At 38.1% G+C, this 72,089-nt stretch overlaps 3 protein-coding genes and 1 long non-coding RNA gene across 4 annotated transcripts in view; 1 reads left to right on the top strand and 3 right to left on the bottom strand.

Annotated features, from left to right (window-relative positions):
* Positions 1–24,044: 24,044 nt before the first annotated feature.
* On the bottom strand, positions 24,045–50,493 carry LOC132306371 (serine carboxypeptidase 1-like). Its single transcript, XM_059803747.1, has 9 exons — positions 50,320–50,493; positions 48,998–49,314; positions 48,668–48,772; positions 48,298–48,569; positions 47,965–48,204; positions 47,716–47,822; positions 47,540–47,626; positions 26,135–26,240; positions 24,045–24,724 (listed from the first exon to the last, which is right to left on the bottom strand). The coding sequence occupies exons 1-9, from the start codon at positions 50,430–50,432 to the stop codon at positions 24,581–24,583; spliced, it is 1,491 nt and encodes a 496-aa protein (XP_059659730.1). The 5' UTR covers positions 50,433–50,493; the 3' UTR covers positions 24,045–24,580.
* LOC132306372 (uncharacterized) lies at positions 45,928–47,255 on the top strand. Its single transcript, XR_009481947.1, has 2 exons — positions 45,928–46,213; positions 46,998–47,255. It is a non-coding gene; the product is annotated as an uncharacterized LOC132306372 (long non-coding RNA).
* A 1,732-nt stretch (positions 50,494–52,225) lies between the features above and the next one.
* Positions 52,226–59,711, bottom strand: LOC132310122 (serine carboxypeptidase 1-like). Its single transcript, XM_059808350.1, has 8 exons — positions 59,239–59,711; positions 58,892–58,999; positions 58,523–58,794; positions 58,187–58,429; positions 57,937–58,043; positions 57,760–57,846; positions 56,715–56,820; positions 52,226–52,756 (listed from the first exon to the last, which is right to left on the bottom strand). Exons 1-8 carry the CDS (start codon positions 59,633–59,635, stop codon positions 52,613–52,615), a joined length of 1,464 nt encoding a protein of 487 aa, XP_059664333.1. The 5' UTR covers positions 59,636–59,711; the 3' UTR covers positions 52,226–52,612.
* Positions 59,712–70,471: 10,760 nt separating this feature from the next.
* Positions 70,472–72,089, bottom strand: part of LOC132309201 (serine carboxypeptidase 1-like) — a 4,275-nt gene continuing 2,657 nt past the window's right edge. The window contains exons 7-8 of the mRNA XM_059807533.1: positions 72,065–72,089; positions 70,472–70,700 (exon numbers count right to left, since the gene is read on the bottom strand). The exon at positions 72,065–72,089 is cut by the window's right edge and continues 81 nt beyond it. Coding sequence (XP_059663516.1) covers positions 70,557–70,700; positions 72,065–72,089 — 169 coding nt within the window. The 3' untranslated portion in view covers positions 70,472–70,556. The remainder of the gene's footprint in view (positions 70,701–72,064) is intronic.

Below are 72,089 nucleotides of genomic sequence, written 5' to 3'. Positions count from 1 at the left end.
GCAGCTACCAAAACCAATGATCATAAAGTCGTGATCCAATTCATTCAGTCCAACCTTTTCAGTTATTTCGGTACGCCCCGAGCAATCATCATTGACGGTGGATCTCATTTCAGAAATCGTTATCTTAAATCCATCCTCTCTAAATACTCTGTCATTCACAAGGTTACCACACCTTATCACCCTCAAACGAGTGGTCAAGTGGAGGTATCTAACAGGGAGATTAAGCATATCTTGGAAAAAATGGTTCGACCGGACCGCAAAGATTCGTCATTAAGACTAAATGATGCACTTTGGGCTTACCGGACAGCTTACAAGACGCCCATTGGCATGTCGCCATATCGGCTTGACTTTGGAAAAGCTTGTCATCTCCCAGTCGAATTAGAGCACCATGCTTATTGGCCATAAAAAGGCCCAACTTTGATCTCAAACAAGCTGGCTCTACTCGCAAATTGCAACTCAATGAGCTTGAGGAAATTCAAAATGATGTGTATGAAAGCGCCAAAATTTATAAGGCAAAGACTAAAGCTTTTTATGACACGCACATTGTCAAAAAGTCTTTTGCCCCTGACAGAAAGTTTGGCTTTTCAATTCTAGATTGAGACTCTTTCCCGGTAAACTCCGTTCGAGGTGGGATGGTCCTTATGTTATCACATCTGTCTTTCCTCATGGTGCAGTTGAACTCCAAGATCCTACCAATGGATCTCTGTTTAAGGTTGATGGCCAACGGCTTAAGCCTTATGTTAGCGGCATAGTCCCTATTCGCAAAGTTAAGAAAGTCCTACTAACGGACCCAATTTACGAGGACTAATGCATGATCTTGCTTCGTCTAGCTATCGACTTTAAATTTAGCACTCAAGGGAAAAAATTCTTTCTATTTCCATGCTTCCCTATTTTCAATTGCCTGAGCCTTGAATTTTCTGGGAATTTGCTAAGGAAAGCAAAATTTTAACCTTCTCTGGAAATATTGTAAATTGCGTTCCAAAAATTCGTACTAGGTTTTCTTAGGCCTTCTGCAGCTCTTGCTTCCATTCTCGGAAGTTTTCCAGCTCTATCCGGCAATTTTCTCGGACCTTCAAAATGGCACTCTTGTGCATGAGCTTCTATTTTTAATGCGCCCGTGCTTCGAGGTCTTCCAGACTCATAAGAACACTTAAGTTCTGCTTTGGCACTCTCTGACCTTGTTGTCGATGCCGTTCAGCAAAGATTAAAATCCAAGTACTCATAGGACTCAAAAAAATTTTGCACTGCAGTCACGAGCGCTCGTAAGTCCCAAAATGTTCACTGCCGAGTTTTCGAGCGCTCGTAACCTCTTCTACGAACGCTTGTTGATCCGAATTCTGCTACTATCCCATTTTCGAGCGCTCGTTTAGAAAAATGGGCGCTCGTGTGTTGACATCCAAGCCTCCTCGTCGATCCAAAGCCATACGAGAGCTCGTGAGGTAGTCTTCGAGTGCTCGTGCCTTCCAAAATCCTCACTGGCCCATTTTCAAGCACTCGTCCATACCAGCGAGTGGTCGTACCTTGAAACCCAACTCCCATACCCTTATGTCCCATGCACGAACGATCGGAATTACTTCTTTGAGCGCTCGTGCTATTCATCTCCCTTTTAAACCGACTTTTCCCTCTCTCATTTTTTCAGTTTCACTCATTCATTCCCCTTTCCCTATGACCACCTCCCATTTATTTCCCCTCCATAACTTCCCTAACCTTCCCTCTCCCTTATTCATGTACCCATCACCTATAAATACCCACCCTTTCTAACACTCCCTTCTCATTCCTGCACATTCCTTTGCTTCTCCTCCCAAGGTAAGCACTCTTTTCTTCTTCTTCTTTCTTTTCTTTTTCTTTTCATTTCAAGGAGTTTGGGCATTGATTTTTTGGAGGGTTGGATGTTGTTTGTGATGTTAGTGGTTGGCTAGAGTCTATTCTAGCACCAAATTTTTAGGTTTTCTCCTCCATTGATACCCTTCTTACCTTTTCTATTTCTTTCTGCAAACCAGGTGTTTGCTGAAAGTCCCCATCCACTTCTCCATCTCCAAATGACTCGTGGGGAATCATCCCGCTGTCCTAGGCCCTCTGCGGATGCTCCTCCTATTGTCCGAGAGTAACCACGGGCTCCTTGGCTCACCAAACCGCTCAACTATGAGCTCCTTTTCCAACTTAAGGGTGTCTTTGCCACTCTTCCTACGACCTCTTGGGCTGTCACTGAATTAACCAACCAGCGCCTCCGGGGCATTTGCAAACCGGTTGCCAAGGTTGCCTACCCCAGCGTGGTGCGCCTCTTTTACCAAAAAGAGTCACCCAATGCTCTCACCACTTCAATTGATGGCACTCTCTATTCATTCACTCTTGCTGACATTGTGGCTGTATCCGGCTGTCCTTTGGAGTGCCCTGATGATATTTTGAATTATGAGGGTCTTCCTTTGTATGAGGAGGCTGATAATCTAACTGTAGAGAAAGTTGTTGCCACCATTTGCAATATTGCTGACCCGCATCGGCCCCACAGTTACACTCTCAAATCCACTCTCCCCGAGCGGGTTTGGTTTCTTGATTCGGTTCTTAAGTGTAATGTGTGCCCTTTGGTACACAGCACTGAGCGTCGTAGGTTGATGTTAAATGCTTTGTATGCCCTAGACCAAGGCTTTTGGATTTCTATTCCGGAGTTGATTTGGACTCAGTTCATGAGGTTTTAGGATGAATGTATAAATTTAAGGCATCAACGAGCCCAAACCTGGGCTTTGCCATTCCCATTCTTCATCACCAAGCTCCTGAACGACAAAGGCTTTATCATTCCTCCCCATGAAGAGAAGGGCAAAAAGATTCAACCTTTTTCTATCAAGCGATGGAATAATGTGCTCAGCCATCTACAACCCAACCCAACCACAGCTGCTATTCCACCACGTTCACCATCTCCTCCCATCCAAGAGGATGATCTAATGGCCGAAGATTTTGATTGGGAGGAGCCACCTGTTGTACCTCAACATGACCATACTTTTCTTCGGGCTAGCAATGGTAGTCTCCATGCTTGGTTGGACAACTTTGAGACCACCCTAGCTGACTACAATAGGACCGTGTGGGAACATTACCTTGCTGCTGTGACGACCCTGGTTTTTAGGCCAGCATGTCCAGTGATGAACCAAAGATTGACCAGATAACGGATCCGATATGCGGAAGCGAAAACAGAAAACAAGACTCTAAGAAGTCAAAGTGACCTTCCATGAGGTCGTGGAACTCAATGAGAACTAATGCAGAAGCAAAAGATCAAAAATATGACAAATAAGCCCCCTGCGGCAAAATAGCCATTTTTAAAAAATGTGGATTCAGGTGCCACCAAGTACACCGCTGGAAAGACAACAAAAAAATAATCAGGATGGACTCAAGAATCACATGATTCGGAGTCCGGACGAAGGAGAAACGGCTTGACGAAGAAAAACGAGCACTTAAGACTAAAAGGGTAAATTGGTAATTATCCACAAAGATCCGGGTGTAACCAAGCACACCGTTGGAAAGATAGCGAAAAATTAGTCAAGTTCAAAAAAAAGTTCACTCGATTTGGGTTCGGACGAGGGAGAAACGAGGGTTTGAAGTTGAGACGTCGCGGCGGCCCAATGAAGGCCATGCTGCACACGACGCCCATGCACGAGCCCACTGGCGCCCATGCCGGTGCCCAATGGCATGCACAAGCTGACAGCAAAAAAAAAAAAAAAAAAAAAAAAAAAAAAATGAGATTCCAGAACTGAGGCTTGAAACGGAGGCCAAGACGAGTTTTTCTGGAAAAACACGAAGAAGAAACCCCCCCTAAAATCGAGTTTCCTACCCGACTTTGTGAACGGAATGGAAAAAAACTCACTGTGAAATCCCCAAAATGCCCCTAGATCAGAACTAGAGAAGAGGGCAAAAAGCTGCTACAGGATCTGTCTACATCTAAGATCAAAAACGGGTAAGAAGATGAATTTTTCTAGAAAAACAAAAAGAAAGAACCCCCCTCAAAATTGAGTTTTCTACGTGACTCACAAGAGAATTAAAAAAAAAATGCAACGTAGAATGCCCGAAATGCCCCTCCAAGAAATTTGGTCATGAAGGTCCAAAAAGCTGCTAAATGAAAACTGGAAGCTAAACTTTGCGATGGATTTCCGGCACCAAGATGACATTTTCTGAAAAACACAAAGAAGAAACCCCCCCTAAAATCACGTTTTCTAAGCGACCATTATAAAAGAAGAAAATAAAACTGATTTGAAAACTCTATAGTACCCCTAAAACAGATTATGCAACAAAATTGAAAAATGATTCCATAGGAAGCTCAAATCACAAAGGAAAAGGTTTTTCCTGGAAACAATCATGCACGCAGACGTAAATGGTGATTTTGAGTGCGCAAGAATGGTCCGCGGCTCCCGGAAATCGCCGAGTCAAAATCCGACCCCCCAACGGCCAAAAAGGCGAAAATGAACTTGAAATGGAAAATATGGAAACTAAAATTAGGAAATGGTTTCAAATGACCGTTTGGCCCTTGGCCACACTTCATACAAGATAAATGAGACCTAGTGGAGGTGCCGGAACACACTTTGCACCACCCGATTTGAAAATGAACCCTTAAAGACTCGGTTTCTACTATTTAGCCCAAAAATGCAATATGTGAACTAAAATGCAAAAATGAAAACTAAATGGTGTTTAGCTCTTGGCCACACCTCACATATGGCAAATGAATGTTAAAGGATGAATTACATACACAATGCACACACCGGTGCAAAAATGACGTATTGAAACCCAAGTTTTCATGTTTTTTCTCATTAAAGGCAAAATTCTACATTTTTGAATATACATGGATTACAATGAAAATAGTGTGCTTATGCACACTTTACATATATGGAATCAAAGAATACAAGTTTTATCAAAATAAATGAAAGTAAACATGATATGCTAACATGTGCATATTCAATGTCATCAAAAATACTTCAAGACTTCTAGCATGTCTAAGAGAGTTGTGTATCCCACAACAAAGCTTCTTTACCTGCAAAACACCCAGTAACTTCGGGGTGAATAAACAAGACTAAGTTTATTCGTAGGGGATGAGCATGTATCGACTCGATTTCTTTAGAGATTTTTAGGACTAACATGATATAATTCAAAAGGAATCATGCCACCTAACGTCTATGTCAAAGTGAGACTCAGGGATCATCCTAATATATATACATATATGAAACAAGTCAGAGTTGGGATAATCCAAGAACACGATAAGAAGGATGCTAGAATACAAGGATCACATTATTAAATGCAATTAACATGATTAGGAGTGATACATGAATCAAGAACAAGGCATAATATCTATGCAATTAACAAGATTAGAGCATTCAAATTAACACGATAAAAGTAATACAAGAAATCAATGACAAGGCATAGTATCTATGCAACTAAACAAGGATGGAACATTCCATGAAACACGAAAAGAGTTATATCAAGAGCAAGGCATAATATCTATGCATTTAAACAAGGATAGAATCTTCCATACAACACGAAAAGAGTCTTAAATCTTCAAGGAATACAACCCTTGAAATTTAAGGAGTTAAATCACGAATGAAGCATAAAATCTATGCAGTGAGACATGTTTGGAGCATTTCACATACACGACAAGTTTAAATCTTCAAAGAATAGCAACTTGAAATTTAAAGAGTAAAATCAACCAATGTGGAAACTCGGATATCGCCCGGATTAAAACCATACTCTTGAGAACTTTAGGGTTACTAACCCATGGGTACCTTTCCCCTAGTGCGCACTATAGTTTAGAGGGACAATCCCCCGTACTAGAACCAAGTCCTAGCCATGTCAATTTTTGATTGATATCCCAAGTTCCAAAATCAACAAGTTGTGCAAGTTAAGATTGTATTAAAATACAAGAAATGCATTAACCACATATCATACACAACCAAGATTTTGGAACACACAAGTCATGCTCTAAGTTCTTAACTATGATGGCATGTGAAATGTCAAGAAATCAATGTATCCATTTATATAGACCACAATCAAGATAAATAGCACATGGAATCCATCGAAGCAAATATACCATAAGTATAAGGTACATGATATCAATTGCATACTAAACAGCACGTGTGAATAAACCATTCCAAGACAAATGAGCATGTTCATTAAGCACATTAATGAAACCAAGATACAGGAAGTCTAGATACATGATGTTAAGGCGTGATTAACTCGAGGAAGACACAAAAGAGAATTTAATCTACTTAAGGGATTAAATTATCAAGGTTACATGGCAAGTCCAAATGTTCTACGAACAAGTTATGTCAATGATCATATCAAGGCCAAGTTTGGAATCAAGTTACAAATTCATTTCATACAAGACACAACCATGTGGATTTGGTTCCATACAAAGGAAATAATTAAGTATAAGTTTCAAAACTTATCCGATTATTCTCAAATTGATACACGTGAAGGAACTTGTCAAGAAAATCATGAATACAAGGTTAAAAACTTAATTGAGCTCATGGAAACATTGAATGGATTTTAATTAATTCATTTAATTAAAATTTTTAGATTTTGATATTCATCCAAATGATCTTAAATTAATATATGTTATGCAACATGTCAAAACTTGATTTACTAGCACGACACAAGTGATTTCCATGCAATATACGGCCATGAGTATTAAACTTTAATACTAGAAAAATAATAATTGAAAGGTTTCAAAACCTAATCAAATATTCTAGATTTAATATATGTGAAACTATATGCCATGCACATCAAGAATTTTAAGTCGGAATTTCAATGGAGTGAATAGTACACTCGGAGCAATTTAATTAATCTAATTAATTAAATATTACTAGATTTCAAAACTTCTCCGATTACTCTCAAATTAATCTATGTTGAAGAGCATGCTAAGGCCTAATATAATATGCTATCACATATTGATTTAAAGCTAGATAAGGCCACATAATTTAATATTTTATTCAAGATAAATATTAAATAAAATCTTCATTACTTGTCCAAATAATCTAGATTTTATATATGTCAATCTACATTCAAGGGGTAATATTTTATCATACCATATGATTAAACAAAGTTATGGACAACCGGGAAAATTAAATCCTTCACAAGAAAAATAAATAATAAAATCTCTAGATTTTGTGATTCTAGCATGCAATCAAGTTGTATAAGCATCACAAGCATATAATATAGCAAGAAAGTAAATTATAACACCTCATACCTCAATTTGAGATGAAAAGCCCAAATCCCCACCGGAAGAAAAGTGTTCTGAATCCGCCGAAATCGAAGGGTTTTGACGGGGACAACACGATCTACATGAATCCGAAGGAAGCCTCATGAAAATCACAACTTGACTTCAAACCCAAACACAAGAAGTGGTCGGAAATGAATTCTAATAAGAGGGAATGGTAGAACACGTCGAGGGGAACAAAAACCGTGAAGGCCGAAGACTTTTCACTTAGGAAAAGTAAATCAAAGGAGGAGAGAGAAGGTGGCAGCTCCATGGGCATCCATCGCTGCTTCAGGTCGTGCAAGGAGAGTGGGGAAGATGGAAAATAAAATATTTCACCCCCCTTTTAAAGAAATCTCAAAAAGTGCCCTGAACGGGCCCCGCCGGGTCCGAAAAAGTGGAATTTGAGCAAACGCGCTCAAATGTCAAAACTTCATGAACAAAAAAGATTCAAAATGAGAAAATATGAACAACGGAAGAAATGGCATCAAAAACTGAGTCCTGAGCAGAAAGTTATACCCCGAACAAGTTCGGCGGCAACCAAGTCCAGAAACTCTAAAACTGGAGAAAAACGACCAGAACGGAATTCTAAGAGTCCATGACTCAACGAAATGTGAAAATGAATCCCGTACGAGGATTCAGGCTCCAGACGAGGCATTTTGCAATAACTTTCGTTAATTGCACAATGGCCCCTACAAAAAGGGTTAACTGCGAAACTACCCCAGAATGAAAATATCTTCCAAAAGATATTTTCTTAGATGCCCCTGAAATAAAATATCTTCAAAATATATTTATGAAAAACACCCCAAGAAATGAAAAAGATTCTGAAGAATTGTGCATCTATGCCCCTGTGGATACCGGGAGCAACCAGAGTACTTTATTACAAAAGTAAAGATACGTATTTCGAGGAAACCACTCAAGATGAAGGCAAGTAAAGTCAAAAACCAACACCAAGCATGAGAAGTGAGGTTATGCCAACAATGTGACAAATGGAGAAAAGACAGAATAGGAAAAAAGACGAAACAGGGAAAAGGACGAAAGGCGCATAGTGTCTGAAAAGTGAAATTGCGAAAATGACTCGATCCTCAAAGGAAGTTGTCAATTCACATGAAAGAGTCTCAAAAACCAATTCTGAGCACTCGAGATGACACTAAGTGACACGAAACAGAGCTCAGAAAAGAAAGTTAAACGAAAAAAATTCATTCGTAAAATTTCAAGAAAAAGGAAAGGGAGGCAAATGACCGGGTCGTTACAGTTGCCGTAGAAACCGTTTTGTTACTGCAGAAGACCACCGTGCTGAGGTGGAGGAGCATCGAGTGGCGCAGGATGAAAGGCGTGAAACTCAATCCCTCCTCAATGCCCTCCTTGCCCGTTTCCCACCTGGTCCATAGCTAGTTTGCCCGTTTGTGTTTTGTCTTTTGTTTCACCTAGTCTATGTTTTTATTTTTGTTGATATGCTACTGTTCATGGTAGGGAATTTATTTTTGTGCTAGTCAATCTGGTTAGACATGTGAAATTCCATTCCATTTTTTAACCATGTCCACCTATTTTATAATGAAAATTCTCTCTCTCTTTGTCTGCTGCTACTTCTTTTTAATTTTTCATTATTATTTCTGTCTTTTGTATCTTTTTCCATCTGTTTCTCTCAGTGTTCCCTTTGCAAGTTATACATTTCAAGTTTGGGGGCCTGTTTTTGTTGGACTTTACACGGGAGCATTTAGTCACCTCACTATGCAATTTCCTCATATTCTTGGTATTTTTGTTCTTGTTACCCTCTCTAATTTTCAGTAACCATTCGTTGTCTTCCCACATTGAGGACAATGTGCCATTCAAGGTTAAGGGTGCAGTATTGCATTTTTGGTATTACATTTTTGCTTGCATAATTTAGCTTAGTCCATGCTTGTTGGAGATGAAGCATATGTTTAATACCTTGTGTATAGAAGCAATTGTTAAGTTTTGAAAATAAAGAAAAATTTGAAAAGATCATGTGAATTCGAATAAGTCTGTATAAATGTTTCAATTAGATTCTCGTTGGATTTTATACTCTTTTATGCTTCACATTGCACAGATGCACACCGGAAACTTAACTGTGAGGCATGTAACTTGATTGACCTTGACCGTGACTTAGTTGATTTGAATTGATGAACCTAATGAATGAATACCTTTGGCATGTTAGGGCTTAATAACTTAAGTTGGAGTTTCCAACTTAAGTTATTAAGCCCTAGGAGTGTTTTTACACTTAGCACCCTAAAGCCATCTGGTTTGGGAGTTGTTGGCCTAACGCTTGCTACATCGGTTGGTTAGAAAGCTTAAAAGACTTAGACATTGCACGGTCATTCAAAAATAATAATAATAATAATAATAATAATAATAATAATAATAAACATGGTCCGTTGGAGTTCGTAGCCTTGCGAATTCGAGCAATTAAGCCCTAGGAGTGTTTAAAAGGACTTCAGCGTTGCACAACCATATAAGGTATCAATTTGAGTTATAATAAATTTTCAGCAAGTAACAAAAGTTGTATTGTAAATAAATTCATGCCTTAGTGACTTCATTTAAAAGGGAATTCAATGATTTGAAGACTTGAGTTTTGAAATTGGAAAGAGAAAGTAAAAGCCGCATGTTGGGAATCCGATCCGCTTTCACTGAAGTTAGAGTTGATTTCTATTCAAGGGATGACAATTGAGTTATATATATAGACTATGATGTTAAAGCATATGTAGCCATTTATTTTTGTACAAAGGCTTCATATATGCAAGGTAGTCTGCCCAATGATTCCGTCTCCAGTTCTCTGTCTGTTTCGGGTTATATTGGAGCTATGCATGTATTTCATTGCTCCATGGTTGATATTTTTGGGAAGCATTCCAATGGTTGTCATTTCATTGAGTGTTTCATTTTGGTTTTGTTATGGGACTAGCAAAATGTAAGTTTGGGGGTGTGATAAGCGTCGAATATTGCATATTCAAGCGCCCTTATTTGCATTAGTTAAGTCCATTTGTGGTTTAATTGTATTTATTTTCTCCAGTTCTGCGTTTCTGTGCATTTTCAAGTTTGTCTACAAAGGGAATAAAATGGAAGCTTTCGAAGGGTTGTTGAAGAGCAAATCATTCTGGGCCGTTGCATCCGAAGATTTCCGAGGAGAATCTACTAAAGGAGGTCCAGGAAGCCTTCTTCAATGAAAAAGAGAACAAAATGGGCCAATGCTAATCCCATATAGGAGAAGTCCAAAGCAGAAGAAGGAAAAGATGCAAACTGTCACATTCACGAGCGCTCGTAGCTCCTCCTTTGAGCGCTCGTACAGTATACATGAGCATCCAAGTGTTTTCTACCATGTCACACGAGCACTCACACGAGCACTCATGCAACGTTTCCAATTTTCTACATTTTTCATTTTTCCGGTAATACGTTGATGCAGGGGTATTTCGGTCTTTTCACGTCTTGTGTACGGGTTTTTAGTTAGGTCCATTGCATTTTGTGCATTTTAATTTATATGGATTAAATGGTATTTTATGTGTTGCATTATATATGTGTGGTGTAGAAATTGGAGTAAAAGAAAAAGGGAAAAAAAATTCAAAAATGGTGGGACCCACATGCATGTTTTAAGCCTCATTTTCTTCCTTGTCTCTTCACTCCCACTGGAATCTCTCTCTCCCCTTCTAAAGTTTTCTTTTTTCTTTCTTTTGAGTTTCAATCTTTGAGACAAGATTTCTCTCTCAATTCTTGCCAGATTTAAGTGCCGTTTGAGGCAAAACGAAGAGCACGATGAGCTCTACGCACTAGTACCAGAAATTTCAGCTTTAGTGCCCTCCTTGGATTTCCAAATTTGGAACCCATTTCAAGGGTTTTGTCTAATCTTGAGGTAGGGGCTCTTAATCTATATTTTTCTTGCTCCATTGTGAATTATATCTCTCTTGTTGTGACAAGCATGTTTAATTTGGAAGTTAATTGTTTCAATGATTATATAACTAATGTTTAGGAAAATTCATGATCATGAATATGAGTTGAAAAGCATGCTTAGAGGTTGTCTTGTTGTGTTTAATGTGTTGATAATTCATTTGGAGATGTTGAACATGATGTATGCTTAATTTTGTGGTGTAAAATTCTGTGTTGTCTTGTTGTGTTTAATGTGTTGATAATTCATTTGGAGATGTTAAATATGATGTACGCTTAATTGTGTGATGTAAAATTCTAAATGCCATAACATTGAAAGCATGGAACATATATACATGTACATACCATTGGGTTTGCATGAAATGGGAGGATTTGCTTGAAACAAAAAAGGGAAGTTAGGGAAAAGAGTTTTTACGAAATGGTTTTATGAAAACCTGGTCGCCGCGGGGGTACCAAAGGGCCAGAGTGTTAATATAGCCTAAAGGGGACTAGGGAGTCGCCCTAGCGTGGTTGAGCTAGATGGTCCCCATAATGACGCCGCAGGGGTACCAAGGGTCAGGGACACTAGCCAATCCTCCTCTCGTCCGCTGCGGGGTCACCAAAGGGCAGGTTGTATTAACAATTTGAAAGTGATGGTTTTGAAATGTGAAAATGGGGAGTGACATCGGTATGCATTTGCATTCCATGGCATTGCATTGTTTGCACTTGAGTTTAGTTGAAATGTTGTATTATCTTGACATTGTATGATCCCCATTCCTATTGATCTATTCTTTGTATGGATTCACAAGGACATAAGATGCGTGTCTTAAGTGCTACCTACTGAGTTTTATGCTCACCCTATTATTTAATAATTTTTTTTCACGAAACGGGAAAGAAGTGGCGGATGACTTTCCACCACAGACCTAATTTGGATTAGAAGACTTCTTTTTGCTATTTTTGTATTAAGTCCTATATTTTTGTAAAATCTTAGTTTGTTATATTTGGTGTAGAGATTTGTGAACTCTTGTTATTGTAACTATATTTTGGGACTATAATTATGATAATTTGGATTAAACGGTATGTAGATGTTCCACCATGAGATGAGCCATATTGAGGTATAATAAACGGATGGATGGGATGTTGGAGTATATTAATTGTATTATGTGTTAGGACAGGTTGGAGGTGTTTTGAAAGGCCAAGAAGGGCCATTGCATTTTTTTTATTTGAGTAAGTTGTGGTAGTCCCCTTTTTAGGGGAGGTCATGCCGAATTTTTTTTTTAATAAATGGGATCAATTTAGGGTCGTTACAACTCGTATGACCTACGAGCGCTCTAATTTCAAGCAGAATGTTCCAAGTCACCTACGAGCATTCCTAAGTCACCTTCAAGTGCTCCAAATCTCGGCAGTAGAAATCTCAGCAGCTACGAGCGCTCGTAACTCCTTCTTCGAGCGCTCATCCATGTTCTCAATCCAAGAAGATTTTGTCTAAGGCATCTATGAGCGCTCGTGCTGCGATCTACGAGCGCTCGTAAACACACTGCAGACCCACTTGTCTCCTTGAACCTTTCAATTTGGATTCCCTCCTTAATTGGGTTGTTAGTGAAAAACCTTTAGGGAACATGGACCTCGGTATTTGGGTGGTTTGGTAGACATCTTGTCTACAAAAGAAAGGGGGAAGCTTGTATTATGGATCGTCACACATTTTGGAAGAGGGAGAGAGAGAAATATTGAGAGCTTGTGAGGGTTGTGTTTGAGAGGGCTGAGGTGCGAAAATGGAGAGGGATTCTTCATCTTCTTCTTCATTCCTTGTCTTCATGGGTAACTAACTCCCTATCTAGGGAGGTGATGAAGCTCCATTTTGTAAGCATTGCTTTGTTTTGATTTATATTTGGGGGTTTAATGTATATATGTGACCTTTCCATAAACTAGAGCACTTTATTTGATGTAAAGAACTTCAATGTCTTTTAATGATCATTTTGAGTTAAATATCTTATCTTAGATTGTTTTTCTCTCATGATTATATTGCTACATTTTTCATAGTGACAATAGAGATGAGTTCATGGAAGTGATTTTATTGAAATGATATTTAGGAATTTTGATAATCTATTGCTTAGGGTTTTCCTTTGATAGATTCTTCTTGATTTTTATTTCATGTGCTTTTATTATGAGATTAAGGGCTTGATAATCTATGGCTTGGTGATCATGTCTAAGGTTGCATCCTAGTTTAGGTAACCAAAACATGTAGTGCCTTGATAGGTTATTCTTGTATCTTGATTTTATATATTTCTTGAAGATAATGTATCAATGTTGTGTTGTTGCATTCCACGGTTATATATATATGTGTTCCCCCAAGTAAATCATATCCTAGCATACTTATTGATGGGTAGTGGATTCACTTCCCTAATCCCTTCTTAATTGCTTTTATCTCTTTAACTTCTTAGCACAATATTGTTTTATGCATTGTTCAATTCTTAATTTTAGTGACAAATGAACAAAACTCTATATACCCTTTCGTAATGCTAAAAGTGATTCTAGATATCTTAGTTGCCATAAACTAGCAATCCCAGTGGTTTGACTTACCCGACCAATAGCCCTATTTTACAATGATTTGTGCTATTGCAAAGGGTTAATTATTATTGTGAGAGTCGACGACTGATCACGAGTGCGGAATTCATTACCCTTCCATTTGTTCTGGTCCTGATAGGGACGTCATTCGTCGTGTGTCTTGTTCTCCATCTAGGAATTATGCGGGTCTGCGATAAGCTGAACCATGTGTGGTTTGTTATGTTATTAGAGTTCACCGGTAAGGTTCAGTTGTATAGGTCGACTCACTCCCACAGAGGAAGGTGGAGTCTTTGGTTTTTATAGTGCTTGTTTTAGGAGTGGTCTTGATCGGTGGAATGTAAGGCACGAGTTACCGAATAGGAATTGTGTTTCCGGTTTTTGGTGCTAGCGGTGATAGCTAGGGGATGTATTGTGAACAGCAGTCTGAGGATGATTATGTGATGTGATGTGAGTTATGTACTTGGAAGTTTTGTAAGCATTTGATTCGGGCAGTGTCTTGAAGACAAGTGTTGGTATTGTTTGAGTGTTAAGCAACTAGAAAGTGAATGTAGGATTCCATTGAGGAATAATGGGGATGATTGACTTGGGTTTTAAGGTCTCAGGCATGAGATGGTTATGTTGTGTGTATTAAGGAAGTAAGAATTGAATCGAGCAATGTTATGAGTTATTTACCTGGTATGGGTGTTATGAGGAAATTAGAGATCTTTTGTGCTGGTCGATAATTATGGTATTTAGTGTCATATTGCTTTTAACTTGTTATGATTGTGTGATTAAGGCGTGATAAAGATTCTTAGAGCTAGTATGTGACTGTACAGTTGTTGAGGTTATGTAGAATGATGGATTGATAGTAAGTGGATCTCATTGTTGTTTTGTGGACTATGTGAGATGGTGTTTGAGGTTTGGACCTGAGGACAGGAATGACGTCTGTGCTGATACCGGATTGAGGATGAGAATGGCCTGGCCAACCATTTCTCCTGAATCAATCCCTTTTTAGCACGATGTTGGGTCAAAGGTCAACGATTGTTTCGAGTTGTCACAAATAGTGAGAGGATGGTATTAGACGTGTGTCGGTGTGACAGGGTGGATTTAGATGGTTTATCTCAGGTGACGAGGTGTACTAGGTAGGACTAAGTGTCTGATAACGGGTTTATGGTACAATCATTGATTATTAAGGATCTCATTTTGAGAATTTATGTCCAGGATACATGATAGTACGTTTTATTGTTCTGGTGACCCATGATTATGTAATCGTTGGGAAATCTATTATTTTGTCTTCTTGAAGTTGTCTAGTATGATGATTGTCGTATGGTGTGGTTGGTGGTCACTTGTACCGATATGTGATGGTGTAGCTGTGTGTTAGATGGCGAGTATTGGTTTAACAGGGACATGTGGATTTGAGTTTGAGCTTGATTGTAAGATGGACGAGGTTCCTCGCTTGGGGTCTAATGTGTCCTTTAAAGGACGAGTTGAGATAAGATAATGTCATGTTCAGGGGTCTTGTGAAAATTTTTCTTTCGAGCTTTAGAGCCTTTCGTGGCAGTGTTGAGTGAACTGATGTCCGTTTTGAGTTGAGTATTGTGTAGAACGTATTAGTTGGTTTTGTGTTGCAAAGTTGTGAGAAATGAGTACCCTCATAGGGTGGTGAGCATTGGGTTTTAGTGGCAGTGGTTTCTAATTGCCTCGTTACGTCTAGTGTCTAAGGCAATAATGTTGGTGAGTTTATGGTCTTGGGGTTTTTGAGGTTTCTTGGAAAGGTGTGCAGCTGTGAGCCTCTTTCTTTAAGGAATGTAGATTTCGAGGACGAAATCTCTTTAAGGAGGGTAGATTGTAATATTACCAATTATATATATATATATATATATATATATATATATATATATATATTTGATGTATTATTTGTTGCCGCGGGACCTACCACCATCACTTGCCATCACAAAAGGCCATTTTGAACACAAACACACACACTTTCTCTCTCTCGGCTGGAACTCATTCTCTCCTGTAAGCTTCATCTCTCTCTGTTTCTTTTTCTCATTTTTCTTTTTCTTTTCTTCACAACTTTAAATTTCAATTTCTCTCTCACCTTTTAGAGATTTTTGGTGCCGTTTGCAGCAAATCGAAGAGCTCAGCGAGATCTTCAAGTGGGTGTAATCAATTTCAGTTTTTGTGCATCCTAGGATTTGCGAAATTAGGGCACAAAATTGGGGTTTTTCATCATTTTGGAGGTAGGGGTCTCTAATGCATGTAATCTTTGATTTCGGTGAATTATTTCTCTATTATTTGACTCCACCATGTCTTAATTATATGATTTTGCTTGTGGTTATATGGGCTATGTGTAATAATCATGCTAGTTGTATTCTTATGTGAGAAATTATTGCTATGAATATGTTTTAATTGTAATTATATGAAGAAAAAAAAAACATGCTAACTTTAAATTCCCTATATGCCTAGAATGTTATATGTTATGAATTTGAGTTCAATTTTTGTTGAAGCTTTTGAGTTAATTATTTTATTTTATTTTTTGTATGCAAGAATGATGTATATAAAATATGTGAAAATTGATATTGACATGACATGGAAAGGCATGATGCATTCATGTGTGGCATTGGGTAGAAAATGGGAAATTTGATTTAAAAAGGAAAGAAATGGTTTTGGGGGAAATGATTTGTTTTATGAAAGGGTTTGAGAAAAAAAAAAAACCGGCCGCCTAGGAGTTGCCTAGGGATTGCGGTGTTAGTGTGGTCTAGAGGGAACTGGGAAAATTTTCCTAACGTGGTTGAGTTACCTAAGCCCCAAATGACGCCATGGAGTTGCCATGGGTCAGGGACAGTTAGCCAATCCTCCTCTCGTGCCGCCATGGAGTTACCATGGGACGGGTTACACTAATGGTTTGATAATGATGACAGAAAAGGTTTTGGAAATGGGGAGTGACTTGCATGACATTGCATTCCATAGTATGAGATGATTTGTTTATGACTTGGATTATTGTTGTTGATGTTGTGGTTATATTTTTCCCGGGAATGGCATGATCCCGGTTCTTTTTCCTATTCCTTGTTTGGATTCACGGGGTCACAAGAGGTATGTTTTAGGCACCTCCTACTGAGCCATTGTGCTCACCCCTTTATTATTATTATTTTTCAGGACAAGGAAAGAAGGTGGCAGACGACCATCGACCATAAATTTAGACAGGATTGGAGATTCATATTTTGCTATTTTTGTTTTAGAACTTTAACATTTTGTAAATGTAAATCTTGACTATTCTGTAAAACTTAGTATAATTTGTATAATGTTGTAAATTATAGATTTTTTATTTCAGCTGTATTTCATGGATTGTACATTGATGTAATTAGAATATGTTCCTTATAAATGAGTATGGAACTAGGTAGTGGACTGGGGCTTCCATTGTTTTGAAGGAATTGGAGGAACGGGACTCTTTTTATATGTATGTTGTTGTTTTGGGAATGTTTTATACTATTTGCATTGTGCATTGGGACAGGATAGATTAGTTTAAGGCCAAGTGAGGCCATTATTTTTTTTATGCAGTTCAACAGGTTATGATATGACCCTTTTTAGCAAAGCTCATGCTGAATTTTTTTTTTTTATTATGACTGGTATCATTTTGGGTCGTTACAGTTGCGAAATCTGATTCCTTTCACCAAAACTACTTTTTCACAACCCTTCCCCAAAAATATCATTTAAAATCACTTTGACCTTATCCTCCTCAAACCATGCTTATGCCATGAAATAAATTCATACTTTCTAAACTCAAATAAGCATGCTTTGCGTCAATAAAATCACATCATCATATTGTATCAAATAATCTCAAAATAGCAACTTTCACATATAACATGCCTTCACAACAACAAAACTAGTATTTCTAACATACACTACATATGTATAACATAGCATTTTCATCAAAAACTCATATATCTCTTCAACATCTAATGGTGACCATTTAAGACAACAATAACATGATATCAAGTAGAGAAACTCAAATGAAGCTAAAGCATGATGAGTTAAGCATTCCTACCTCAAATAATGCAACCCAAAGCTTCTAGATACTAAGCTCGAAATCCAACAAATGCTAGCAAGACCTGTAATAACTCGGATTTTCACAGATAATTTTTTTCCGTTGTCTTATCCTTTTTGGGTTCGGTTTTTCATCACTTGATGTCGTCTCGAGTGCTCTGGAATGATTTCCGAGACTCTTTTCCTTGGATTGACAACTTCCATTGGGGATTGTGTCATTTCCATATTTTATTTTTTCCGAACACTATTCACATTTTGTCTTTTTCTCGTTTATCATTTTTCCTTTCACAACCTCACTTTTTGTGCTCGGATTTGCTTCCCGTTTTGCATGCATTCATGATATTTGATTTCCATGGTAGTGGTATTTTTACTTTTCCAGAAAAGCGTGTTGATTGCTTACTTCCTTCATAAAGGGGCATTAATGCATAATTTAGTGTAATTCTTCTTAACTTGTGGGGTTTTAGTATAATTAAATAATGTAATTATTTTTCATCTTAGGGACCATTTTGCAATTAAATTTGAAAGATATTTTCAAAAAGGACCTTTTTGCAATTTTTGAAAAGTGTGATAAATGTCACACTCTCATTGGTCCACTTGTTGACATTTATGTAGAAACACTTTGATGCATTGGATGATGACATTTGAAGGGTGAGGATTCACCCACTTGTTGGCCTAGGATTGGTGCACTTGTTGGCTTGGATGGTTGACAAGTGTAGGTGTGGGATTAAGCCTAGGAAGGAGCCATGGATTGGTGACAAGTGTAGGTTCACAATTTAGTCTTGCAAATATCTTTGGGCCACTTTGGGATTATGGTTTTAAATGAGGAATTTTGTGTAATTGACCATAGATATGTGTGTTGACCATAGTGTAGGATCACATAGTGAGTGGAAGATTTCTATTTCCTCCACTCATACATTTTCACATTTTATCTCTTTCTTCCTCACCACAAAACCCTAGCCTCCATGGATGAAGCTTGAAGCTTTAGGCATTGACCTTGATCTTTGAGGCCCTTCCACTTACTTTAGACCATAAAGCTTGGAATAATTTTTGTTCTCCTCATCCTCCTCTTCAAAACCCTTGAAGGATCTAGCCTAACTCCTAGTTTTGCTTTGGTATCTAGGGATTCAATTCTCTAATGAGGTATTGATCTATTATTTTGAAGTATTTTTATGTCATTATTGAGTATTTTACATGCATAGAAGAGAAAGACTTGTATTCTGCCCTTAAACTATTTTAACATGAAATAAATCTTGTCAAATTAAATATATAACATGAAAATATAATCAATTAGCTTCCATTTAGTTTTGGTTTCATATAATTTGGATTTAAAATGAATTAGTTATGAATTTTTGAAGTTGTAAGCTAGTTGCTGGAAATTTAAATCTTTTCTTATCCGGTCCGGAAACGAATTTTTATATAAAGCTATGGTGCTTCAATTACCTTGACATTTTTATTGAAACTTTTCCCATGGATTTTATACTATTCAGAATTTTTTCACGATTTTAGAGCATTTCTAAATATTTTTAAAAATCCGAGACTATCTACTGTCCATGTTTTTATTGCAGCTGGAAAACATATTTTTAAATGATTTATTTCACTATCCTTTTGATATTGGATCATGGCTTAAATTTCCAGTTTTACACTCTCATATGTTTACTTCCAAAATAAATTAGGTTTGCCCAATTTGGATGTCAAATGAATTTTCAAAGTTGGAAGCTACAGGTTGAAAATGTGTTTTCTGGGTAGAATTTGTTTCAAAGTTGTGGGTCAAAACTGTTTCAATTGAGAAAATATTTTGTTAAAATAAATTTATATTATCAAATTACAGTGTTTAAGCTTTCATTGGGCTTTGGATTCATTCAATTTGGATTAGAATTGAATTTTTTATGAATTTCCCAAGTTGAAGGTAACAAGCTGAAATATCTGTCTTGTGGACCAAAAATTTAAGGCGATTTCATTGCGGTAGTAATTGGGATTTTCATTCCAATTGAGGTAGGAAATGTTTTAGGATTTATATGTGTTGTATTGAATGTTTCTCATGATTAAACAACTTTTATGTATACCTTGTATCAAATTTAGAAAGTTAGTAATTTTTATTTCTTTGTATAAGATTTAAAATTCATGATGATATATAATTTTGATTTGAATTGTGACATGCTAGAAAATCATGTTTTAATATGTTTGTTAACATATATTAAATTGGTATTGATTGAATAAAAATTGCATATTTTATTTAATATTTATCTTTTGTGAAAGATTAAATCCCATGGCCGTACCTTGCATGAAATTGACTTATGATATGCTTTTAAATTATGTCTTGGCATGTTGTTTAATATACTTTAATTTGAAAGCATTTGGACAAGTATGAAAATCTAGAGATTTTAATTAAAATAATTAATTAAAATCTAATTAAGGGTTCCATTGGCCTAATTAAGTGCTTAACTTGATATTTGTGATAACTATGACTTATGTTCTAGCATATGTTAATTTGGAACTATTTGATGTTGTTTTAGAAGTTAGGGATTTGATTATCATGATTTAATTAAATTCCACTTTATTGTTCTTATGGCCTAATCAAGTTTTGATGTAGTGTATGTAATGACCATACTATATTGTTTATCATGTATTAATTGGAGGCCATTTGATTGAGATTTGAAACCTAGGGAATTTAATTAGTTTATAGATTGAATTTCGTTTCTATGGTATTATTGATTAACTCATGTATTTGACATTGATAGTATGTTTAAAATATGACTTTTGACTTATAATGAATTTATGAGTTTATGTTTTCAATATTGGATTATATTGTTATAACGTGTAACGAATCGCACTTTGAAGATTCAACATTGTCATCCTATAATAGTTGTGGATTTAGAGCATGTGTTGTGTGGATACAATCTACTTGTGCATAGAAGGTGACTTAGTGCATTATATAAATTACATATAAGTTGTGAACTTATTTGATTATTTTGGAGTCTTGGGACATTGTTACTGTGATATGGCTAAAGTTCGGCTTTAGTGCTGGAGGTATGAGTTCTCCCCAATTGAGATAGTGCGCACTAGGGTGGTCTTCCCAGCGGGTTAATGCCCGGAATAACCAATTTGTTCTTGGTTTAGTCTGAGACGTGATGTCCAAGTCTTCCACTATTTGTTTTCGCATTCAATTCCAAGTTATCAATCATGTTTATATTGTGACTGTGGTTTTGGCTATTGGCGATTTGATGTTGTTAAGTACATCCATACTAAATTGCTATATTTAGTTGATTTAGCATTTAGATTTCAAGTTGATAACTTTGAGAATCTATATCTAGTTGTTTTGTGTAAGCATGTTTCTATTTGGTTGCTTTGTGTAAGCATGTTTCTAACTAGTTGCTTTGTGTAAGCATGTTATATCTTGTTGTTATGTGTAGCATGCTCTTGTGTTGTTGAAATTGCATAAAGGATGTGTTTTATGCTAAAAATGATCTTAGGTAGCTAGGATGCTCCCTAAGTCTCACCTTTGACATAGACGTTAGGTGGAATGAACCACAATGATTAAATCATGTACACTTATAAAACGTAGGTCGATGCATGCTCATTTCCTACGAGTAGCTTTATGTTACTTACCCCTACGATACTGGGGCATATTTCAGGTACAGGATACAAGATTGGAGATTGCAATTGCTTGGGTGATTTGCTGAGTTGAGCTTCTTTAGAAACATTCTTGTTCACATGCAAGTGTTAGCATGTTCATGATTTGTCTATGAAATGTAATTTTTCTAACTTGGAGGTCTGACATGTCAAATGTTGTAAATGAGTTGTAATAAGGTCATGGGCCATTGTAGTATGTTTAAAATACCATTTTACACGCAAGTGTATATTCACATCATCACACGATAGCATATAATGCAATTTGATCATGCCATGGGGAGTCATTTTGATGCCTTAGGGATGACGTACATCTCTAGTGGCCACTCAGTTTCCTTTGTTTCCGCATTTCGGATCCGTTATTGGGTTATTCTTTTGGTTCATCACAAGACACACTGGGTTGAAAAATCTAGGGTCGTCACAAGACCGGTATCAAATGAAAGGTCTCGATGAGATCTTCAAGTTTGCCAACAATGGCAAAGATCAATTCTTGCTCGATGTTGTAGAAATTTAGAGAGAAGGGAGATGGATATAAAAAGAGAAAGAAAATGTAAAGAGAGAAAGAAAGGTGACCAAATGAGGAGGAAGAATAGGTTTAGCTTAATCTTCATCATAATTTCATGGCTTATATGGTGCCATGTGTCAATCTCTTGGTGGTCACTAAATCATGCCAACTTACTGTAATACCATCCCCCTTCTATCTCGATGCCATATTTGCCCGCAAAATATCACCATCAACTAACCCACACATATACATATCACATAATTATATATATATATATATATATATATATATATATATATATCACATCATCTCACAAATAAATAACTATATGCAATGGAAAATAATACCGGGACCCACATGGCACGTAAAACGATGTATAAAAAATTAAATAAAAATAAATACCCAAAAATCTAGAAAAATCCAGGACATTACAATATGCCTCTGTTTCTATTATCGTTGTTGTTCTTCTTGTTTGAACCCTTACCTCTGCTTTCAATATTTAATGCTGAACCACTGGTGGAATTCCCTGTTGTTTGCCTTCTCATTTCTTCAGTCAAAATCGTGCACACAACTTTATCAAACTTCAACTTGGTCTTCTCTGCAGAGTTACTGATCGCTGTAACTGTGCCACTCCAACTCTCGGGTAACTACCCTAGAATTAGCAGTGCTCGGACTTCGTCTTTGAAGTAGATATCAACAGACTCTAATTGCCTAACTATCTCGTTGAACGCATTTAGAAGTTCGTTGAACTTACCACTGTCGACCATCTTCATGTTAAATAACTTCTTGATCAAGTGCACCTTGTTCACTACAGATGGTTGTTCATACATACTAGAAAGGGCTGCCATAAGAGACTTCGTTGTCTTCTTGTTCTTGTAATTAAAGGCGACTTATTTTGACAAAGTCAATCTGACGGTGCCAAAAGCCTTCCTATCAAGTAATTCCCATTTTGTATCCTTTGTTTCCTCTGGCTTCTCTCCCAAAGGTTGATACAGATTTTTCTGAAACAAGAGGTCTTCAATTTGCATCCTCCACAAACCGAAGTTTGTGCCATCGAACTTCTCGATCATGGATGTGGATATCTTATCTTCTGATCCCATTACTCCCACTCGAATGGATAGATTTGATCGAAAGATTTCGGAATTTCGTCAAACACCGTCTGTGCTCAAGGTTCTTAACCTAAGGCTTTGATACTAGTTGTTCGAGTTGCTTTGCACAATCAATCGGATGCTTATACTAGTTGTTGTGGCGGAAACGCATAAAACAACACTGTTCGAGGAATAATTATAAGCAATCACGAAAGAAAAAATAATAATAATAATAATAAATAATAAATAAATAAATAAATCACACAAGATATACATAGTTTAACAAAATCTTAGGGCTACGTCCATGGAGCGCACCGAACAAATTCCACTATGAAAAAGATGAAGAATTACAATGGAAAATTTTCTCTCAATTGCTCTCTCGTGTTGGCACAAATTAATAAGTCATACAACACGTATGATGATCCTCTCTTTTCTCTTCTTACCCTAAAATCTTATTAGAGTTGATACATATAGTCCCAAACAATGGAACACAACTTGTCCTACAAGAAATTGCCTTTTGTAGAGTCCAAAACCAGTAAGGAAAATCAAATCACATAGCTTCCGAAGGGAGTTAAACCGATTCAGTAACACTTGAACTAGTTCAACTTTGTTGCCCCCAAAAGTGTTGCAACTCAGTGCCTCACTTGAACTGGTTCAACTAAGGTAGTAGTCAAAGTCCAATTCATCGCTCTAGTTGAACTAGTTCAAAGTTCTTGAACAAGTTCAAACATGCTTAGTAGCGTAGACTCCACGAACCACAACAAAAACAAGGCTCATTCCTGAAGAATGATAATATAGATTGCATTAAAAGGGCAAGGCCGAAAATAGGCCAGAAAACAATGCAGACCAGGTGTTGATGTATCAACCATTTTACCCCGAGACACAACTTGATTTTATATGTCAGTGCTGTACTTGCCTTTTCCTTTTCCCCTGTAGGCCGTAGTTGATGGGTGAAACATGGCACATTTTGTCAAGTGTTCAAGTTTGATCACCATGGGCATGACCAATTGCAAAAAACAATCACACAAAAATACACGCATTTAACTTTGGATTCAGCAGAACTGAGCATATATGTTTTGTGTAATTATTAAATGCTTAGATTGTTAAACGCAAACAGTGTGTTAATATATGATAATAGCAATTGTGTGCAGACAATGTCAAACATGGGGTGTCCATCCAAAATATGCTTCCTTCTATTTTCTGTATTGGCAAGACTAACTGTATAATGCATGTCCTTCAATAGCACCATTAGTGGACATGTTTCTTCATTACAACAGGAATATATATACACACACACACACATGATATGAAAGTGTAATACTGGTAGTCATTTTGAGGAAGTGTTGGAAGTTTAGAGACATTTAACAGAATTGTGGCTTAGCTGACAAAAAAAAGTGAACCTTTAGCCAGCAACATTGAATTAAGCATTCCTTGGCCTATGAACAGTGTAAGGTGGCTATAATAATCGTCAACTGCTACTTTCATAGAAGTCAAATGCTAAAGAACGAAGCTATTGACGAACTGCCATGTGCCAACACGAGCCAAATTTAATTGGGACTGAGCAGAGCATTTGTCAGGCTTGGCTGGTTAGCAATAACCAGCACAATGTGACTTTCTAAAGCGTTTTATTAGAGTTAGAGTAACGCCAAACACGGTACAAATATAGATGGCTCTTCATGAGGAAGGAGGGAGAGACCCCTGAAGGAATGACGAGATCATGAGCAGTGCTCTCTCAGGCTGGTAGCTTGGAACTAGATGTCCAGCTCCTCTTACTGTTGCAAATGTTAAGCCTTTGTATTCCACCACATATCCTCCGACCTGCCATTATATTCCAATATCAGTTAACTCAAGTCACTCTTTTAGTGGCAGAATATTGTTGCAACAACAAATAAACCACTGAAGGAGAAGTGTAAATTTCCAATTCAAAGGAAATGTAAAGTAAATTTCAATGGTGGAGAATAAATCCTTTTATTGGTTTGACAATTAAAGAATAGACGTTGTAATCATGATTATGAGCATAATACATATGGAGGAGAAGGGAGATGGTAAGGACTATGGAGGGAAGAAAATAAGCATACATGTCCTTTGGTGTGAATCCCTTGAGGTGTTATTAAGAGTGGGTTTTAATCTATATGAACTCAAATGACTACATATATAAAAGTATATGATATATAGAAACATCTTTTCAATCTGATTTCAGAAGTAATAATACAGAACATGGTTATAATTTATGAAACCATTTCCTTTCCCAATCCCCATTCTTCTTTTGGTTCATTTCTACAGATTTCTTTTATTTTCAGTATGATGTGGTGAATCCCGTTGTTACTACTACTCAAAATATCAGTTTTCTTACTGGACTTGGCCCAGATGAATAGAAGGAAGGGTTGCAACATCCCAAGGAAAGGAAAGGTTTCCTTCTCCCATTTTGTTTGGTTGAGTGGAAGGGATGAGGAGAGAGAGTGACACCTTCCATTGTTTGGTAAGAAGGGAAGGAGGGGTTTCATATTCTTTTACCTCTATACCCTCATTATATAATTTTACAAAAATTAATGAAGTACGTTACTCTACATAATACAACATACTTATCCTTCTCTTCCCTCCTCTCTTCTGTCTGATTTTGGAGGGATGCAAAATGGTGGGTCAGAAGGGATTCCTTTCTTCCCTTTCTTCCAACTTTCTCATGTACTATGATAGACCCCCTCCTGTCTTCCCTCCATCCCCCTTCCTTCCCTCCTAACAAACATAGCCTAGGTTTCTGTCTGGTTTAGTTGTTTGAAAAAAAAAAAAAAAAAAAAAAGGAAAAAAATGTTCAATAAAGTTAGGATTTTTATTTTTTATTTTATTTTAACTCAGCTTTCATTATACAACTTCTTTTCTTTTCTTTTTTATTCAAAAAAGAAAAAGAAACCATGTAGGACCAAGATTTTTCCTCCCACAAAGTCCGTGCATTAAAAGTTTGTAAATATCACACATTTTGTTTTTGGTTAGGTAAAGACTCACGTACACATTAAGTGCCCACTATGGGGCTCAAACCCCTCCCCATCCCCTTAGAGGAAGGAGAGGTTATAAAAGCTGGGATAATAACCCATTGGTTCCATGTATTAAAAGTTGCAAAATGTAAGAGGGGAACTACAGAAACATCACAGGCTATCTCAGTTGCTACCATATATTGATATGCATTAAGGACACATTGTATAATTGTCTCATTTACAGTAGCAACAATATTACCTCATTGTTGGTGTACCAAGGACGCCAAGCTGTCTGGATTGGAAGCTTGAGGCTGCTTATTGAGTACTTGGATGATGTAACCGGAACAACCGAATCTATGTCACCACTGCAAGAGTAATAATATCTTTCAGGTAAATCATCCATGAACTTGAATAATATCAGTTTGTTTACTTAGAACTGGAATTTCCATACTGCACTCTGATTTATTAGACCTTAGCTCTAGGGGTGCACATAGTTGATTTAGTTCGGTTTTGGGGTATTCGTTTCATGAATTTTGGAATTGACCCAAACGGATGGAACTACCTCACCATGCAAGAATGGTTTGTTTTTGTGAAATAGTAAATCTACATGAAAATTTATCATACATAATTACACACACATTTATGTCCATAAAAAGAGCACATTATCAATAACGAAAACAGACCTAAATAAAAGGGAAAAAAATTAAAGTAATAGTTCGAAAACAACACCAGTTATAATAAACAAAGAATAAAATGGCAATAACTATAAATAAGAACAGATATTTAATAGGTTGAATTGAAGATTGATTGTTTCATTTTAGTGTAAAGAGTAGGAATACACACACACACACACACACACGTATATACAAGTAATATTGATTTGCTATGGTGCAACTTTACAGTAATTAGTGTTATTGACCATCATCATCATTCTTGCCTTAATTCCATATGAATGGAGTCATTCAAGGTGTTGCTCACCAATCATATAAATGAAACTAGAAATATAATGACTCATTATGGATTGGTTCAGCCTTTTTTGGTTTTTAAACATCCAAACTAATCTGATCCTAACAGTCCCAGTACTATTTGTGGAACTGAGAAAGAACAATTTCCTCCCAAAACTAATTAAAACTGTATGATTTGAATCGGATTGACCATTAGAATGGATCCCCGTGCACCCCTACTCAGACGGAATCAGCGCATTCATCGAAAGTCTATAGGACAAGTTCAAGGGGCCAAACCCCTACTCGGACCGAATCAGTGCTTAATCAAAGGGCATCTAACTCATTGGTATAATGTGATGTCTGTGTAAGTATATGTGTATTGTGTGATGTATATTGAGTAAAAGAAAAAGAGAAAACAAATTAAAATTTTCGTGGGACCCACCACCACACCCAAAAAGGGTTTGAGACCACAATTGGTCTCCATTTTTCTTCTCTCCCGCTGGCCCTTCCTTCTGTCTCTATTTCTTGATTTTTCTTTTTCTTTTTGAACTCAAACTTCATTCTTAGATTACTCCTCCACCTTTTGTCGGATTGAAGTGCCGTTTGAGGCAAAACGAAGCTCGTGTCAAGCTCTACACATCCATACAAGCAATTTTAGATTTTGTGCCCCTTTGGATTTCGAATCTTGAGACCCATTTTCTAGGGTTTTGGTACAATCTTGAGGTAGGGGCCCTTAATTCATGAAATCTTGTACCTTAGTGAGCTAATTGCCTCTAATTGTTGTTTAATTTGATTAGTTGTTTAAAATCTAGAGAATTGTTGATATGTATGCATATATGTTAGTTGTGTGACTATATTTGTTGATTGTTCTATGTGAAGCATGTTAAAGACTTGATTATATATGTTCATTGTGCTAGAACTTGTTATGTATAAGCATGTTATGACTTTCTTGATTATTCTTGCGAATTATGCCATGTTGCTTAAATTGGATAAAGTATGGAATGATGAACTTGTGTATGTCATTGAGGTATTCATGTATTAACATTGGGCAGGAAAAGGGAAAGAATTGATTTACTTTAAAAAGGGAAAATTTCGGGAAAGTGTTTTTGATGAAATGGTTTTATGCAAAACCCGGTCGCTGCGGGGTTACCAACGGGCCGGAGGTTAATATAGCCTAGAGAGGACTAGGGAGTCGCCCTAGTGTGGTTGAGCTAGCTGGGCACCATAATGACGCCGCGGGGTTACCAAGGGTCAGGGACACTAGCCAATCCTCCTCTCGTGTCGCGGCAGGGTTACCAAAGGGCGGGCTGTATTAACGTTTGAAAATGATGGTTTTGAGAATGAAAATGGGGAGTGTCATTGACATGCATTGCATTGCATTGCATTGTTTATAATTGGAATTGAATTGTATGTTGTATTTGATCCCCTACGTTGTATGATCCCTATCTCCCATTGGCCTATGCTTTGCTTGAATTCACAAGGACACAAGATTTGTGTCTTAAGTGTCACCTACTGAAAAGAACCGGTGGACGACAACCCACCTCAAGCTTGAGCGATACTAGAAGCTCACTTTTGTGTCTTTTGTATATCTCCCATTATTTTTGCAAAGCACTAAAAGTGTGAAGGTGTATATGTATATTTTGCAAAAACTTTGTCATGTAATGTAATTAAGGTATTTGATGATATTTTGGATGTGAATTTGATAACATATAAACCTTATTGATGAATGGGGAGAGTAATACTAGTTTGAAGTATTATTGAGGTCATTTGATTGTGTATCATCATCTACTATTGCCGTGAATTCGGAATTTGAGCCATGATAGGTTAAAAATGAATTTAAACAGGGTATGGTAGGCCTATTTTTAGGGGATGAAATACAAGTAGAGAAAAACTAGGGAAATGAATCCGCTCCAACCCTATACAAATTCTAGATTGAGATTAAATTGGGAAAATCAACGTAAATGATGGTCATGACACATAACAACCCTTGGTTGCTATACTATCCTCAAGAGGTTCATTAAATCAAAAACAAGAATAATCCATCAAAGATTCACATGCTTGAACTACCTAAACTAGGGTGTAGTCTTCAACATGCTCCCTAAGCCAAAGATTATCAAGCCCTTAATTAAATGATGAGAGCACACAAAGTTAAGAATCAAGTATAAACCATCAAAGGGCATCCTAAGCAATGATTTATCAAAGTTCTCAAACTCCATGCCATTAAAACCATTCTATGATCTAACTTCCATTGTCACTATGGAAATGCAAGCAATATGATTAGGAAGAGAAACCATCTAAGACAAGATGAATAGCTCAAAATAATCATGATCGATTGGTCAATTAACATCAACCTTCGCAATAGCACGAATCATTGTAAAATAGGGCTATTGGTCGGGTAAGTCGAACCACTGGGACTGCGCTAGTCTTACGGCAACCTTAGTGTCTAGAATTTTTCTAGAATGATGAAGGGTTTATAAAGGTTTTGTTGTTTGTCACTTAAGCTAAGAATATTGAAATTGCATAAATTAGAAACTTGCAAGAATTAAAAAGAAATGAAATACAAGTAGAGAAAAACTAGGGAAATGAATCCGCTCCAACCCTATACAAATTCTAGATTGAGATTAAATTGGGAAAATCAACATAAATGATGGTCATGACACATAACAACCCTTGGTTGCTATACTATCCTCAAGAGGTTCATTAAATCAAAAACAAGAATAATCCATCAAAGATTCACATGCTTGAACTATCTAAACTAGGGTGTAGTCTTCAACATGCTCCCTAAGCCAAAGATTATCAAGCCCTTAATTAAATGATGAGAGCACACAAAGTTAAGAATCAAGTATAAACCATCAAAGGGCATCCTAAGCAATGATTTATCAAAGTTCTCAAACTCCATGCCATTAAAACCATTCTATGATCTAACTTCCATTGTCACTATGGAAATGCAAGCAATATGATTAGGAAGAGAAACCATCTAAGACAAGATGAATAGCTCAAAATAATCATGTATAGACATTAGAATTCATTACAACACATATGATGCTCTAGATCATAAAATCACCAACAATAATACATTGAAATCCCAAAAGTAAAATCTACACTAGAACATGCTTACAAGGGAGGGGCTTCATCACCTCCCTAGAGAAGATTTAGTTACCCATAGGAGCAATGGAAGAAGGAAGAAGCTTGAAGACCTCCTCCATTTTCGTGCTCCCTTCTTCAAGCTTGAAGAACTCTCTCTCCTTGCTCTCTTCTCTCTCCTCTAATCTTGTAGAATATGGGATAATGATATGTGTGGCCTTCCTTGCCTTATCTCCTTCAACAAAGCTCTCTCTCTCCTCCAAAAAACATCCCCAACCACCTCATAAAGAAGTAAGTAGAAAATGAGGAAACCAATGCACAAGTGGCTGCCAAAATGAGAATTCCCGAAGGCAATTCTGCCCCAAATTCGAGCACTCTAAGCAAGGCCTCGAGCGCTCGAATTTAGTGTAAAAATGCCCATGCTTCACTTGCTCCGCCCAGACCTACTTTGGTTAAACAGCCATAACTTTACGCTCCGAACTCCGAATGACGAACCGTTTAAAGATTTGGAGAGCCGATTCAGAGCTTTAAAAACTTCATGTTTTGATGAAGACCCAAATCTCAAGTCTGGTTGGTCGAAAATGGGGAGAAAGGCAGTACTTCAGTGCTGCCAGGCAGTTCTGCGCACCTCTGGTAACAAGGCCATAACTCTCTGCTCCGAGCTCCGAATGATGAACCGTTTGAAGATTTAGAAAGCTAATTCAGAGCTCTAAATCTTTCATGTTATGATGGAAGTCCAGTTCTCGAGCTTTCTGGGTCAAAATGGCGAGCAAAGTCCTAACTCCACTGCTGATCTCGTGAAGCAATCTGCCCTAATTTCGAGCACTCGAAATTAGGCCTCGAGCACTCGAAAATTGGCCAGAATGCCCTATGCTTGGTTTGCTCATCCCGGACCTACTTTGGTAAAATGGCCATAACTTTGTACTCTAAACTCCAAATGATGAACCGTTTAAAGATTTGGAAAGCTAATTCAGAGCTCTAAAAACTTCATGTTTTGGTGGAGATCCAATTCTCAAGGATGATTGGTCGAAAATGAAGATCAAGGCAGAATTTCATTGCTGCCAGGCAGTTCTGCGCACCTCTGGTAACAAGGCCATAACTCTCTGGTCCGAGCTCCGAATGATGAACTGCTTGAAGATTTGGAAAGCTGATTCAGAGTTCTAAATATGCCATTTTATAATGGAAGTCCAGTTCTCGAGTTTGCAAGGTCAAAATGGTGAGCAAAGTCCTGACTCCACTGCTGCCAGAAATTCAGAATTGTGCCTTTTGATGGCCAAAACTCCACAAAGCCTTGATTTTGCTCCTTTTTTGGCAAATGGACCTGAAAATATATACATACACACAAATGAAGATAATCTACTTAAATAATCAAACGATGGACTTAACTAATGCAATTTAGGGCGCTTGAATATACAATATTCGGCGCTTATCACACCCCCAAACTTACATTTTGCTAGTCCCTTAGCAAAACTACAATGAAAAACTTAATGAAAAGACAACCATGGGCATGCTACTACAAAAATATCATCCATGGTAAAATGAGATAGATACATAGCTCAAGTACAACTTGAAACAGACAAAAACTAGAGATGGGGTCATTGGGAAAACTACCTTGCATATATGAAGCATTGATACAAAAATTGGCTAAATACATTTCCATATACATGCATCAACATCAAAGTCTATATAAATAACTCAATTATCATCTCTTGAATGGAAATCAACTCTAGCTTCAGTGAAAGTGAATTGGATTCTCAACATGCAGCTTTTACTTTCTTTTCCAATTCCAAAGCACAAGTTTTCAAATCATTGAATTCCCCTTTAAATGAGGTTCCTAAGGCATGATTTTATTTACAAGACAACTTTTATTGCTTGTTGACAATTTATTGTAACTCATAAGCGAAACATAGAATGGTTGTGCAATGCTGAAGTCCCTTAAGCTTTCTAACCAACTTATGTAGCAAGCGTTAGGCCAACAACTCCCAAACCAGATGGCTTTAGGGTGTTAAGTGTAGAGACACTCCAAAGGGCTTAATAGCTCAAGTTGGAAAGGCTACGAACTCTAGCAAACCATGTTTATTACCAATTTATTTTTTGAATGACCGTGCAATGTTTAAGTCCCTTAAGCTTTCTAACCAACCCTTGTAGCAAGCGTTAGGCCAACAACTCCCAAACCAGACGGTTTTAGGGTGCTAAGTGTAGAGACACTCCTAGGGCTTAATAACTCGAGTTGGAAAGGCTACGAACGTCAACTGATCATTATTTTCTTTCTTTCTAAGTTTTTTTTTTTTTTTTTTTTTTTTTAGATTCATGCCAAAAGTATTCATCCATTAGGTTCATCAAATCAGATTAACTAGGTCAAGGTCAATCAAGTTGCATGCCTCACAGTTAAGTTTCCAATGTGCATCTGTGCATTGTGAAGCTTAAAAGAGTGTCAAATCCAGCGAGAATTTAATTGAGACATTTATACAGACTAATTTGAATCTACATGATCATTTCAACTCAAATTTTTCTTTATTTTCAAAATTTTCAATTACTTCTATACACAAGGTATTAAACATATGTTTCATCTCCGACAAGTGTCAAGTTATACTATCATTGCTTAGCAAAAATTATGGAACCAAAAATGCATAAATGCACCCCCAAACTTGAATGTCACATTGTCCTCAATGTGAGAAGACAAGTAAATGAAAATAAGAACAGAGAGGGTTAAAGAACAATAATACCAAGCGGAGTGAGGAAGGCAAAGGTTTCCATCTATGTGAATGTGCAAGTGCTTCCCCCAAACTTGGACATGAAGACCTAGCAAAACACAACTAATATACAAATGTAAAAGCATAGGCTCTTAAGGAAAATCAAAACAGAATTAAAAACACTAACCTGAATTGTAGTGCAAGATAAAAATCCAAACAAAACACAAATGCAGACATTAGCCACAAGTGTAAAATGGATAGCAAAAGAATGCCAAAAGTGTGCCATTTTTTTTTTGAATGGCATGCATGAGGGTGTTGTGGAGGAATTGAGGATGGGGTTGATTGAGTGCGAAGGGTGGTGGGTGGTTAGGGAGTGAAGGTGCCGATAGAGAGATGGTGGCATGGTGTGGGGGGGGCATGGTTGTGACATGCATGGCTGCATGGTGGCTGAGAGTGGAGGTGGCTTGAGGGGGTGAGGTTGGGAGGTTGGTTAGCATGGTTGAGGAACAAAAGGATGCCGAGAGGGGCATGCATGGGGGTTGCATGGTGTTGGTGTGTGTAGATGCCGAGAGAAAGAAGGCTTGTGTGAGGGTTGGTTGGTGAATGAGAGAGGGGTGAAGTTTGGGGTGGTGGTCGGTTTGGTTGGTGTGTGCATGGTGTTGATGTGAATGGTTGGGATTGTGTTGGGAGGGTGGCCGTGGAAGGCATGCATGGTTGAGGATGATGAGGGGTTGGTGTTGTGTGAGGTGGTTTAGGAAGGTTGGCATGCATGTTTGGATGGTGCCGATGGTGGTTGGTTTCATAGTTGGATGCCTTGGGTGAGAAAGAGATTTCGAGCACTCCAAATGGGATTTCGAGTGCTCGATTTGAAGACAGAGAGTTCGGTATGTTGGGTTACAGTGGGATAGCAGCTGCGAGCACTCGAAGCTTGGCCTTCGAGTGCTCGAATTGGAGACAGTGGTTGCGGGATGTTGGGCTGAAAATTTAGAGCACTCTAAATGGAAGCTAGAGTGCTCTAAATGAAGGCGTGAGCGTGGGATTGATGGTTCACATTTAGAGTGCTCCAAATAGGAGCTAGAGTGCTCTAAATGAAGGCAGTAGCTTGGGATGAGATTGGTTCACATTTAGAGCACTCTAAAATGGAATTAGAGTGCTCTAAATACAAGCAGCAGCCTCGGAATGATGGTGGAGAAGTTTGGAGCAATCCAAATGGAAGCTAGAGCGCTCCAAACTTGGGCAGTGAGCATGCAAAATTGGTGTGGTAATTTGGAGCAATCTGAATGGGATTTGGAGGGCACGAAATTGGCTCAGTAGGCTAGGGGGTGAGCTCGGCTGTGAGGACTGAAACAAGGAGTGAAAGGGAAAACATGCAAGACAGTGAGCACCATGGAAGTTGAATTTGTTGCAATGGAATATGGAATGTGAGCAACATGGAAATGGAAGCTGTTCAAAATGGAGTCCATGCATGGAAATTCCATGCATTTGCATTTGCAATCTCATTCCATGGGAGACAGTGAGCACTATTGCATGCACTTTCATGCATTTTGATGCATTTGCAACATCATTCCAGGAATTTTGCAAGTTGGCGACTTGGAAACAAAAAAATTTTGCATGTCATTCCCATGGAATGGAAGAATTTCTGAAAATTTTCGAACTGTCTCATAATGCTTGAATGAACTGAAGAAAATTTTCAAATTGCATCATCTTTGGAAAATTTCCAGACTTTGAATGAATTTGAAAATTTTGGAATTTTTGAATATCTCTTCAATGCAACATCACACAATTCATGGAAAATTTTTAAAACTTAGCACTTTATCTCTAAAGCATGGAAAAAATTTTAAAATTTGCAAATTCAGTCCATTCCACTGCATGGATGGAAAATTTTTGGAAAAATTGTCGAATTGCTCAACATTTCTAATGCCTAGATGAAAAATTTTCAAACTTTGCATTTCATCTCCAATGCATGGAAAATTTTGGGGAACCATGATCCAACAATGCGTTGAAAATGAGAGGTTGTGCACATGAGTTGCATGCCAAAGATCCTATGAACTTGCTCGAAAGCGATGGAAATTTCCGGGAATGAAAATTAGAGCTGAGAAGGTCTAAGAGGCCAGTCTAAAATTGCGGAACGCAACTGAAGATCATTTCAGAAAAATCAAATTTTTGGCTTTTCTAAACCATTTCCCAGAAAATTTCAAGGCACGAGCAATTTGAGAAGGTAGGGAAGCTTGGAACATCGAAAGAATTTCTTCCCTTGCTTTGCTAAATTTAATGTCGATAGCTAGACGAACCAGGATCAGGATCCATTGGAGAGATGGATCCTTAACGCTCCGTATGCAACTTGCCTCCTTCATATGGTCTCAAACTTAGATCAATGAATGGTGAGGGATATTGATCCTTCCGAAGAGAAACAAGTTTGGCCTTAGAGGATTTGAGCATCGCTTTTAATCTCACTTCTTTTATTTTCAGATTTAAGCAAAGGTGTTGCTTGTTCGAGATTATGGAGGCTCGTTGAATGTCATTGTTTTGACTAACAATGGTAGGATCATGACCTTCCATATTTGCAATCTCCAAGTCATATACCTCATTGTACTCAAATGGTTTGTTCACAGGTTGAGTATCATGGACAATGATTCTAGATTGGGCTGGAATGATTGGAAGAATTTTCAGCAACTTGTCAACATTCTCCTTACCTTTGTCCGGTGGTTCACCCTCAAAATGTTGAGGTAACTCCAGTGAAGAAATGGAAGGAGATGGACAATCCCACGATAGAGATGGATTTGGTGCTTCCCATAAAGGAGAGGAAAATGGTGATGGAATCTCAAGCAAGGAGTTGACTTCCCGAATGGATTTGTCCACACCAAAATCCTCAAAATCAAAAGGGACCAAGCAAGCATGTAGGGGATCCTCCGTTGAAGGAGGTGGGATTGGATTTTGAATGTGTTCATCAGCAATAGTGATTTCAAAACACTCATTGTCATCTGAAGGAAGTTGCACAGCATTGAAGATATTGAGCTTAACATTCATATTCCCAAAAGAGATATCCATCAATCCGGATCTACAGTTAATGGAAGCATTAGCTGTAGCTAGAAAAGGACGTCCGAGAATTATGGGAATGTGTTTTCTTGGATCATGGACTGGTTCCGTATCAAGAACCACGAAGTCTACCGGGAAGTAGAATTTGTCCACTTTTATGATCACATCTTCAATAATTCCCCGTGGTTGCTTAATAGATCGATCAGCAAATTGCAACACTATCGGAGTTGGCTTTAGATCTCCCAAACCAAGTTGTAGGTAAACCGAATATGGAATCAAATTCACACTAGCTCCTAAGTCAAGGAGGGCCCTCTCGATTTTGTTGTCACCAATGACACAAGAGATTGTGGGGGCACCCGGATCCTTATACTTCGGAGGAGTGCTGTGCTGAATGATCGCACTAACATTTTCGGTTAACCTCACTTTCTTTGGTAAATGACTTCTGGAAGTGCGCTTTTGAGTGCACAAATCCTTAAGGAATTTTGCATAGGGAGGAATTTGCTTGATAGCATCCAAGAGAGGAAGATTGATCTTTACTTGCCTAAAGACCTCCCACATGTCTTGAATTTTGCAATTCTTATTCCCAAAATGTGTCGACTCTTGAAGACGTTGAGGGAACGGAGCTTTTGGCTCATAAGTAGTTTCCACATTTGGGGTGACATGCGTGGGACTTCCGTGAATGGTATTTGGACAAGAAGAACTTGGATTTGGACTTGAAGAGCTTGAATTTGGATTTTTCAACGGAGGGTTTTTCTCACTTGCGTCTCCATCAACCTTGTTGTCAACCACTCTACCACTCCGAAGGGTGGTGATAGCTTGAACTTGTTCATGAGTCGGCCCACTCGGAGGAGGGGTTTCATTAATCACATGCATTCCTCTAGGATTTTCAAATGGTTGAGCGGGAAGCTTACCCTTGTCTTTTTGAAGAAGTTGGTTCACTTGGTTAGCTATTTGTCCCATTTGATTTTCGAGCCTAGCTATGGATTGAGTATGGGAGTGAACCATTTGGAGAGTAGGTTGCAAGGATGTCAAGAGATGCTTGTTGGAATCTATGATTTGCTTGTCTAATGATTCCATCATTTGCACATTTAATGATTCCATCATTTGCTTGTTTGCAGCCACTATCTCATCAATTGGATTCACAGGAGGTTGAGTGGAGACATTTGGATTGTATGGAGGTTGGTAGCTTGAAGAGGCTTGGAAAGGCCTACCTTGATATTGAGAAGAGGGCTGATTTTGAGGCCCTTGATTTTGAAGTTGGGAATTTTGTGGGGCTTGTTGCCTCCACGAAAAATTCGGATGGTCTCGCCAACCCGGATTGTAGGTGTTGGAATATGGATTGTTCCCGGGCCGTGAGAACATGGCATTAGCTTGCTCTTGGTTGGGATTGGGAAATTGCTCCGGTGTGGGGCAATCTTCCGAGAGATGAAATGGACTATTACATGAGGCACAAACCGAACTTGCCGAATTTTGAGACAATGAAGGAGGAAGATGTGGTGCCATCAATTGGTAGAATTTATGAGCTATAGCATCCACTTGAGATGATTCCTCCCTTATTGATTTTTGTTGACAAGGATTGGTGTTCTTTGGAGTGGTTGAGGTCGGAGCCCTACGAGAATTGTGTTGAAGTGAATTTTCACTCAAATTCTCAAGTAAGGTCCAAGCCTCATCCGCATTCTTGGACATGAACATCCCACCACAAGAAGAGTCAACCATAAATCTATGGGTGTCGGTCAAACCGGCATAGAAAGCTTGCACTAATTGCCATTTTGGGATCAAATGATGAGGACATTTTCGAAGAAGATCTTGTAGCCTTTCCCAAGTCTCGTGGAGTTGTTCTCCATCAACTTGAGAAAAGCTTAGAATGGAACGCCTCATTTGGTTGGTTTTACTCACCGGATAGTACTTCTTAAGAAATTCTTGTTGCAATTGAGCCCAAGAAGTAATAGAGTTGGGAGCGAGGGAGTTCAACCAATATTTTGCCCTATCCTTTAGGGAGAATGGGAAAAGATGGAGATGAAGTGCATTGTCCGGAAAACCTCTCAACCGGATGGTCGAACAGATTTCAAGGAACTCATCAAGGTGCTTATATGGATCTTCATTATCAAAGCCATGAAATGATGGAAGCATTTGAATGGTACTAGACTTGATCTCATATTGAGCTGCATCGATGTTTGGCATCACTATACAAGAAGGAGAAGCATAGGTGGTAGGAATAAAATGATCTCTAAGAGTCATTGGTTCTACATTAGGAATTTCAGCCCTTTCATTCCCCGGATTTCCTACGTTATCCCCCATTATATTGAATTCAGTTTCAAGGTCCCTTGTAAGAGTGGGTTCCCTAAGGTTCCGTCTAAGAGTTCTTTCAAGAGAGTTAATATCAATGGGAGAATCGATTGTGGGTAAGGAAAGTGACCTACGACCGAACATCAACAACAAAGCATATACTCAACAAAGCAATTCATCAACCACAACTCCACATACGATGTTCCCTTTCCCCTCAATTATCAAGACAGAAAATGTAAATGGCCACGACAAGGACCGATGCTTGAACACAAAATATAAACAAGTTAAGAGCCTCGACAAGGGCTTCACAACTAAATTAAACACATACACAATATTCACAATGCGAAACTAGAAGTCAAGAGACTTACCTGGGGTCCTCTAGACTTACAATTTGCTAGCAATCCCACGACGAGCTCCGAGTCACTAGAATCTTACAACACAAAGATGATCAAAACACGCAAGGAATATTCACAAGACACAATATTCACAATCAAACTAAAATTAACCCTAAACTTTGGTTGCTAAACCGTTTGCAGTCCCCGGCAACGGCGCCAAAAATTGATCGGTTGGTCAATTAACATCAACCTTCGCAATAGCACGAATCATTGTAAAATAGGGCTATTGGTCGGGTAAGTCGAACCACTGGGACTGCGCTAGTCTTACGGCAACCTTAGTGTCTAGAATCTTTCTAGAATGATGAAGGGTTTATAAAGGTTTTGTTGTTTGTCACTTAAGCTAAGAATATTGAAATTGCATAAATTAGAAACTTGCAAGAATTAAAAAGAAATGAAATACAAGTAGAGAAAAACTAGGGAAATGAATCCGCTCCAACCCTATACAAATTCTAGATTGAGATTAAATAGGGAAAATCAACATAAATGATGGTCATGACACATAACAACCCTTGGTTGCTATACTATCCTCAAGAGGTTCATTAAATCAAAAACAAGAATAATCCATCAAAGATTCACATGCTTGAACTACCTAAACTAGGGTGTAGTCTTCAACATGCTCCCTAAGCCAAAGATTATCAAGCCCTTAATTAAATGATGAGAGCACACAAAGTTAAGAATCAAGTATAAACCATCAAAGGGCATCCTAAGCAATGATTTATCAAAGTTCTCAAACTCCATGCCATTAAAACCATTCTATGATCTAACTTCCATTGTCACTATGGAAATGCAAGCAATATGATTAGGAAGAGAAACCATCTAAGACAAGATGAATAGCTCAAAATAATCATGTATAGACATTAGAATTCATTACAACACATATGATGCTCTAGATCATAAAATCACCAACAATAATACATTGAAATCCCAAAAGTAAAATCTACACTAGAACATGCTTACAAGGGAGGGGCTTCATCACCTCCCTAGAGAAGATTTAGTTACCCATAGGAGCAATGGAAGAAGGAAGAAGCTTGAAGACCTCCTCCATTTTCGTGCTCCCTTCTTCAAGCTTGAAGAACTCTCTCTCCTTGCTCTCTTCTCTCTCCTCTAATCTTGTAGAATATGGGATAATGATATGTGTGGCCTTCCTTGCCTTATCTCCTTCAACAAAGCTCTCTTTCTCCTCCAAAAAACATCCCCAACCACCTCATAAAGAAGTAAGTAGAAAATGAGGAAACCAATGCACAAGTGGCTGCCAAAATGAGAATTCCCGAAGGCAATTCTGCCCCAAATTCGAGCACTCTAAGCAAGGCCTCGAGCGCTCGAATTTAGTGTAAAAATGCCCATGCTTCACTTGCTCCGCCCAGACCTACTTTGGTTAAACAGCCATAACTTTACGCTCCGAACTCCGAATGACGAACCGTTTAAAGATTTGGAGAGCCGATTCAGAGCTTTAAAAACTTCATGTTTTGATGAAGACCCAAATCTCAAGTCTGGTTGGTCGAAAATGGGGAGAAAGGCAGTACTTCAGTGCTGCCAGGCAGTTCTGCGCACCTCTGGTAACAAGGCCATAACTCTCTGCTCCGAGCTCCGAATGATGAACCGTTTGAAGATTTAGAAAGCTAATTCAGAGCTCTAAATCTTTCATGTTATGATGGAAGTCCAGTTCTCGAGCTTTCTGGGTCAAAATGGCGAGCAAAGTCCTAACTCCACTGCTGATCTCGTGAAGCAATCTGCCCTAATTTCGAGCACTCGAAATTAGGCCTCGAGCACTCGAAAATTGGCCAGAATGCCCTATGCTTGGTTTGCTCATCCCGGACCTACTTTGGTAAAATGGCCATAACTTTGTACTCTAAACTCCAAATGATGAACCGTTTAAAGATTTGGAAAGCTAATTCAGAGCTCTAAAAACTTCATGTTTTGGTGGAGATCCAATTCTCAAGGATGATTGGTCGAAAATGAAGATCAAGGCAGAATTTCATTGCTGCCAGGCAGTTCTGCGCACCTCTGGTAACAAGGCCATAACTCTCTGGTCCGAGCTCCGAATGATGAACTGCTTGAAGATTTGGAAAGCTGATTCAGAGTTCTAAATATGCCATTTTATAATGGAAGTCCAGTTCTCGAGTTTGCAAGGTCAAAATGGTGAGCAAAGTCCTGACTCCACTGCTGCCAGAAATTCAGAATTGTGCCTTTTGATGGCCAAAACTCCACAAAGCCTTGATTTTGCTCCTTTTTTGGCAAATGGACCTGAAAATATATACATACACACAAATGAAGATAATCTACTTAAATAATCAAACGATGGACTTAACTAATGCAATTTAGGGCGCTTGAATATACAATATTCGGCGCTTATCAGAGGTCATGCCAAAATTTTTTTTTTTTTTTTTTTGTGTTTAAAAGGTATTAGTTTTGGGATCGTTACAAATAATGGTATCAGAGCAAAGGTTCGAAAACCTTTAGGACGACGGGTAGAGGCCTACATAGAGTCGCATGGGATGTTGTTTGTATTGTTTACTTGACTACTTGCTATGTGGTATCTTATTTAAATGAGCATGCTTAACTGCCTATGTGCTTACTTGCTTACTTGTTTATGTTAAAATGTTTCTTGCATAGTCTTGCATGCTAAGTGTTGTACGGTATTAATTCTTGTTGAGTCGTCCACAGTGGACCTTAGTGTCATGTTTCTGAATCGTTTTCTCGTTTTATAGCATGATGTCACGGCGTGAGGAACCTAGAGAAGTTGGCCCTAGGCCAACAAGGGGCGATGTTGGTGAGAGCTCTAGCTCCAATCCGGCGGAGCCAGTTGATGAGAACATGCTTCTTAGGGACTTGATTCCCCCAAGAGTTGTTCCCCCAAGAAGACAGAATGTTGAAACACCCGTACCCGTAGAAGTGGGTGAAGGTTCTGTGGCACTAGAGTTGAATCGATTGTTGCAAAATGCCGTGAGAGCAACTATTGTTGCTCAGCCGCAGTTGGTACCACAACCTACAGTTCAAGTTGAGGAGACTCCAGCTTAGAAGTGTCTCAAGATCATTAAGGGGTTTTCTCAGCTGATGCCGGTTATGTTTGAGGGCGGTGCGGATCCAATGGTAGCCGACAACTACATGAATCAAGTTGAAACTCAGTTAACCTCAATGGATGTGACAGAGGATCACTTGAAGATCATCCTAGCAACTTACAAGTTTGCTATGGATGCCAAGGTTTGGTGGAAGTCGATCACCAACCAGTACAAGATTGAAGAGATGAGTTGGGACAGGTTCAAGGAGCTGTTTTATGAGAAGTATTTTCCGCTCTCCAAAAGATGGGAGTTACAAGACCAGTTTCATAACCTTATTCAAGGGAGCATGTCAGTGGCGGAATACGAGAACAGGTTCACCTCACTTTCCCGTTTTGCTCCAGAAATGGTGAAAGATGAAGCTAACAAGACTCGGAAGTTTGTCTCGGGTCTTAATGATCGAATGAGGCCGTTGATCACGGCACAGTTTATTAAGGTTTACTCTGAAGCAGTGGAAAGGGCTTTGATGCTGAAGGCTGACAATAGAGAGAAGGATACAAGAAGAGAGCAATTGAAGCAAAAGAGGGGTGCAGGGCCATCCTTAGAGGGATCTTCTTGGAAAAGGAACAAGGGCAGTCCATCTCAGTTTCAGGGGCAACAGTCTACAAGATCTGCTCCTACCACTCCTATGCCAGCTGGACCTGACAGGAGTGCAGTTGTTTGTTATCAGTGTCAGCAGCCCGGACATTACAAGTCCAGTTGTCCGATGAGATCGTCTTCAGTTTCGTCAGCTCCGAAGGCTTGTTATGGGTGTGGCCAGCAGGGTCACTTGATTCGTGATTGTCCGAGTCAGAGAGCAGGCACCATTAGTGGCAGAGGGTCATAGCAGAGGCCGTCACAATCGACTACAGTTCAGTCAGGTTTCAGACCGCCACCACCACAGCCTGCCATGTCTTCACAGGGTTCACGGTCAGTTAGGAGGGATACTCCTACTATGCCAGTGCAGCAGTCAGGTGTTCAGGTTGGCAATCCTCAGGCACAGGTACCACAGGGACGTGTTTTTGCACTGGCACAGACCGATGCATCTTCTGGACCGTCAGTTCTTCGAGGTATATTTCCAGTGTTTGGTTGTTGGGCCTGTGTTTTGTTTGACTCTGGTGCATCTCATTCTTTCATTTCATCATCATTTGCACTTGCATCGGGGTTGGAAGTTAGTTTCTTGGAACGGGGGTTGAGTATTGATACGCCAGTTGGGGTTTCAGTGTCTTTGAGCCGAATTGTGCGGGAGTGTCCCATTGTGATAGTCGGGCGGACTTTCGTGTTTGACCTTATCCTCCTGGAGATGACTAGCTTTGATGTCATTCTCGGGATGGATTGGTTGGCTTCATTTCATGCCACGATCGACTGTTATAGAGGAAGGGTTACAGTTTGCACTTCCGAGGGAGACCGTTTCTTTTTCGTGGGAGATTGGAGTGATTCCCACATTTCATTGTTTTATGGAGTTCGTGGACGAAGTCATAGTGATTACTTCTTGGCTAGCCTTATAGCCGAAGAAGATGATGTTGGGAAAGAGGATTATCCTGTGGTTGTTTGTGATTTTCTGGACGTGTTTCCGGAGGATTTGACAGAGTTGCCTCCACCCCGAGGAGTGGAGTTCTCTATTGATTTGATGCCAGGTACCGCGCCGATTTCTATGGCACCATATCGAATGGCCCCAGTTGAATTGGAAGAATTGAAGAGGCAGCTTGATGATTTGAGGATGAAAGGTTTCATCCGACCGAGTGTGTCACCGTGGGGCGCACCGGTCTTATTTGTTAAGAAGAAAGATGGATCGTTGAGGTTGTGCATTGATTATCGGAAGTTGAATCATGCCACCATCAAGAACAAGTATCCTTTGTCAAGGATAGATGATTTATTTGATCAGTTGAGGGGAGCCAGTTGTTTCTCGAAGATTGACTTGAGGTCTGGCTATTATCAGTTGCGGGTTAGGGATGAGGATATCCCGAAAACAGCATTCCGTAAACGGTATGGACACTATGAGTTCCTTGTTATGCCTTTTGGTTTGACTAATACGCCAGCGGCATTCATGGATTTGATGAACCGCGTCTTTCACGATTACTTGGACCAGTTTGTGGTAGTTTTCGTGGATGACATTCTTGTGTACTCACGGACTCGGGAAGATCACGAGGTCCATTTGAGTATTGTTTTACAGATTTTGCGGGAGCACCGATTGTATGCCAAATACGAGAAATGTGAGTTTTGGCTACAGGAGGTGAAGTTTTTGGGGCATGTTGTTTCAGAAGGTGGAGTATCAGTTGATCCATCAAAGGTTGAAGCAGTTTTGACTTGGGAGCGACCCAAGAATGTATTTGAGATCCGCAGTTTCCTTGGTTTAGCGGGTTACTATCGGAGATTTGTGAAGGATTTCTCCCGTTTGGCAGCTCCTATGACCCGTTTGACCCGGAAAGAGATCAAGTTTGTCTGGAATGAGGCCTGTGATTCATCTTTTCAGGAGTTGAAGACGAGATTGACTACAGCACCAGTGTTGGTGATACCTGAGCGTGGCTTGGGTTATGTGATCTATTGTGATGCTTCACGTGACGGGTTGGGATGTGTGTTGATGCAGGATGGTAAAGTAGTGGCTTATGGGTCTCGACAGTTGAAGACTCACGAGTACAACTACCCTACTCATGACCTGGAGTTAGCGACAGTTGTATTTGCCTTGAAGTGTTTGAGACATTACTTGTATGATGAGAGATTCGAGGTATTTTCAGATCACAAAAGTCTCAAGTACCTTTTCCCCCAAAAGGACTTGAACAACAGACAGAGGCGATGGGTCGAATTCTTGGAGGACTACAATTTTGACTTGCAGTATCATCCGGGCAAGGCGAATGTGGTAGCGGATGCCTTAAGCCGGAAATCTCGTAGAACTTTGGCCAGTTTAGCTATTCGGAAGTGGAAGATGCTTGAAGACCTGGCAGAGATGGGATTACAGTGTTTTGATGACGATGTTGACAGTGAGCCAGCATTCTTGTTTAGTCTTGTGGCTCAGCCTACTCTTGTTGTACGAGTGATTGAGTCACAGAGACAGGACCCGGACTTAGATGCCATCCACGCTTTGATCTCTAGTGGTGAGACAGTGAAAGATTGGGCCTTGCATGCAGATGGGGGTCTACGGTTCAGGGGTTTGTTGGTGGTTCCCACATGTTGTTGTGAGGACGTCCTACGGGAGTTTCACACTTCCCGCTTTGCAGTTCATCCAGGTGATACTAAAATGTATCACAATTTGAGACGTCAGTATTAGTGGAGCGGGATGAAGAATGATGTTGCACAGTTTGTGGCTAGATGCCTTACCTGTCAGCAGGTGAAGGCCGAGCATCAGAGGCCAGCAGGTTTGTTGCAACCATTACCTGTAGCGCAATGGAAATGGGAGCATATTGCTATGGATTTTGTGACAGGTTTTCCAAGGTCAAGGAGGGGCAATGAGGCCGTATGGGTCATCATTGACAGATTGACCAAGACGGCTCACTTTTTGCCAATTAAGGCAACAGATGATGCAAAGAAGCTTGGTGTTCTTTATGTGAAGGAGATTGTAAGGTTACATGGAGTTCCTGCAACCATTGTGTCAGATAGGGATGCTAAGTTCACTTCGAAGTTCTGAGAAGGACTTCAAGCAGCGTTTGGTTCAGCGTTGCATCTTAGTACGGCATTCCATCCACAGACAGACGGTTAGTTAGAGCTTACTATCCAGATTTTAGAGGATATGCTTCGGGCATGTGTACTTGATTTGGGAGGTAGTTGGGAGGATCACCTTCCACTTATTGAGTTTGCCTACAACAACAATTATCAGGCGAGCATCCAGATGGCTCCATTTGAGGCGTTGTATGGTAGACCTTGTAGGTCTCCTGTTTGTTAGACTGAGGTAGGCGAGGCAGCCGCCTTAGGACCCGACATTGTACTCGAGACTACTGAGAAGATTAAGTTGATAAGACAGAGGTTACTTACAGCTCAGAGCCGACAGAAGAGCTATGCGGATAAGCGGAGATGACCGTTATCCTTTGAGGTAGGAGACCACGTTTTTCTACGGGTTTCTCCACGGAAGGGATTGATGAGATTTGGGAAGAGTGGCAAGTTATCGCCACGATTTATTGGACCATTCGAGATTTTGGATCGGGTAGGAGAGGTTGCCTACAGACTTGCTTTACCACCACAGATGGACAGAGTTCACAATGTCTTTCATGTATCAATGTTACGAAAGTACGAGCCGGATCCATCTCACATATTGAGTTCGGTTGATGTGGATATTGATGAGGATGTTTCCTACGAGGAAGGACCAGTTCAGATCCTTGACACTCAGCAGAGGGTGTTGAGGAACAAGACGATACCAATGGTGAAAGTCCTTTGGAGACACCACGGAGTCGAGGAGGCTACTTGGGAGCTCGAACAGGAGGTTCGGTCCAAGTACCCAGCGTTGTTTTCTTCCTCAGGTATGTCTTGATTTCGAGGACGAAATCTTTTTAAAGTTGGGGAGAATGTGATGTCTATGTAAGTATATGTGCATTGTGTGATGTATATTGAGTAAAAGAAAAAGAGAAAACAAATTAAAATTTTCGTGGGACCCACCACCACACCCAAAAAGGGTTTGAGACCACAATTGGTCTCCATTTTTCTTCTCTCCCGCTGGCCCTTCCTTCTGTCTCTATTTCTTGATTTTTCTTTTTCTTTTTGAACTCAAACTTCATTCTTAGATTACTCCTCCACCTTTTGTCGGATTGAAGTGCCGTTTGAGGCAAAACGAAGCTCGTGTCAAACTCTACACATCCATACAAGCAATTTTAGATTTTGTGCCCCTTTGGATTTCGAATCTTGAGACCCATTTTCTAGGGTTTTGGTGCAATCTTGAGGTAGGGGACCATAATTCATGAAATCTTGTACCTTAGTGAGCTAATTGCATCTAATTGTTGTTTAATTTGATTAGTTGTTTAAAATCTAGAGAATTGTTGATATGTATGCATATATGTTAGTTGTGTGACTATATTTGTTGATTGTTCTATGTGAAGCATGTTTAAGACTTGATTATATATGTTCATTGTGCTAGAACTTGTTATGTATAAGCATGTTATGACTTTCTTGATTATTCTTGCGAATTATGCCATATTGCTTAAATTGGATAAAGTATGGAATGATGAACTTGTGTATGTCATTGAGGTATTCATGCATTAACATTGGGCAGGAAAAGGGAAAGATTTTATTTACTTTAAAAAGGGGAAATTTCGGGAAAGTGTTTTTGATGAAATGGTTTTATGCGAAACCCGGTCGCTGCGGGGTTACCAACGGGCCGGAGGTTAATATAGCCTAGAGGGGACTAGGGAGTCGCCCTAGTGTGGTTGAGCTAGCTGGGCCCCATAATGACGCCGCGGGGTTACCAAGGGTCAGGGACACTAGCCAATCCTCCTCTCGTGTCGCGGCGGGGTTACCAAAGGGCGGGCTGTATTAACGTTTGAAAGTGATGGTTTTGAGAATGAAAATGGGGAGTGTCATTGACATGCATTGCATTTCATTGCACTGCATTGCATTGTTTATAATTGGAATTGAATTGTATGTTGTATTTGATCCCCTACGTTGTATGATCCCTACTGACACCTACTGAGCATATAGCTCACCCTACAATTTATACATTTTTTTCAGGTCTTGGAAAAGAACCGGTGGACGACAACCCACCTCAAGCTTGAGCGATACTAGAAGCTCACTTTTGTGTCTTTTGTATATCTCCCATTATTTTTGCAAAGCACTAAAAGTGTGAAGGTGTATATGTATATTTTGCAAAAACTTTGTCATGTAATGTAATTAAGGTATTTGATGATATTTTGGATGTGAATTTGATAACATGTAAACCTTATTGATGAATGGGGAGAGTAATACTAGTTTGAAGTATTATTGAGGTCATTCGATTGTGTATCATCATCTACTATTGCCGTGAATTCGGAATTTGAGCCATGATAGGTTAAAAATGAATTTAAATAGAGTATGGTAGGCCTATTTTTAGGGGAGGTCATGCCAAAATTTTTTTTTTTTTTTTGTGTTTAAAAGGTATTAGTTTTGGGATCGTTACATATAACCTCCCCATCCTCAAAGAGGAGGGGATTCGAGCCTGGGTGTGAGCAAAAAGTGTATGTTGAGTATGTTTCTTGTCAGTGAAAAATAAAAATAAGTAAAATAAAATCGCTTACCTGTATTGCAAGACTCTTATTCCATTTACAATGAAATCCTTGATGAGGGGTAGAACGGTTCTTGGGCTGTCAGTCCAATTATAATCTCTGCAAAAATTGTCAAAATTATAGTATAGTATGTTGTTACTAATATGTGATCTATTCCCAATAGCAGTTACTAGCTAAAACCCAACTACCTGCAACCAATCCAACTCATAGGATTTGCATGGAGAGCTTTTTGCACCTCTGCAGTGTTCAAATATGATATGACATACGAGGGCGAGCACGGATCAAAAACATTGACCTGGTTATTTGTGCGTCTCATTAGTATTGTTCTAGGTAGGATTTTATGAGAATTTCTATAATTACATATATGAGTTAAGGTAAAACTCTGCATACAAATGTTCTGTAAGACCTGAAGAAAGAATTGTGAATGAGGGACTTACGGAGCCATTTAGCGTGGGTTTTTTGCAGTATGGCGCGTAGATGTTGTAAATATCGAGAGCACCAATCTCTTCTTGGGATTTTTCTATGAAGAAGTCACAATTTGCAGATGAAGTTCCATTCAAAAAATCGCAAAACGTGTTGATGCCTTCATATGTTTCATCCGAGTTTAAGGCATGCGTCCATAAATAATCATAGGACCCCTTTGTATCGGTAGGATCATTGATCACTGCATTTCCTATCTGAAGGATATATGGCCATGAGAGAGTAGAAATCTTTCAGCTTAGAGCGAGATGGAGAAAATAAATTTGAAGGTGGATTAGTATTAAACCTACAGCAATTCCTTTGAGGTTAATGATGGTCTTTGCATTCCTGTTATTTTGCAGAATGGTGTATGTGAGCTGAGGCACGTAATGACCGGCATAGCTTTCTCCGGTTATGTAAAAGTCACTATTTTTATACTGCGGGAACCTCTCAAGCCAGTTGATGAGAAAGGTGTAGGAATCTTTGGCAGTACTCTTGTCGCCGGTGTGATCATAATCAGCCGATGTATTTGAATAGGAAAAGCCCACCCCAGCCGGAGACTCCAAGAAAATCACATTTGCCACTTCAGATTTTCAACGGAAATCACAAAGTATGGTTTGATCAGATAGAAAAATTAAAAAGGAAAAGAAAAACGATGAGTTGGTGGTCGAATGGACTCACCATTGTTCCATGCATAGTTATTTTGATAGAGAGTTTTCCCATCGGAATTGACTCTGAAAGGCCCCAATTCCAACATGGCTCCACCCAAAGAGGAACATCCTGGTCCTGTTGTTCCAAATTAGGCAAATGGGATCATGATGGTTGTTAAATTTAAGGTTTGCTCGCTCACAGAGGCACATGTACTTAAGTTGATTAATGCAATAGAATTGAATTAGTGTCACTATGGTTGTAAAGGGTGAAAATTTCAAATTCATAAAGCAGTATGTAGATAGTTATGTCCAATAAAAGTGAATATGAGAATGCTTGTGGATAGTCATTTTGGTTTAGTACCTCCATTTAGCCATAGAACCAAAGGATTGGTAGAAGAATTTTGTGGGGACTCAACAAAGTAATAGAACAGTGTTCTGCCAGCCTGTGGATCAACTGTGACATACCCTGCATACTGATCAAAATTTACACCATCTGGTTGCCCCGGCAAAGCGTCGATCTTGTCAGCTTGCATCAACCCATCTTGGGGACCAATGTACACATCAGAGTACTCTTCTGTGGCATGTAATTTTGCCCAAGGATCTGAAACAGGGGGGTTTTGTGATCTTCTGGACTTGATGAACCTTTGAAGGTTTGTGACCTGACTGGCATGACTTGAACTAAGGAACACCAAAAGGCAGAAAGTGAAGGGCACCAAAGTGAGGCCTGTAAGTTTGATCATATTCTTGCTGCTTAGCATGCATATGCTAGTGTTCATAAAAAGAGGCAATTTGATATATAGTTAATAAGGACGATAATATTAAGAAATTTTCTTTCTTTGTCCTTTGGTGATTTTGGGGTCTTTGGGAACCTCGTGTAGAAGCTGTTAACAGCTATAACTGGTACAATTAGACGAAAAATTCAAACTGGCCGGCTATAGTTTATATGGTGCTTAATTGCAGTGTATTATAAGTTTGTATATAAATATATTGTAACATTCTTGGTTTATTACTTTTGTTTCTAGACAAGACCATCTAAGAATATCACAATTAATTATAAGGTTAAAAATCACAAAATCCCCTTGTAATATATATCACAATTTATATATATATATATATATATATATATATATATATATATATTTGTTAGGGCATATATTCACACACCAAACCCCACTATGGAGCTCCAATCCCTCACCTCCCTTCAGAGGAAGGAGAGATTATACAAGCTAGGCACTTACCTCCCATCTAAATAGGGAAATAAATACACAGACCCTCCCCTGAGTTTCTGAAAAATTATCAAGTCCGTTGACAGAACATGTGATTTTACAATATTCATCTTATTAGTTAAATTAATTAAATCCATAAAAATTAATTATCATTCCCGGGACAGCTCGGTTGGTAAGGGTACTCCTCTACTCCAAAGTGATTAGCAGGTAGGTTCTTTGAGAATGGAGATGTTATACCATTGGACTAAAAACCTTTGATACTAGCAGGTGGGTAGATTCTTGTAAAAATAAAAATAAAAAAAATTTGCCCTAGTGGGGATTAGAAGGACAATCAAATAGGTAGATTCCGGATCAAGCCTAATAGGATGAGGATGAAGTTTCAGTTTTATTACAGTAAGCAACTAAAATGTGTATATATACACACACATATAAACACATATGCATCCGTAGGATGTACCTTTTTCCGGCTGTGCTTCTAGTGTTCTTTTGTCGGACAGTTGCTCCGTCGCTGGATATTGTTCCGGGGAAATTGTGTACCTGCAATGGTTTTGAATTATCCATGAACCGCATAAGCTCCTAACCAGTCAAATTTTCAAACCCCAAAGCCATCATTTTTCGTGAACTCATGTTTCATACATGATTTTAACACTACAAAAATAAATTATTCTATAAAAAATCAATAAAATGTTTCTTTTCCTTTTTATTTAATTTTAATGTCTAATGGGTATATATATGAAAATTTATATAGAAAGATTTACTAATTTAGGACTTAAATGAAAATAAATTTTATAAGTAGGATTTATTGATCTCAAAATTTTTTTATTTGACTTGTAATTCTAAAAACAGTTCTCAATAATTAAAAAAAACAAAAAATATTTTCATATTTGTGGGCTTTTTTATAATTAAGTTTTTCACACAGCATAAGTTTCGCCCATATTTTTTACACGAAAGGACCATTTTACCTCTATTAACCAAAGGAACCCGAAATGCAACCGAACTTCGAGATAAGTTACTCATATGATCCAATGACTATTGTGACCTTGGCATGACTCATTATGCGTAGTTGGGATGAAATGACCATTTTACCTTTAGGTGTCTCCGGGTTGATTTAGGACCCGATTAGTGATCTAGATTCCCGAATTTGAATCGTTACGTTTTAACTCTCGACCTTCAATTTTAGAAGGTAAAAGAGATGTCACTAATTTAAAAATTAAAAAAAATTAAAAATAAAAAAGAAGAAGAAGATACCACTAATCTACAACCCTTGATTAAGAAATAGTTAGTTTGGATGTGTTTATTGAAAATTTTGTTTTCTTTTAAAGTATGGTATAATGGTAATTTCATGTTCATAGTTTATATAATCTTTCAGGTAGTTATATGACAAACCTATAATGTGGAAAGTGTTGTTAATTTAACCCTTAATAATATATTAGAGGTTTAATTAAAAAAAACTTTGTTGGAATATACCCATTTACACACAATAGTTTACAACCTATAAAGACGATATCCTCGTAAGCTAATTCTTAAGTTGTGGACATACTTATTCACATCCATTCTTAAGTCACACGAGTCCTTTTAATCTCATATCAAAGTTTTAATTATTGTTTTTATGCTATTTCTTTTTATGTTTTTCAAAAAAGAAAATTTCCTAAATGTATTAAGAGCAAACAATGTTCAACACTAGGTATACAATAAAAATAGGTCCACAATTTATTAGATTAGCCCATTGAATCAAAGAAAATTTTAAACCACTTAGGTAAATCATTACATAAATAGTATCTAAATTGGGGAATACAAGTGTGTGGGGGCAAAAATTATAGGCTTGTGTAGTACTAGTAAGTGTTCCTTCTTCTCCTTTTTTTTTTTTTTTTTTTTTTTTTTTTTTTTTTTTTTTTTTCCTTGGTTTGACTCGTGAGGCTAAAACAAGGTTCATTCTTGAAGAATGATAAAATCAATGGCATTAAGGCAAGGCCAAAACCAGGCCAAAATTTTGCGGACCAGGTGTTGATGTACCATTTTACCCCCCAGACATAACTTGATTTTATCTGATCTCTACCCACACTGCTGTGCTTGATGGATTGTGCCTAGTACATTTTGTCAAGAGTTCAAGGTTGGGCACTCTTTGCATGACCAATTGCCACACACACATTTAACTTTGGATTCAAAAGATTGTTTGGTGTAATTATAAAACGATCAGATTGTTAAACGCGAACACTGTGTTAAACATATGATAATAGTCATTTTGTGTAAACAATGTCAAACTCAAAATATGCTTCCTTCAATCTATTCTGTATTGGCAGGACTAATTGAGAAATTGTATAATGTATGGCCTTAAATAGCACCATCAGGGGACTTGTTTGTTCATTACAACAGGAATATACACACACTTGATGTGAAAGTCTAATACTAGTAGTCATTTTGAGGTAGAAGTGTTGGAAGTTTGGAGACATTTCACACAACTGTGGCTTAGCTAGCAAAACAAGTGAAAGTGCGAAGCTCTAGCAAGCAACATTGAATTAAGCATTACTCGGACTTTGAACAGTTTGTGGTGGCTAGGATCAACTGCCACTTTGAACAGTTTGTGGCTCTTGACAAACTGGCACGCGCCTACACGAGCGAAATTTAAGTGGGACTGAGCAGAGCATTTGTCAGGCTTGGCTGGTTAGCAATAACCACCACAATATGACTTTCTAAAGCGTTTTATTAGAAGTTAGAGTAATGCCAAACATGGTACAAATATAGATGGATCTTCATGAGGAACGAGGGAGAGACCCTTGAAGGAATGATGAGATCATGATCAGTGCTCTCTCAGGCTGGTAGCTTGGAACTAGATGTCCAGATCCTCTTACTGTTGCAAATGTTAACCCTTTGTATTCCACCACATATCCTCCAACCTGCCATTATATTCCATGCATATCATATCAGTCAAGTCACTCTCTTAGTTGCAGAATATAGTAGCAACAACAAATAAACCATTGAAGGAGAAGTGTAAATTTCCAATTGAAAGGAAATTTTGGAAATCTAAAGTAAATTTCAATGGTGAGATATAAAACCCTTTGTTGGTTTGACAATTAAAGAATAGACTTTGTAATAATGATTATGAGAATAATATATACGGAGGAGAAGGGAGATGAGAAGGATTGTAAAGGGAAGAAAATAATCATAACATGATCCTTTGGTGTGTTTCCCTTGAGGTATTATAAAGAGTAGGTTTTAGTCTGTATAAAATCAAATGACACATATATAAAAGTATAAGAGATATAGAAAAATATTTTCAACCTTATTTCTGAAGTAATGATACAGAACATAGTTATAACATATAAAACCAATTCCTTTCCCAAACTTCATTCTTCTTTTGGTTCATTTCTACCGATTTCTGTCATTTTCAGTATGACATGGTGATTCCCGTTTTTACTACCACCCAAAATATCTGCTGTCTTACCGGACCTGGTCACAAATTGCTTCGTTTGGTATGAAGGATGAAAAAATGAATGGAAGGGAGGGTTCAGACATCCGAAAGGAAAGGTTTCCTTCTCCCTTGTTGTCTGGTTGAGTGGAAAGGATGAGGAGAGAGAGTGACACCTTCCTTTGTTTGGTAAGAAGGAAAGGAAGGAGGGGTTTCATATTCTTTTACCACTATACCCTCATTATAATTTTACAAAAAACTAATGAAGGTATGTCACTTTACATAATATAACATACTTATTCTTCTCTTCCCTCCTCTCTTCCCTTGAATTTTGGAGGGATGCAAAATGGTGGGTCACGAGGGATGCTTCATCCATCCATCCTTACTTCCCTTTCTTCCAACTTTCTCATGTACCAAATGATAGACTCCCTCCATCCCCCTTCCTTCCCTCCTTACAAACGTAAGTTTCTGTTTTGTTAAGTTATTTGACAAGAAAAAAAAAAAGTAATTGTTCCTTTAAAATTAGAATTTTTTTAACTCAACTTTCATAAAACAACTTCTTCTTCTTTTTTTGGGGTTTTTTTTTTTTTTTTTTTTCCTCCAAAAAAAAAAAAAAAAAAATGAAAAATGAACCATGTGTGAGATATAAATTTTGGTGTCAAAATGGGTCTAATCAAGTTGTAATTTTCTATTTACTTTTTGAGTCTCAATGTCGGAAGCGGAACAACAAGCGTACGCATACTTCGATTTGATGAGAAAATCAATTAGAAAATGTATGATAGTGAGGACACTTTATATTTCATGTTTGGTGTGGAAGGACTTACGAAAAATGTTTATTTTTTACAAAAATTCAAAATCTGAAAAAGTCCAACAGGTTGAACTTCCAAATGCAACAGGTTGAACTTTTGCTGAGAGGATTTTTCCAAGTCTGCAAAGTGCAACTGGGTGAACTTCCAAACGCAACCGGTTGAAAAAGTTGAAATATCATAAGTAGTCAGAAGTAGTACGTCTCGGTTAAAGTAAAACCAGTTGCTTTTCCAAACACCGACTGCACTTGCCTAAATGTGCGGGATTTAAATTTTTGGTAACTTCTTAGTTTCTTGATTGCACCAAAACTCTTATGCTGCATTTGGTGTGCAGGAATGGAATGGAATGGAATGGTCATTCTCATTCTACTGTTTAGTTGTAAATATAAAATGTGTAGGAATTGAATGATAATAATCATTCTAGTGTTTGGTTGGACCAATTTAAAATTTAGAATGGAATAAATTTTAAATTGAATTCTCCAAAATATACCTCTTAGTAACAAATAAATTAAATTAACAAAATGATATTCTCTAATAATTTTTTTAAAAATAAATGGTGGCAGTGGCAGTGGCGGTGGTGGATGGTGGTGGAGGAGGAAAGCGGTAGTAGTGTAGGTGGTGTTGGAAGGCGGTGGTGGTGGCAATGGTGGAAGGCGGCGGTAGTAGTGTTGGTGAAAGGCGGTAGCAGTAGTGTGGTGGTGGTGGTGGTGGAACGATATAGTGGTGTAGATAGTGGTGGTGGAAGCCAATGGAACTGATTGTGGTGGTGGTGAAAGGGAGTGGAGGTGGTGGTGGTGGTGGTGACGGTGGTGGTGGTGGAAGGCGATGGTGGTGGAAGGCGGTGGCGGTGATAGTGGTGGTGAAGGAAGGTGGTGGCGGTGGCGGTGGCGGTGGTGGAGTAGAGGCGGTGGTGGTAGTGGAAGGCGATGTTGGTGGTATAAGGCGGTGGCGGTGAAAGGCAATGGCAATGGAAGGCAGTAGTGGAAGGTGATAGAGGTGGTGAAAGGCGGTGGCAGTGGTGGTGGCGGTGGTGGTGGTGGTGGCGGCGGTGGTGGTGGTAGTGGTGGAAGGTGGTAGTGATGGCGGTGGTAGTGGTGGTGGTGGAAAGTGGTGGCGGTGGTGAAAGGCAATGGTGGTGGTAGTGGTGGAAGGCGGTGGCGGTATGTGGTGGTGATAGAAAGCGGTGGGCGATGGTAAAAGTCGGTGGTGGTGATGATGGTGGAAGGCGGTGGTAGTGTTGGTGGTGGTGAAAGGTGGAGGTGGTTGTGGTGGAAGGTAGTGGTGGTTTTTAGACTTGGAACGTGAGGGTTTTTTGAGAAGTTGATTTTTTAAAAAAAATTAGTTTCCAGGAATGAATTTTCATTCCAATGGTTGGAATGGACATTCCATTCCATTCTATTCCTACACACCAAAAGCAACATTAGAGAAATACTTGTACAATTTTAAAATAACTTTCCATAAATTTTGAGGACTCTCTAGTCTGTATAAACCTCTCAAACCTCCAGCACTAATGGGGAATTTTGATGCTTCAATTAGGAAAAACATAAAGTTATTTTTTTTTATCATTGCTGGCGCTTTTTAAGAGAGATTTTCAGAGAAATCCGATTTTATATTTTTGAGAGCACACACTTAAAAACGAGCGTGATTTAGGGAGAAGTTCTTTCTCTGATCGGAGTCTGAGTAATTGAAGATTCATAGAGATTCCGAACAGCAAAGCAAGGTTTTTATTTTACCTTCTCCAATTCAGAATTTGAAGGAAGAACGATTCGATTGTGCTACAAAGGGGACAGAGCATTCACGTAGTGTTCGTGATCTACCAGCAACCTTTCTACAAGGATTAAAGGAGTAAGCCTGAAGTCTAGAGCGTTTGGTCAGGAGTTGCAAAGCTAAAGAGACGTTCATCAGTTAGTTCTCTTGGTAGAGCGGAGTGGGTGTGAGCCTGAGTCAGATTTTGTTGTACTTTGCTTCAAAGATAGTGGATTGTTTCGCTCGAGACTGCGAAAGCCTCCGTGATTTTCATCTCGGTTGGTCATATTTCTTCCAACATGGGTTTCCACGCTAAAAATCCTTATTTTCATCTCTCAAATTTTACTTCTTTACTTCCACTTTATTTTGCTTTGTGCGTTGATGATAGTTTTATTTCGGTAAAATTAAAATAAGCAAAAATTAGATAAGGGAGCAGGCAAAAGCTATTTACCCTCTCTAGGTTATTTTTACATCAAACTTCCACAACCATTCCGCATAACGCAACTCACACCATGTAGGACCAAGATATTACCTCTCACAGCATTAAAAGTTTGTTAACACTCAACATTTTGTTTTTGGTTAAGTAAAGACTCACACACACAAATGCCCACTATGGGGCTTAAACCCCTCACGTCCCCTTGATGGAGAAGAGGTTAAACGAGCTGGGTTAATACCCCATTGCTTCCATGTATTAAAAGTTGCAAAACGTAAAAGGGAACTACAGAAACATCACAAGCTATCTCAATTGCTACCATATATTGATATGCATTCAGGACACATTGCAAAATTGTCTCACTTATAGTATAGCAACTTTTAGCATCACAAATGATATAGAAGTATAGTGCAAGACTATCTAAAGGAAAATGAATTTAGATTTATGTGTGTGTATTTTACCTCATTGTTGGTGTACCATGGACGCCAAGCCGTCTCGATTGGAAGCTTGAGACTGCTTATTGAGTACCTGGTTGATGTAACTGGAACAACTGAATCTATGTCACCACTGCAACAGCAACAATATCCTTCAGGTAAATCATCTTCATACTGCACTCTGATTAACTAGACCTTATCTCAGTTTTGGGGTAATAGTTTCATGAATTTTGGAATCGAAACAAACGGATGGAACTACCTAACGAACCATTCCAAACCATGTGAGAATGGTTTGTTTTTGTGAACTAGTAAATCTACATGCAAATTTATCATACATTTTTTCCATTCTTCTCTCTACTGGTCTCGAAACCTTGACCTAGAGCTTGGTAGTTTAGTCCCAAATCCACTAGGACAAAGGTAAACCAGTCAAATTTATCATACATAATTAGATACACATATTTATTTCCATATAAAGAGAAGATTATCAATAACGAAACCAGAACTAAATAAAAGGGAAAATATCAGAGAAATTGCTTGAAACAACACCATTTATAATAAACAACGAAGAATAAAATGGCAAGAACTATAAATAATAACAGATTGATGAAGGTTGAATTGAAGAATGATTGTATCGTTTTAGTGTAAAGAGCAGGAATATATATATATATAACATTGATTTGCTATGGTGCAATCATTGCCTTAATCTTATATGAATGGAGTCGTTCAAGGTGTTGCTAACCAATCAAATAAAAGAAACTAGCAATATCATGTTTGAATAAGGATTGGTTCATCTTTTTTGGTTTTTAAACAGCAAAACTAAACTGATTCTAACAGTCTCACAATTTGTGTAACCAGGATAGAACAATTGCCTCCCAAAACTAATTCAAACTGTATATGGCTTGGATTGGATTGACCGTTAGAATGGATCCCTATGCACCCCTACTCAGGACCAAATCAGTGAATTCATCCAAAGTCTATAGGACTAGTTCAATGGTGCCAAACCATATGACTTTGAACTTGGAAACTTCTCAGATTGTAAATGTTAGATTATGATGAAGTTCAGCTTGCTTGCCTGTACTGCCAGACTCTTAATCCATTTACAATGAAATCCTTGATGATGGGTATAACGGTTCTTGGGCTGTCAGTCCAATTATAATCTCTGCAAAAATCGTCAAAATTAGAGTATACTATGTGGTTAATGATTGGTTTTCAATACCAGTTAGGCAGTTACTAGCTAAAACCCAACTACCTGCAACTTCTCCAACTCGTAGGATTTGCATGGAGAGCCTTTTGCACCTCTGCATTGTTCAAATATGAGTCTCGATACATTGATGAGCACGGATCAAAATCGTCGACCTGTTTTTTTTTTTTGTCTCATCAGTATTGTTCTAGTCAGGATTTTATGAGAGTTCCTATAATTGCAGACAATGAATTATGGTAAAACTCTGCATACACATGTCACTAAGACTTGAAGAAAGAATTGTGAATGAGGAACTTACAGAGCCATTTTTTAGCATGGGTGCGTCGCAGAGTGGAGCGTAGATGTTGTAATCATCGATATCACCCATCTCTTCTATGGACTTTTCTATCAAGCTGTCACACTTTGCAGATAAAGTTCCATTCCGAAAATCGCAAAATGTGTTGATGTCTTCATGTGTTTCATCTGAGTTTAAGGCATGAGTCCATAAATAATCATAGGACCCCTTCGCATCCGTAGCATCATTGATCACTGCATTTCCCATCTGAAGGATACATAGCCATGAGAGAGTAGAAATCTTTAAATTTAGAGAGAGATGGAGATACTAAAATTAGAGGTTGACTAGTATTAAACGTACAGCAATGCCTTTGAGGTTGATGACTGTTTTTGCCTTCCAGTTATTTTGCATGATGGTGTATGCAAGCTGAGGCACATAATGACCGGCATAGCTTTCTCCGGCTATGTAAAAGTCCCGAGTTTTATACTGTGAGAACCTCTCAAGCCAGTTGATAAGAAAGGTGTACGCATCTTTGGCAGTACTCTTGTCGCCAGTGTGATCATAATCGGAAGAAGTATTTGAATACGAAAAGCCCACCCCAGCCGGAGACTCCAAGAAAAGCACATTTGCCACTTCAGGTTTTGAATGGAAATCACAAAGTATGGCTCAGCAAGATAGACAAGAAAAAAGAAAAAGAAATATGATGAATTGGTAATCAAATGGACTCACCATTGTTCCATGCATAGTTATTTTGATAGAGTGTTTTGCCATCGGAATTGACTCTGAAAGGCCCCAATTCCAACATGGCTCCAGCCCCAAAAGAGGAACATCCTGGCCCTGTTGTTTCAAATCAGGTAAACGGGATCATGATGATTATTATGATGGTTATAAAATTTAAGGTTTGATCACTCACACAGGCACATGTACTTAAGTTGATTAATGCACTATCAAAGAATTAGTCACTATGGTTGTAAAGGATTCAATTTTCAACTTCATAAAGCATTTGAAATGAAGATAGTTATGTTCAACAACAGTGAATGTGAGAATACTTTTGGACAGTCATTCTGGTCTAGTACCTCCATTTAGCCATAAAACCAAAGGATTGGTAGAAGAATTTTGTGGGGACTCAACAAAGTAATAGAACAGTGCTCTGCCAGCATGTGGATCAACTGTGACATACCCTGCGTACTGATCAAAATCTATGCCATCTGGTTGCCCCGGCAAAGCGTCAATCTTATCAGCTTGCATCAACCCATCTTGGGGACCAAGGTACACATCAGAGTAGTCTTCTGTGGCATGTAATTCTGCCCAAGAATCTGAAACAGGGGGGTTTTGTGACCTTCTAGACTTGATGAACCTGCGAAGGTTTGTGGCCTGACTGGCATTACTTGAGCCAAGGAAGGCCAAAAAGCAGAAAGCCAAGGACACCAAAGTGAGGCCTGTAAGCTTTATCATATTCTTGCTGCTTAGCATTCATGTGTGATAGTGTTCATAAAATAGGCAACGTGTTGTACAGTTAAAAAGGACGGTAACATTAAGAAAATTTCTGTATTTGAAAACTGTTAACAGCTAATCTAGTACAATTAATCCAAAAAGTCAATCGGCCAGCTATATTATTAGTTTACTTCTTTGAAGTTTATTTCTATGAATACATTGTACCATGTTTGTTTTATTACACTTTTGTTGCTACACAAGATCATCTAATACTATCAAATGAAGCATATGGGTTTATGTGTTCCTTTCCTCGGCTGCAAAATGACAATCACAATTAATTATAGGGTTAAAATCATAAAACTCCATTGTACTATAAATATATATATATATTGTTTAGGTAAATAATCACAAACCCACAAATGCTCATGATGAGACTTGGAACCCATCACCAGGAGAGATTATACCAGGACTTCCCTCCTTTATAGATAGGGAAAAATACACTGATAGAACATGCAATTTTTCATTATTTACCTTACTAGTTATATATATGTATATTAATTCTAAATTTAAAAAAAAAAAAACAAAAACAAAAAAAACCTAATCAAAATCAGAAGCATTAATGATCATTTCGCAACTGGTTCGAGTCTCACATTCTGTAAGGTCTGGGTGGATTGGAAGGTCAATCAAATATGTAGATTGCAGCATTATGATAAAATATATGCAAACACATACATATATGTATATGAAATTCCGACCAGCCCACTTGTGCCGAGTGTTGGACCAAACGATTCGCCGGCAAAGCGAAGCTGTCAACGGCGAGGACTGCGGCTCCGAATGGTCGGGGCAAATAGTGTAGCTGCGATGGTTTTCAATCATGGATAATTTCAATTAAAATGTCCTTTTAAACAAAAGGGTTAATTAGAATGACATTCCTTAAGATTTGTTATAATGACAGTTATATATAAGTTGGGCTAAAGTTAACAAAGATACCCCAATGGTCCTTTCACATGGTAAATTGACATTATTGTTCTTTGACACATTCAATTACCAATTTATCCAATACCATTATTTATTATTGACCAAAATACCCTACTAACCCTACTCATACTAATAAACCAAAAACCAAACCAACAGCCACCACAACCACCACGACTAGTTCCACACCCACCACCACCATTTCACTGCCCTACCATAGCCCTTTATGTATATAGCTCAATCTCACCGAAAGCTTTTTATTGCTTCAATTGGGTTCACTCTATATCATTCATCTTATCTCCTCCTCTGTTAACAAACTCACAATCCAAACAACCCCCCAAACCCGAAACCCAATTTCAGAATTTTTGCCACCTATGCCACCGGCGAGGGCAAAAAGATTGCTGTTAAGACACCCACAACCTTTGGCTTCAAAATTTTGATGGAAACATTCACAGTTGATGAGAGCAGTCGAGATGAGAGAAGATTAGTTTGCTTGGAACTTCTTCAAGTCTTTCTTTTGGGCTCCGGCAACGGTGACGACCAAAGTGATGAGATTGAACTTCGGTGAAGGTGGCTAGCAACAGCGATGTGATTCCGGTGTCGACTGGGGTTATGAGTGTGTGTGTGTGTGTGTGTGTGTGTGTGTGTGTGTGTGTGTGTGTTGTAGGTGTCACAAGGAGAGAAGAAGGTGAATGCAGCAGCGTCAAGGATCTATACCAGAAGTCGGCGTGTCGATGGCGTTGGAGAAGAGATTATAGCCATTCGATAGCTGGGTTGTGATTAAGTTCACGAGTTCTTGCACGCAATTATTGGTGGTGGAGGAGAAGTGGTGGCGACGGCTATGGAATTGAGAAATGGTGGTGATATAAGGAGGGAGATGATGGCAGTGATTGTGGTTAAGAGATGGCGGTGACGGCTGTGGTTGGGGAGATGGCGGCAGCGGATGTGGTTGGGGTGAGGCGGCGACGACGAATCAAGAGGCGGCGACGACGGATCAAGATGGTGGCGACAGATGTGGATGGGGCAGTGGCAGAGGTGGAGGAAAGAGGAGGTGAGATTGTGGAAGTGGAGAAAGAAGTTAGACGTTGCAGTGGAGAGAGAGGGCGGGTGGCGATGATGCCGGACCATAGGTGGGTGGCGACGGTGGTTGTATATGTATGTGTGTGTGTGTGTGATGGTGTTGATGTAATAGTGTGTATATATAAAGGCAAATTTGACTTGTCATGAGTTCTAATATTTTTACAATAAAATGAATTAAAATTTGAAGGGCAAATTAGTCTTTTCAAAAGTTTTAAGGGTTTGTTTGGATCAAAATTTTCACAAGGGTGTCTTTATTAAAAAAAAACAGTTAAGTTATATATGACCGTTTGTATGTCAAATCTCAAAGAGTGTCATTGTAATTAACCTAAATAGAAATTATCCTCTGCAACCCATCCTTATTTTCTCAAACATACCCGACCCGAATATAGCTCCCTTCATTATATTTTTCACATCGGTCATCTTCTTCTTCCTCGACAGTGTCGATCCCAAACCCTGGCAAGTCTCGCAGTCAACTTCTTCTTCCTCAGGAGTCAATCCGAAGCCCTAGCAGCTGGAAATTGATTTTCGCAGGACAACCTAGGTATTTCTTTCCTTTAAATAGCGTGAAATTCATGCAATGCATTTCATAGCACGAATCAACGCGATTTCACTATCAAATCTCAAATGATCTAAGAACCCATTTATATGCATCTTTGCTGAACACGCATTTATTGTATATATTTGTCCGCGGAGACCAAACTTAACATTTAGCTACATGTAAAATATTTTTGGTATTTAGTTGTCAAAAATAATTTACACATCAAAATTTTATTTTAGACGCCCAATCCTATAAACTCGACCTAAACCTTTATCAATATATATATATATATATATATATATATTATGGGGCTTCCCATGCCACTGTGCATTATACTTGGAAATAGTGAAGAGACAAAGGATTAATCCAAGATACACACTTAAATTTCACTGTGATACCCCTCCTTGGGGCTTTGCTGGATAAATATGCAAGTTGGATCCACAAGATACATAGATATATATAAAGTCATACAAAATAGTACTCGAGTCTTCTAATACAATTCCTTGGGTAAGCATCAAATGCATGGGGGCTGTTATGAATTCAGCATTTTTTGAAAAATAAATAAATAAAAATCAATTGGCCGGCATTAGTCTAAATGGTATGATCACTCGTTTCCAAATGCAAAGCATTATATAGATGCAAAAATACTCCTTTACTATCTAAATTGGGGATTGGGTTGAGGTTGGGCTAGAATATGTACTCTTTTTTTCTTGGTTTGACTTGCGAGGCCAAAACAAGGCTCATTCTTAAAGAATGATAATAGAGATGGCATTAAAAGGGAAAGGCCAGAACTATGCAGACCAGGTGTTGATGTATCAACCATTTTACCCCCTAGAAACAAACCTTTATTTTATATGATCATTACCAACACTACTGTTCTTGCCTTCTCCCCTGTAGGCTGTAGTTGATGAGTGAAGCGTAATACATTTTGTCAACCATTCAAGGTTGGTCACTCTGTGCATGATCAATTATCAAAAACACTAACACACACATATTTAAATTTGGATTCAGGAGATGTTGCACAACTGAGCATATAAGTTTAGTAATTATAAAACGATCGGATTCTTAAACATGAACACGGTGTTTAATAATAGCACTATCAGTGGACATGTTTGTTCATTTCAACAGGAATATATACACACATATGATTTGATGTATATTTATCCCAGTTGTGATCTTTTGGGGTTTATGCTATTTCTCTTCTAGAATATGAAAGAAAGAAGGAAAGTGTGGATCTTCACTTATGATGAAAGTGTAATACTGGTAGTCATTTTGAAGTTTGGAGAAATTAAGCAGAACTGTGACTTAGCTGGCAAAACAAGTGACCCCTTAAGCCTCAAGTTTTTCACTTTAAAGTGCTAACCTCTAGGCCACATTGAATTAAGCTTTACCAGGACTTTGAATAGTTTGAGGTGGCTATGATCCTTGGTACATTATAAACTTCATAAAAATCACTCATTTAGAAGTCAAAATCTAAATAAAGAAGTCATTGATGAACTTCCGCATGCCTACACAAGCCAAGCTTAATTGGGATTGAGAAGGGCTTTTGTCAGGCTTGGCTGGTTAGCAATAACCAGCACAATAAGACTTTCTAAAGCGTTTTATTAGAAGATACAGTAATGTCAAACATGGTATAAAAGCATAGATGGATCTTCATTGGTAAGGAAGGAGAGCCTTGAAGGAAAGATGAGATCATGAGCAGTGCTCCCTCAGGCTGGTAGCTTGGAACTAGATGTCCAGCTCCTCTTACTGTTACAAATGTTAACCCTTTGTATTCCACCACATATCCTCCAACCTGCCATTTTATTCCATGCATATCAATTAAATCACTCTTTTAGTAGTCGATGTTGTAGCAACAGGATTTGGATCCTCTCCATTATTTTTTCTCTCTGATCAATATTATGTGATGCTTGATCCTATATGGTTCAGAATGTGCCGCATCAATTCATCTTTTATCAAGTAACACCATCTTATTTCGAAAAAATCTAAACAGAAGTTAATTATGTGCCGTGGTGCATTCTGAAACACAGAATTAAGCTCCATGCAGTAGTGGAGAGAAAAATAAAGAAAATGATCCTTGTCCTGTTGCAATAACAAATAAACCATTGAACAAGAAGTGTAAATTTTCAATCCAAAGGAGATGTAAAGTAAATTAAGGGTGATATATAAATCCTTTTGTTGATTTGGCAAATAAGGAATAGACTTTGTATTCATGATTATGAGCATAATACATATGGAGGAGAAAGGGAGATGGGAAGGATTGTAAAGGGAAGAAAATAAGCATAGTCCCTTTGTGTGTATCCCTTGAGGTATTTTTAAGAGTGGGTTTTAATCGATATAAACTCAAATGAAGGTATATATACAAAATAATACGATATGTAGAAATATCTTTTGAATCTTATTTCAGAAGTAATAATACTTATTATTATTTTTTTGGGCAAACATTTCAGAAGTAATAATACAGACCATAGTTACAATATATGAAACCAATTTCTTTCCCTGTCTTCATTCTTCTTTTGGCTCATCTCTACCATTTGATTTCATTTTCTATATGACATGGTGAGTCCTGTTGTTACTGCCACTCGAAATATCCGGTTTCTTACTGGTCTTTGTCACAAGTTTAAGAAACTAGGTGTCAGTTTGGCTTAGTTATTTGAAAACTAAAAATGGGAAAATAATTTTTATTTAAATGAATTTAGATGTACGTGTGTATTTATATATATGTGTGTGTGTATGTGTATATATTCTACCTCATTGTTGCTGTACCATGGACGCCAAGCCGTTTGGATTGGAAGCTTGAGGCTGTTTATTTAGTACCTGGTTGATGTAACTGGAATAACTGAATCTATGTCACCACTGCAAGAGCAATATCTTTCAGGTAAATCATACATGAACTTGAATAATATCAGTTACATATATATATAGATATATATTAGATCATGATGAAGTTAAGCTTGCTTGCCTGTATATCCAGGCTCTTATTCCATTTACAATGAGATCCTTGATGTTGGGTAGAATGGTTCTTGGGCTGTCAGTCCAATTATAAATTTATAATATCTGCAAATTATCAAAGTTAGAGTACAATATGTTACTAGTATGTAATTTATTTTCAATACCAATTACCATCTAAAACCGAACTACCTGCAACCATTCCAAGTCAGAGGATTTGCATGGAGAGCCTTTTGCACCTCTGCAATGTTCAAATATGAGTTGACATAAAAATCCGAGCAAGGATCATAATGGCTGACCTGGTTACTTGTGTGTCTCATCAGTATTGTTCTAGAGATTTCTAAAATTGCACACAACGAGTTTAGGTAAACTATGCATACAAATGTTCCATAGGACTTGAAGAAAGAATTGTAAATGAGGGACATACAGGGCCTGTTGAGCCATTTTTAAGCTTGGGTTTGTTGCAGAGTGGTACGTAGATGTTGTAATAATTGACATCACCCATCTCTTCGAAGGATTTTCCTATGAAGCTGTCACAATTTGCAGATGAAGTTCCATTCCAAAAATCACACGATGTTTTGATGCCTTCATGTGTTTCATCTGAGTTTAAGGCTTGAGTCCATGCATAATCATAGGTCCCCATTCCATCTGTAGGACGATTGATCGCTGCATTTCCTATCTGAAGGATACATAGCAACTAGAGAGAGTAGAAATATTTTATCTTAGAGAGAGATGGAGAAAGAAAGTAAAATTAAAGGTGAATTAGTTTTTAACCTACAGCAATGCCTTTGAGGTTAATGATGGTTATTTCGTTTCTGTTATTTTGCAGAATGGTGTACGCGAGGTTAATGAGGCACGTAATGGCCGTCATAGCGTTCTCCGGTTATGTAAAAGTCGCGGGGTTTATACTGTGGGAACCTCTCAAGCCAGTTGATGAGAAAGGTATTGGCATCAATGGCAGTACTCTTGTCGCCGGCATGATCATAATCAGAAGATGTATTTGAATACGAAAAGCCCACCCCAGCTGGAGACTCCAAGAAAAGCACATTTGCCACTGCCAATTTTCAATGGGAAGCACAAAGTATGGTTCAATTAGACAGACAAGAAAAAAAAATGATAAAATGGACTCACCATTGTTCCATGCATAGTTATTCCGATAGAGAGTTTTGCCATCGGAATTGATTTTGAAAAGCCCTAATTCCTCCATGGCTTCATACCCAAATTAAGGAAATGGGATCATGATGATTATTGTGATGGTTGTAAAATTTAGGGTTGGATCACTCACACAAGCACATGTACTTTAGTTGATTGATGCACTATAAATGAATCAGTTTCACTAGGGTTGTAAAGGCTGCAACTTTCAACTCCATAGAGCATATGAAATGAAGATAGTTATACCCAATGACATTGAAGATGGTATTACTTGTCAACAGCCATTTTGATTCAGTACCTCCATTTAGCCATAAAACCCAAGGGTTGGTGGAAGAATTTTGTGGGGACTCAACAAAGTAGTAGAATAGTGCTCGGCCAGCCTGTGGATCAACTGTGACATACCCTGCATACTGATTAAAATCCATGCCCCGGCAACACATCGATCTTGTCGGCTTGCATCAACCCATCTTGGGGACCAATGTACACAGCAGAGTACTCTTCTGTGGCATTTATTTCTGCCCAAGAATGTTGAACAGGGGGGTTCTGTGATCTTCTGGACTTGATCAACCTGTGAAGGTTTGTGGCCTGACTTGCATGACTGGAACTAAGGAGTGCCAAAAAGCAGAAATTGAAGGGCACCAAAGTGAGTCCTACAATATTTTTCACATTCTTGCTTCTTAGCATGCGTGTGCTCTAATTTTCATAAAAGAGGTCATGTGATATATAGTTAAGGACTATGACATTAAGGAATTTTCCTTGTTTGTTCTTTGGTATCTAGTACAATTAATCCAAAATTTCAATCTGGCCGGCTATAGTTTATATGATTCTTAACTGCATTATATTCTTAGTTTGCTTCTTTTAAATTTATATATATGAAAATGTTGTATTATTATGTTTGGTTTATTACTTTTGTTGTTGCACAAGACCAATGATGCTCTCGTGGGTTTATGTGTTCATTTCTGCTGCAAAATGACAATCACAATTTATTATATTAGTGGTTCATTACAAAATAAATAATCCTTTGTTGGAATACCCATTTACACCCTATTTGTTTCCAACCTGTAAAGATATGCTAACAAGCTAATGGCCAAGTTGTGGTCATCCCTACCCAGATCCATTATTTAGTTACATGAGTTCATGGCAGAATTTTAATTAGTGCATGTTTTATGCCTTTTTCTGAAAAGAAAAATTCCTAGATGTATTAAGAGCAAACAATGTTCATCAGTAGATATACAATACAATATAATACCACAACTTTTTAGATTAGCCCATTGTATCAAAGTAAAATTTAAACCAGTAAGGTCAATCATTACATAGTACATGCATACATTGGATGTTTACCAAGAAGAAAGGGGGAAAGAGCAAAAGGAACAAATTTAAATTGGGGAATGGATTGAGGTTGGGCTAGATCATTACTTCAAGGAACAAAATTCTAGGCTTGGGTAGTAAGTGTACCCTTTTTCTTCGTTTTTTTTCTTGGTTTGACTTCTGAGGCTCAAACAAGGCTCATTCTTGAAGAATGATGATATAGATGGCATTGAAATGGCAAGCCAAAACTAAAGCCAGAACTATGCAGACCAGGTGTTGATGAATCAACCATTTAACCCACCTAGACACCACTTGATTTTATATACTCTACCAACCCTGTTGTACTTGCTTTTTCGACTGTAGGCACTTTGTGCATGATCAATTGCCAAAAACACAATCCATATACACATATTTAACTTTGTATTCAGCAGAAATTACACACCTGAGCATATATGTTTGTTGTAATGGTAATGTCAAAACACTCAGATTGATAAATGCAAACAGTGTGTTAACATATGGTAATACTCATTTTGTGCAGACAATGTCAAACAGTGGGTGTGTATCAGTGTATACAAAATATGTTTCCTTCTATTCTGCTTTGGCAAGACTAACTGTACAATGTATCGCCTTAGATAGCACCATCAGTGGACATGTTTGTTCATTTCAACATGAATATATATAATATATATACATGATTTGACGCATATTTATCCCAATTAAGATCTTTTACAGTTGTTAGGATTTTTAGGATTCTAGCAATGTGATTGACAAATTTTGTAGAACAAAACTCACTCAGTGTAATTTAATGGTCATATTCTCAGTGAGTGACTTTGAAATAGTTAGGTGATTCAAGTGTGAAAACAATTCTTGTTGAAGAAAGCTACTGGACAAAAAGCTCTTAAGATCTTTTACAAAGGGCATAACAGTTCAAGATCGTCTGCAGAAGTCAAAGACGTAACCTTCTCAAGGCCGAGCTTAAAAAGGTATGAAACACGCGCGATTCCCTATCTATCACCATATAGGGACAAGCATCCATGTGGTACATGATCATACATTGAAAGTTGCACGGTAAAACCTACGTGTTATATTAGTCAATATACGCAAAATTGGAAAAAAGTGTGTTTACATGTAGTTATATATTATATTTGTTAAGATTAAGATTCTAGAGCTTTCTCTTATATACACACACACACACACACACACAAAAGTATATAGAAAGTTTCTTATTCATGCATCAGACCATATTTGCTAAGTTTTCAGTTTTCTAAACTTACTTAGGCATGTCCTTGTGCATCAAGAAAAGGTTTTCCAAATATGCATTCATGCTTATTTTGCTAGGTTCTAAGTTGCTTTAGACTTATATATTGAGTATACAATTCAAAGCTTACTACAAGTATCTTGCAATGGATAGATATACAAATCAAAGCATTCTCTATAGAGTAATAAATAAAATAAGTGATAAAAGCTCAGCTCTAGATGAAAATAGCAAAGATATCTTAGATTTTCAAGTATGATGTGAGCAATCTAAGATTTAGCAAGAGGATAGCCCAAATGAGTAAAGCTTGTAGAGAATATACAAGTGCTATGTGCAAAAGGTGCTCAAAATGGTAAGGGATCTCCTATTTATAACCTCATTGGGAATTGTGTTCGTTGGAGTATTTTAAGAGGCTGTTTGGAAACAGGTTTATAAAAATTTCGAGTCATGCGGACGTCTATAGGATTCCATGTAGATGTTTAGTCCTCTTTATATCACTTTAAGCACTTATCCGTTTTGTATTCACGTAGATGTTAAGCTCTGAGAAATCTACGTTGATGGACGTACACAAGGAACCATGTAGAGGTCTACTTAGCAATTTCCTGAAACCTCTACACTTGCAGTCCTTTGCCAATTTACTAAGAGGTAGATATCTATAGCAAGACATGTAAACGTCAATAAGGCCATTCCTGAAACTTTGCACCTAAAGTGCTTTGGCCAAGCCATTAAGGTGTAGATGTCTATATAGTAAAACATCTAGACGTCTAGTCATTTTCAAAAATTTAAGTGTTGAAGTAACACTGAGTGGCCAAATGATTCTTTTGCCCTTTTTATGTAAATCATCTTAGTTCTTGGACCAAGTCATTTATCATAGGACCTTAAAATGATTAGATTTAAAATTTAAAATTTTAGGTCCCTAGTTCATTTAAATCTAAGAATTGAGCTTTCGAAACAAATGCAACAAGAATTGCTTTATGTTGAAGGATATATATATTTAAGTTACACCCTCTTTAACAGCTTAAGCTTTTAGAGTAGATGATTATTAACATGGTATCAGAGCCAAAGGTCTCGAGTTCAAACTCACCGTCACCCTAATCAAAAAATTGAAAGGTACGTGTCGGATCAAAAGAAGGCCACACGTGAGGGGGCGTGTTGAAGGATATATATATTTAAGTTACACCCTCTCTAACTGCTTAAGCTTTTAGGGTAGATGGTTGTTAACACTTTACAAAGATTCTAGCTCACCAACCTAAATAACCCCATGTTCTTGAACTTGATCTTCAATATTTGAGATCCATTTGCCATGAGCTTATATCCAAGAGGGCTTGTGCATTTGTCCAAGTATGTAAACTTCATAAATTTTTCTAAAATTAATCACACTCAAGTAGAATATCAATTCCAACATTAATAAGTTGTTATTATCAAATTACCCATTTACCCTTGGTATGAAACCTTAGGGTTAACAGCTAATATCCTTGGTATATCATAAACTCAAAAGCACACTATTATAAAAGTCAAAACCTAAATAATGATGCCATTGACCAACTGCAACATGCCTACACAAGCCAGGTTTAATTGGGACTGAGCATGACTTTTGTCAGGCTTGGCTAGTGAGCAATATCCAGTAAGATAAGACTTCCTAAAGCTTTTTATTAGAAGTTACAGTAATTTTATACATGGTATAAGCATATATAGATGGATCTTCATGAGAAAGGAAGGAGAGAGCCTTGAAGGAATGATGAGATCATGAGCAGTGCTCTCTCAGGCTGGTAGCTTGGAACTATATGTCCTGCTCCTCTTACTGTTGCAAATGTTAACCCTTTGTATTCCTCCACATAACCACCAACCTGCCATTATATTCCATGCATATCATATCAGTTAACTCAAGTCACTCTTTTAGTGGCAAATATTGTAAGATTATTTTTCTCTCCAATATTACGTGTTGCTTGATCATATGGTTCAAAATGCGTCACATCAAGTTTGAAAATATCAAAACAAAGTTAATTAGCTTTCATGGCACATTCTGAATCATAGAATTAAGCATCGCGGAGTACCGTAGAGAAAAAAATAGAAGAGAGGATCCTTATCCTATAACAACAACAAATAAACCATCGAAGGAGAAGTGGATATTTTCAATTCAAAGGAGACGTAAAGAAATTTTCAGTTGTGGAATATAGATCCTTTTAGTGGTTTGACAATTAAATAATAGACTTAGTAATGATGATTGTGAGCATAATACATATGGAGGTGAAGGAAGATGGGAAGGATTGTAAAGGGAAAAAAATAAGTATAACATGTCCTTTTGTGTGTATCCCTTGAGGTATTCTTAAGAATGGCTTTTAATCTATATAAACTCAAATTAATGTATATATGCAAAAGTATATGATATATTGAAATTTTATCTGAATCTTATTTCCGAAGTAATAATACAGGTAGACCATAGTTATAATATATGAACCCAATTTCTTTATCTTCATTCTTCTTGTGGTTCATATTTACCAATTTCTTTCTTTTTCTATATATATCTGAGTCCAGTTATTACTACCATTCAAAATATCTGGTTTTTTACTGGACTTTGTCATAAGTTGAAGAAACTAGGAGTCTGTTTGACTTTGTTTTTTGAAAACTAAAAAGGAAAACATAATTGTCCTTTCAAATTGTTTTTAACTCAAATTTCATAAAACAATGTTTTTGTTTGACATATTTTTTTTACTCATTTTTCATAAAATAACTTTTTTTTTGTGCCTCTCTCTCTTCTTCTTCTTCTGTTTTTTTCAAAAAACAAAGAAAAAGAGACCAAGACGGACCAATATTTTTCCTCTCCTAAAGTTTGAGTATTTAAAAGTTGCGAAACGCAAAAGGGAACTACTCCAGAAACATCACATGCTATATCAGATTTTTTATTTTTTATTTTTTAATTTTTATTTTCGAAAGTTCAAGCAAACACACATACCCTCACAATATCCCCTAGCGGGGCTCCGATACTCAACCTCCCCTTTGGAGAGGAGAGATCATATGATCTGCACTAAAGACATACATATTGTAGGATTGTCTCATTTATAGTAGCAATTATTAGCATAACAAATGATGTAGAAGTCTAGTGCAGGACCATCTAAAGGAATATGATGGTAAATGAATTTTTATGTGTGTCTATGTGGAGATATATGTGTGTGTGTATATATATATATATATGTATGTATTTATATATTACCTCATTGTTAATGTACCATGGACGC

This window comes from Cornus florida, unplaced genomic scaffold, assembly GCF_030987335.1.
Source record: "Cornus florida cultivar Cherokee Brave unplaced genomic scaffold, ASM3098733v1 CherokeeBrave_3.0.0_Hap2_Chr05, whole genome shotgun sequence".
Classification (NCBI taxonomy): domain Eukaryota; kingdom Viridiplantae; phylum Streptophyta; class Magnoliopsida; order Cornales; family Cornaceae; genus Cornus; species Cornus florida.
The sequence above is the reverse complement of the archived record's forward strand: the minus strand, read 5'-3'. Positions and strand labels throughout refer to the sequence as shown.

Coding starts and splice junctions, on each gene's coding strand:
- LOC132310122 (XM_059808350.1), bottom strand. CDS start 59,635: ATGCTAAGCAGCAAGAATATGATAAAGCTTACAGGCCTCACTTTGGTG. Junction 57,847..57,936: donor ACGAGTTGGAGAAGTTGCAG/GTAGTTGGGTTT, acceptor CGATTTTTGCAG/AGATTATAATTGGACTGACA. Junction 52,757..56,714: donor CATGGTACACCAACAATGAG/GTAAAATACACA, acceptor ATATAATGGCAG/GTTGGAGGATATGTGGTGGA.
- LOC132306371 (XM_059803747.1), bottom strand. CDS start 50,432: ATGCGGTTCATGGATAATTCAAAACCATTGCAGGTACACAATTTCCCC. Junction 48,570..48,667: donor TAACTATGCATGGAACAATG/GTGAGTCCATTC, acceptor GAAAATCTGAAG/TGGCAAATGTGATTTTCTTG. Junction 47,627..47,715: donor ATGAGTTGGATTGGTTGCAG/GTAGTTGGGTTT, acceptor CAATTTTTGCAG/AGATTATAATTGGACTGACA.